General features: G+C 37.1%; 1 protein-coding gene across 9 annotated transcripts; it reads right to left on the reverse strand.

Annotated features, from left to right (window-relative positions):
* Positions 1–13,927: 13,927 nt before the first annotated feature.
* LOC121437513 (synaptic functional regulator FMR1-like) lies at positions 13,928–54,127 on the reverse strand. Of its 9 annotated transcripts, XM_041637379.1 has the most exons (18): positions 54,009–54,127; positions 44,800–44,852; positions 41,316–41,409; positions 38,726–38,797; positions 38,161–38,309; positions 32,736–32,829; positions 32,536–32,652; positions 30,243–30,413; positions 30,051–30,129; positions 26,093–26,202; positions 24,168–24,302; positions 23,616–23,678; positions 21,359–21,445; positions 18,656–18,851; positions 17,003–17,185; positions 16,278–16,360; positions 15,644–15,682; positions 14,008–14,116 (listed from the first exon to the last, which is right to left on the reverse strand). In XM_041637379.1, the coding sequence occupies exons 1-17, from the start codon at positions 54,057–54,059 to the stop codon at positions 15,680–15,682; spliced, it is 1,740 nt and encodes a 579-aa protein (XP_041493313.1). In that variant the 5' UTR covers positions 54,060–54,127; the 3' UTR covers positions 14,008–14,116; positions 15,644–15,679. The 9 variants fall into 9 exon arrangements, with proteins under 9 accessions (XP_041493311.1, XP_041493314.1, XP_041493308.1 ...); XM_041637377.1 differs by lacking the exon at positions 15,644–15,682 and having other exon boundaries at positions 13,928–14,116; positions 17,003–17,110; XM_041637374.1 differs by lacking the exon at positions 15,644–15,682 and having other exon boundaries at positions 13,929–14,116; positions 17,003–17,149.
* Positions 54,128–72,089: the final 17,962 nt, after the last annotated feature.

The following is a 72,089-nucleotide window of genomic DNA, read 5'->3' on the forward strand; positions in this document are numbered from 1 at the left end:
CATAGTACCAGAAGGTACTGTATAAGATGACAAGGAAGGAGAGCAACCAAGAGTTTTATCCAGCTGTGATTCCTGTGAACCACAAGGTCCTGCAAGGTAGAATATCCCAAAAAGTACAGTAGTGACACTCATATCTTGATAGTAATCAAGAACAGTCTAATTGAACTCATAGCCCACTCAACAATGGAGTTGTGCCCCTGAATTCCTGAAGCATCCAATTCAGAAACAGCTGCACTAATATTTGCTCCTTCCTCACAGGTCAGCAGCCTAGCTAAAGTGAAATCATGTATTAAAGCAGTGGTTCTCAACCTTCCTAATGCTGTGACACTTTAATAAAGTTCCTCATATTGTGGTGACTCCTCCAACCATCAAATTACTTCCAATGTTACTTCATAACTGTAGTTTTGCTGCTGAGTAGTGTTTCAGTTCCTAAGACAATTGGAAACATATTTTCTGATGGTCATGATCCTTAGGGCAAGAACCACTAGTTTAAAGACACAGGTTTGCCATTCAGTTTCACTTACTTCATGGGTGTAACCTCTTCATCAGAAAACCATTCAAACCTCAAGATATCGCAGGTCCATGGCTAGAAGTCCAATGCCCTTTTAAGTATATTGAAGCCCCACAGGCCAAGACTCACTTTCCTACACAGATCTGTGGGTGGTCCATAGTGCTCAAGTGCTAACCTAAGTTCCCAAGTATAGGTTACATCAGCTGTTTCAGTGGCAGTAGGGGGGGGTGAAAGTAGAATATTTTCCTTCTGAAATTATTTTCCCTTAGGATTTACAAAGACTGGCAAGGGTTAAATTATTTCAACCTGCCTATTATGGTAAGCTTTCCAAAGCCTTTGTCCATAGTCATAGGTCATAAACATGGTCACCAGAGATTTCTTCTCAGTCACATTTACTTGTGATGGTTTTATGTACCTTAGATCTCAAACTTCTGATCCTTCCACCTTCACTTCCTGAGGGCTAGATTACAGTTATGTAATGGAGGAAGGTCATTGGTTAAATAAAAAGAAACTGCTTGGCCCTCATTGGTTAGAAGATAGGTGGGAGGAGTAAACAGAACAGAATGCTGGGAGGAAGAGGAAGTGAGCTCAGACTCCACAGCTCTCCTCACGGGAGCAGACGCCTCAGAGAGACGCCATGCTCCCAGCTCCCAGGCAGATGCATGGGATGAAACTCCGACCCAGAATGGACATAGGCTAGAATCTTCCTGGTAAGCACACCTAGGGGCACTACACAGATGATTAGAAATGGGCTAAATTAATATGTGAGACTTAGCCTAGAAGAGGCTAGATAGAAATGGGCCAAGCAGTGATTAAATGAATACAGTTTGTGTGTTGTTATTTCAGGCATAAGCTAGCCAGGCAGCCATTGTGCTGGGAATGCAGCCCCACCGCTCCTACTTCAACAGTTATGTACCATACTCAATTCATGTAGTATTGGAGCGGGAACTTGGGGCATCCTGAAAAGCTAGGAAAGCACTCTACCAACTGAGTACCTCTTTAGCTCAATTCTATTTATTACTACTAGTCCTAGGTGGGGTACATATTTATGCAAGGTACAGTTCTGTTTTTATCCCTTTTGTAGTTTCCAAAGGACAAGGCAAAGTTTGTCTCAAGTTAGGCATCATCTGTGAAGTAGTGAGTCAAGGCAAACCACACAGTATATACAAGAAATGAAGGTTTAATGAGGACAATTTAGTAGCAAAGGGTTAGCAGGAAGCAGTCCATGGATTCCATCCCCTCATGTCAACACAAACGTATGGCTTCTACACCTGTACTCCAAAAGTGCTGCTCTGTGAGTCTATCTGCATATAGAGCAAGACCTATGGCTGTCTTGCATAAGGAAATTTAAATTAGGACTTACATGTCAATCAGCCTGAGTCTAGATGACAGTTTTCAGCAGAGAACTCTTTGTCTGTAAACACCTGCTTCAGGGAATTATAACCTTAGGTATCATGGGGTTCACACTGCAGGACACTAAAGTCTCCAGTTAGATGGGCCTAGGATTTGGGCAAAACCCTTTGGCAGTCAAGACTGTGTCAGTCCTGGTGGACACAGTAATTAATGTGCAAATCTGATTATTTACAGTTTTTAAATGTTTTTCTCAAATGAAATTTCAGTTTGGTTTCCTATAACCTCAGCAGTACCTCTTAACTCTTAGAGATTCTAAGTGTCCTAGTTACAGCAAACTTGGAAGTTTTCTGAAAATAATGGCTTTCCCATGCATAGATCTGGTGTGGATGGTCTTTCTGTCTATGTGTTACTTTTATTGGTTAATGAATAAAGAACGGCTTTGAGTTTATGACAAGGAAGAACAGAACTAGACAGAGAAAGCTAGGCTGTATGCTGGGAGAAAGAAGGGCCAAGTCAGAGAGAAGCCATGGAGCACTGGAGACAGATGCTGGGAACTTTAGCTGGTAAGCCATAGCCACGTGGCAATATATAGATTAATAGGAATGGGTTAAATTCATATAAGAGTTAGCCAATAAGAAGTTAGAGCTAATGGGCCAAGTGGTGATTTAATTAATATGGTTTTTGTGTGATTATTTTGGGTCTAAGCTAGCTGGACAGCCAGGAACCAACAAGTGACCTCACTCCCGTCAACAAATTTGTACCCAACATGGTGCACCAACATTGTAGACTAAATCCATGTAAAACCTAAAAAAAAGCTTAAAAAGGAACTCTAGACACAGGAAAACAATGTTTAGCTTCATTTTTTTTCAGCTGGTGGCTACTGCAGCTCCTTTAAGAGAGGTTTTTCTGATTCAGCCATAGCAAAAAAAAGCCACATGGTTTTAAAACACAGTTTCCTGGGCTGTGCTGCCAGTGCAAACTCTGGCTTTGGGGCATTTGCATGGCATTTGTGGGCCTGGGTATTTGTTGCTTTGGAAAAGAGGTTCTTCTTTTGTTTCCACAGAGAATGTGAACCTGTGGATTCATTCCAGGCTAATATGGTTTGATAGACCACGACCACCTGAAAGGTCACTGTGAACACTCCTCAAAAAACTACTTTGCCCAACTGCTGACTGAGATGAATCTGTCACACAGGATATACCATGAAAGACCTGTTTAACAGTGTCCCCAATCAACAGGAAGATGTATGGAGAAAACAATGCCCATACTCCCAAATATTGTCTATAAATGTTTATTTACATTTAAAGAGGGATATGATATAGATAAGAATAATTTGCATTGGTATGGATCTTGGTTTATTGATACAAATTTAAGGTCAATTTTGTTATATGTATATTTCTGCTCTTGATTAAGGTATCATGTTTGTGTAGCTCATTTAAAAATGTAATGTTTAATTTAAAATATAGGTTAATAAATGATCATCTACAATAGTCAAGCTTGTAGGCATGTTAGTTATATTTTCTAGATGCATTAAGATATATTTTAGTTAGATAGGTATTCTTCAAATCTTTCAGAGACCTTCAGAATATGACATTTAAATTGTTTCAGAACATAAGACTTTTCATGACAATGAGACACATCTGCTCCTGGCAGCACCAAGCTACTTCAAGAAGATGATAGGCTTTGAAGAGGCTCCTTATGAAGTCAGTTAGTCATGTGGGCAAGAAACTGCTCTTGCCTGAACTGCTTGATGAACTGGACATGCAGGACTCACAGAGAAATGACTGCTGTATTTGCCTAAAGGTGATACAAACCTTTGGGGTTCCTGCTTCATGAAAGAGTCTGCTAGACATTCTGCAGGACACAGAAAAATGTGACTGACCAAACTGCCAATATAGGCGGAACTGTCTTTGAAATTTCCTGCTTCATGGAAAAGTCTACTGGATACTATGGGCCTGTGGGCTGAAGATTGGGTGCCCCAATGGTAGAGAAGAATTTTGTATGACTTTCCAGGCAGCAAGATGTCTCTGTCAATTCTAGAGTTTTGGAAGTTGCTTACAATGCACTTCTTGTTTATTTTGGTAATATCATATCCTTCTGGAGTCTTTGGTGGAGTTAAGGCATTTATAATTATAGTTTTCCTTAGTTATGATAAAAGATAAAGTAAATACAAATATTATATCTGCAATTCTTGATTGATAACTGTTTTGTTATATATAATTTTACTATGTTAAAGTTAAAGCTTTCCTTTTTGTTTAAACAGAAAAGGGGAAATGATGTGGGAGGTCCTTCTGTTTATGTGTTGCCTTTATTGGTTAATGAATAAAGAACTGCTTTGAGCTTACGGCAGGGAAGAACAGAACTATGCAGAGAAAGCTAGGCTATATGCTGGGAGAAAGAAGGGCCGAGTCAGAGAGAAGCCATGGAGCCACTGGAGACAGATGCTGGGAACTTTAGCTGGTAAGCCACAGCCACTTGGTGATATACAGATTAATAGAAATGGGTTAAATTAATATGAGTTAGCCAACAAGAATCTAGAGCTAATGGGCTAAACAGTGATTTAATTAATACAGTTTTTGTGTGATTATTTCAGGTCTAAGCTAGTGGGGTGGCTGGGAACCATCAAGTGACCTCATTCCCTCCAACATAGATCAATGCCATAACCAAAGCTGATTCTCTTGCCTAATTAGATAGATAAGGTTTTAACCTCCTTTGAGAAGTCTTTTTACTGATTTCATGCCAGTTCTGTTTCAATTGTAGTCCTCCTATATGGTTTTACCTAACTCTGTATATCTTGGCAGTGAAAATACTGGGAACTGGGAACTGGATGGGAACTGTCCTTGAATTCAGTCTTAACTTTGTGGTTAAGAAAATTTATCTTTAATTAATATAAATATAAATATAAAAATTAATCTTAAATTAATATTTATATTTATATTTAAATTTATTATATATTTATCTTTAAGAAGCTTTCTCAGCCAGCTCAGGTCTTCAGGTGCAGAGTTGTGAAAGAACAGCCACATCTGCCTGATGCAGGTGCACTCAGATGGGGGCTAACCTGCTGGAAGAGCAGGCAGGAAGAAAGTCAGCCCCAGTCCTTGGGTCCAGGCTGGCAGAAGGACAGCCAGGGTCCTGCTGGGCCAAGCATGTGGCCCCCTCATTTTACGGAAATTGAGGGGGAGAATTGGGAGAGTTAGAAAAGTAGAATGGTTTATACATCATGGAAAGACACATAAAGGAAGAAAGGTAGATAGTGTAAGGCAGATGTTAGAGGCCAGCTTGCCACCTGTGTCCATGGTGACTGTGATGAAGAGTAGTCAACTGAGGAAGGAGGCCTGCTTGCCACCTAGAACCATGACTGATGTCCAGACAGGCTTCTACCAAGGGCTATATGTGGGTCTCTGGTCCTATAGTAGCAGGGGTCTGTGTTGACATCCATGGTTCCTGATGCCATTGTGTGCCATTTTGAATTCAGAGGCCTGGGCTGCTCTCTGGGGCCGAGTTCGGGTCCACTAGCCATGTTGCCACTGGGACCATACTAATCTGGGTGGCCTTTGACATCATCTGGGGCTATGGTAACAGCCAGGCCTAGGCAGCTGCCAGAGACTATGGTTGTGCACCTGATCCTACCATAGTTGAGATCAATATTTATAGCCATGCCCCAACAGTGCCACTGAAGTCTACATTGTTATGCCCAGGGTTCTGGTCCGCAAATGAATTCACAAAGCCAGATTTCTGATGCAAATTACATTAGGATTTTAAATTCAAACTTGAGTTCGGACTGTACCTTCACCACACCAATACAGTGGGTGAGGAAAGTGCAGCCCAACACTGGGGAAGGGGCAAATTTTTAAAGGGGAAACAACTTAGTTAGGGGAGTTTATGTCCTATCGGCTTGGGATTGGGTGAGGACTACATAGGATAAGGTAGTTTCTGAACCCATTGGTAAGTTTTTGGGCATGGAAACCTAACAAAGAGCTATAAATTACTGTCAAGGCATCTTCAAGGACAGGATGCCTCCCAAGACCATCTGGATCTCATTAAATTTTATGGTTCTGCTTCCTATCTTCTTAATTGGCCATTTTTAGAGTATCTTTTCAAATTTCTGCCATCACAGCACATTTCTGGAGCTGAGATCTGCTCTACTCCCAGCTCATTATAATGGTTAATGGAGTTTGCAAACTCAGGTCCTCACAACATGAAGCTTGGGGTCTGGGCCACACACATGCTGTAGCTTTGTCCAGGGGGCATACTGCCAATCATAGCCATCCTGATCTAAGTGCCTGACGCTATCACACAGAACAAGGATCAGGTTAAACTGCTACCTGAGACCATGTCTGAATCCATGGCCTGGCTACAGCCAGGATCTGCACCGAACTCTGTGGCACAGATTACCGCTAGGGCCCATACAGAGGCTGGGATCAAAGCCTGCGGCTTGCAGGGACCACCACCATGCCAAAGCATGGGTCATACAGATAGATTGCTTGCACTACTACCATTTGGTCCCAAGGGGTCATGCGGGCCCAGGCTTGCCACTGAGGGCCATGTCTAGGTCTGTAGCTCTGAAGCAGCCATGGTCCAGGTTGACATACATGGCTCAGGTTACTACAGAGCACCATGAAGAAGTCTCGGGTCAAACCAGCCACCTGAGTCTGGGTTCATATCCAAGGACCAGGATGCAGCCATGTCAAAAGTGGCCTGTACTGCTACTCAACGACATGGCAACATCTGAGCCCGAGCTGCAGCTGAGGGTCACGGCAGCATCCATGGCCCCACTGCAGTCAGGGTCTATGCTATCTGATGCTCCTGTTGCCTTCAAAGATTGTGCAGACACCCAAGATCAAGGGTCAAGTTAGTGTCTTGAGGCCAAGTTAGTGTCTTGAGGTAGTGGTAATGTCCAGACTCAGCTGCTGTTAAGTATCATGCTGGAGTCCATGGTTCTACCACAGTTGGGGGTTTGACCTGAAGTCCAGAGCCTGCATTGCCACTAATGGTCCAGGGTTGGGGCTGCAACCTGAGTCCTTGATAGTGTCCAGCAAACATATGGCTGCTGGAACTATTCCCACTTGAGTGGCCATTCCTTCCACCTAGAGCCAGGATGTCATCTGGGCCTAAGCTGCTGCATAGGGCTATGTCTGGGTCCATGATCCAGCTGTAGCTGGGGTCTGTGGTCAGTGTCATCTCAGGAGGCCTTAGGAATCATGCTTGATGAAATCAGGCTATACTGACCAGTCCCACCCTTCCCTGTCCTGGTAAAGCTGACCTTGCCTCTTGCACTGGCCACTACAGAGAGCTGGCCTCTAACCACAGGTAAGGATGAACCTACCCTGAGGGCAAGCATGTAGGGGAAATGACTCTGTCCTTGCATCCAAGGCAGGTGGCCCCAGGGGCTAGATATGATCTGCCTGGCTAACACCCAGGTCCACAACTGGGCCTTGGGTCGACACACCCTAGGATCTACCCCATCTAGGTCCTGCTGGAGCTTGTGAAGGTACTGGTACTGCAAAACAATACCTGCAATATCTCCAAGACACAGGATACCCTAGAAGAGCTCCTGTAAAGATAGAGTGAGGATGGTGTCCTTGAAACAGATCAATGACTCACTGCAATGGACAGTTGCTAATCAAGCTGATTGACAAAGGTGTATATTATATAACACACCAAAACCTCCAATGCCATCAGGGTGGATAAAGGAGTGATGGAGAGTCTGGAGAGGAGAAGCAGAGATTTTTCTGTTTTGAGTATGTTTTTTGTTTTGTTGTGGTTTATTTTTTGTTGTTCATTTTTGCTTGCTTTGTTTTGTTTCATTTCATGGAGAAGGGAGAATATGGGGGAACCAGGAGGTGAACAGAATTGGGGTACAAGATGTGAAACCCCTAAAGATTAAAAAAAGAAGTTTTTTCAAAAAAGCTTTCTCCACATAAAACGTGAATACAGTATAAATGTGCAGTAAGGATGCTTACCACCCTCCCCACTTTAACCTTAATCCCTGAACTGACAGCCCAAGAGATCAAATGTCTCCTACAGTACCACAGGGCTAATTCTAAGCTCCAGTCAAATGTGGAATCCAGTTCCCCACCCTGTTTCCCTTCCATTGCAATGTGTGGTATTTGTGCTACACTAGCACATTCTAATAACAGAGACTCTTGAGTTCCAGCACTGTTCTTTTATACACTATCTTACAAGTTTTGACCTCTAGGGAAACCTGACAAGGATTCCTTAGAATTTACCAAGCGAATCTTATCTTGGACAAAAGGGTTCTCATTTTCTTGTTCAGCATAAACCACCTAAATTCCATATAATACTGAATAATGGTAATAAATTCTAATCCCCAGGATTCCTTGCAATGACCTGTTGATATTTAGTTTCATTTCTCAATCTACTCCAATAATCAAGTATATAGTATATAGAAATTGGTTATAAAAACACTCAATTTTGAAATATAGTCTTTTATCATGTGGCAAGTGAAAAATCTAAAGGCTTTTATTGTAGCACAAATTCCAATTGGCCTTAATAATAAAAACCCAGAGTCAGATATTAGGGGATAAAAAACTATCAGAGCAGAGCAGCCAGCCACTAGTTCTTACCTCTACTAAATCCTCAGACTGAGTGGGGTATCCTGTTTCTACAATTCCTCAGACTAAATGGAGCATCCTATCTCTACAAATCATCAGACTGAATGCACCTAGATCCTGTTTCCACCTCCTGTTGGCATTAATTTCCTGGCCACCCAGATTCAAAATAATCACTCAGAATATATATTAATTACAATAATGATTGGCCTATTAGCTTATGCATATTTCTAGCTAACTTTTACCCATCTCTATTAATCCATGCATCACCATGAGGTTGTGGCCTACTGGCAAGGTTACAGCATCTGTCTCCTGCTGTGGCTACATGACATCTCTCTGACTCCACCTACCTTCTCCTCCTCTTACTTGTCCTGTTCTGTGCTCTGCATAAGGCCCAAAGCAGAATTGGCCAGCAAGAACCAGGAAGCCAGATCTTAAAAAAACAGTGCATATTTTTGCTACTAAAGCAGGAAACCTCTTAAAGTACCTGCATCTCTGCCTCTTGCCAGCAAACAGAGCCTATATAAAAATATGCGACTAGCACCAATTTACTTCTATTTCTGTAGGTCTAAAAGCCTTTTTTTTCTTAAGCATTTTTAAGTCTTGTGTGGATCTATGCCCCAGACAGTGTATGCCAATCTGTTTGTGGAGGCTGCTCGCTAGTTTCCTGGCCACCCAGACCCAAAATAATCACATAAAAACTTTGTTATTTGCAATATTGTTTGGCTAATAGTCTAAGTGTATTTCTAGCTGGCTCTTACATGATGGAGGAAGGTCATTGGTTAATTATAATAAAGAAACTGCCTGGCCCTCATAGGTTAAAACATAGGTGGGAGGAGTAAACAGAACAGAGTGCTGGGAGGAAGAGGAAGTGAGCTCAGACTCGACAGCTCTGCTCTCTGAGGCAGACACAATGAACTCCGACCCAGGATGGACGTAGGCTAGAATCTTCCTGGTAAGCGCACCTCGTGGTGCTACATAGATTATTAGAAATGGGTTAAGAGGCCGAAACTAATGGGCCGGGCAGTGTTTAAAAGAATACAATTTGTCTGTTGTTATTTCGGTGTATAAGCTAGCCAGGCAGCCAGGAGCCGGGCTATGGGAAGAGGCTCGCAGCCCCTTCAACACTTACATCTTAATTTAACTCATTTCTATTATTTTATATTTCACCACAAGGCTTGTGGTTTACAGGTAAGGTACAGGTGTCTGTCTCCTCCGGCAGCTACATGGTATCTCTCACTCTGTCTACTCTCTCCTCTCTCTGTTTGGAATTTCTGCCTTACCCTATTCTGTGCTGCAATATGCCCAAAGCAGCTTCTTTATTAACCAATGGTATTCACAGCACACAGAGGGGAAACCCAAATCAACCTCCCTAGTATTGGGATCAAAGGTGTGAGCTGTTTTTCTTTTAGACATTAAATCTTGTGTAGCCCAGGGTGGCCTTGAAATCCTGGTCTTTTCTGGTTCATCCTCCCAAGTGTTGGGATTAAAGATGTGTGCCACCAACTACAGTTAACTAGTGGCTAGCTCCACCCTCTGATTTCCAGGCAACCTTTGTCAGAAACAAACAAAATACCACATTTTCTTTTCCCAGTACCATAAAATTTCATAATATAAAAAGTATTTATAATAGTCCAAGCAATACACACTGAAGTAAAGATGTCCAAGATGTAAAATCCTTGTGCCTGCTAAGTTTTTTGAGTAATCAAGACTTGTACCTGGCAAATGGCTATTTCAGAACTGAGTAGACCATAGAATGTAGAAGAGAATCTAGTGATATTATTTCAAAAATGAACAGTATTAAACTGTTCCTTAACTATTTATCTTTATACTCAACTCTCATCAGAGGCTTGCTTTTGTAGTATAGTAAATGGTGGTCAATATAGACTCACAACTGGTCAAACTGCAGTAAACAAAACTGAGAAGTACTTGGCTCTAGCTGGGACATCTCTATCACACTTCCACCCCAAGGCAGGAAGACTTTTAAGAGCTAGAGGTATGGAAGGACTTCTGTGGAGTGTTTTCTGGACATGACAGGGCCGTTGCACACATGAACTCACAGTGACCGACCAAATGCACAAGATTGGCACATATCAAATTGCCAAAATTCCAGCAATGGTGGACATTTCACTCCTCCCTGGCTGATGAATTTTGCAGTTCCTGACTGCTGGGACGGGGGGGGGGTGTAAGTTTTCTTCAAGGATTCAGTGCCTGATAGGTTATCCATGATCCAGGAGGCGGCCTATAACAATGGACATAAGGTAATACTAAATGGGTTCAATCAGTGGGTTTAAAAAAATACATGGCCTTTGGAGGGAAGTGTTAGTGAGCCATAGAAAGAGTAAGAAGGAAAGGAATCTGGGGTGATTGTATTCATGCAAAAATATCTCTGACAAATTAATTTTGCTTTGTTTTCTTGAGAGGGAAATGTCCTTCCCACTAAGCCTGGGGGCTTGAGTTTGATCACTGGGACACACCACGAAAATAATCAATTTCAGAAAGTTGTACTCTAACTTCCACATGCACACACACAATGAAATAAAAATGGTTAAATAGCTTTTTTAAATTACAAAGACCTGCTTACTCCCCACCCCCAATTGTCAGGGTATACTGATGTGTTCACAGCCATGAGTTAATGTTTAATACAGTTTACTGGAATCCTATGCCTTATCATACTGAAATTTTATGAGAACATGGAATAGAAAATTTATGTATTTTCTTGTTTTACATTTATCAAAAACATTTTTTCATACACTATATTCTGACAATGGTTTTCCCTATCCCTACTCCCTCCAGACCCTTTCTACCTCTTGCCCACCCAACTTGCCTCCTTTCTGTCTTTAGAAATCACACAGACTTTCAATTTTGTTTTTTTTTAAAGAACATAAAATCCAGGATCACGTCGATATTAAATCCCAACATTCGCGATGAAAGGCAAAAGGACTACCATGAGTTTGAGTTGAGGTGAGCCATTCCAAGCCAGCTTTAGTTAGTGTGATATCTGGTCACACTGATAAAGGGGTAGAGAGATATCTTATCAGTTAGTTAAGAGCAATTACAGCTCTGTATAAGACCTGGGTCAGTTTCCAGAACCCATATGGTGGCTCACAGGAACCTGTAACTCCAGTTTCAGGGGATCTGATTCTCTTATCTCTGTGGGTATCTTCATTCACATCACACACACACACACACACACACACACACACACACACACACACAAACATGTAAAATGATTATTTGCTTTGACTCAACACATTATTTTTTGCCATTTATGTAGAAACTGAATACAGGAGCAAATAGCTGTAAGACTAATACTTTGCTTTTTCATAAGTGCAACTTTTTAATAAAAATTTACATTTAGATAAGATAAACAATCTTCAGATTTTTGAAACATTAATAAGACTTTAAAAACATGACGTTAAACTGAAAAACACACATTTTGCACAGAAATATTGTAATATGAATCAACTCCATTTGAAAACATGTGAATCAAATTACAGTTTTAGAAGTTAGTAATTCACATTTAAGCAAGTTAGCGCCTTGCTGAATTCAGCCATTGTAAAAAAGAGACTTAGTGCATATTTTAACAGTACACTGTGACTGTGTGTACTATTTGTTGGTTTTTCACTTTATTAAAGAAGAGTATGTTTTGGAAAGTTGGTAAATAACAGCTAACCTCCTATGACAATGTGGAATTTCCAATGGTAACAGTTACATTTTGTAACAGAATACTTTCTATAGATTTCTTTCCTATCTTAAAATTTAAAAAGCAATCATTGTAAGGATTGCGTCAACATCAATTTAGCAGAGGAAGATCAAACTTTATTGAAACTGCTTGCATACAAAATATATTGCACTATAACCAAACAAATGTCAACATAAAATCCAATCTGTTGTCGCTAATATGTACAGAGAATATTGCCCAAGAGCAGTTACATTACAAGGTCATTCTACCTTGGTTAATTATCTACAGTATTTTAAACTGAACAGCTTACAGATGATGTGTGCAAGGTACCAATTTCTGTTTTCAAATACTATACATTCCCAGAATAAATAACTAGAAATCAACATGAATGTTTGGCAATACTTTTTAAAAGACCTTTTAATATTTGTGAAACCATGTGCAGTTTGTTACCATTTTATATGTTTATTTGTATGCAAGGAAAAGTAAATGAAAAATGAAAATTGAAAGAAACAAATTCACAAAGTATATCAGAGGCAGAACTTCGGTTTGTACGGCTCTGTACAGATTCAATGGTACCCCTACTCGGAGTTATTTTTAAGAAAAATATAACATCTCAGAGTGAAGGTCCTTCACATATTTTTCTTCAGTAAATTTCATTCATTAAAAAAAGCAAAAAAAACTCAAAAATAAGACTCAACACATCAAAAAAGAAAAAAAAATTACTTGTTAACCAATCCTATGTCTGCTTTCAATTCTGCTTATACATTAGACTTCATATTTCAAAGTTACAAAAAAAATTAATCTGCTTTCAATGTTTCTCAGACAAAGTACCTCTATTTCTGAGGGTTATTATGTGTTCATGAAAATGACCTTCATATCTTTCCAAAATAAGCTTTAACATAAAATATGAATGAAAAACAAAATTTAGGGAGGACAAAAGAAAAAGTCTCTAAGTTGAAATTCATCATCAGGCCAAAGAGCAGGCATATCCTAACTTTTGACCAGGAAGATTTGCAAGTAGCTGAAAACATTTTTAGCCTCTCCCAAATGAAAAGATAGTTATTTCTTTTCCTGTCTATACAGAAAAATTACACATCCCTTCCAATAACACTATTTGTCATACTTCAGTGCAACAAAACAGAAACAAAAAAAAAAAACAAGTCCTAGTCTTTATACTGCCTAACCTGATGTTTATGTAAAGAAAAAATATGGAAAGCATGCATTCTTCTATAAAGTACTAATGTTTGACAGGGTTTGCTACATCTTTAACATTTAGTGTTTCCAACTTTTCTTCCCTGAACTCTGCATCCAAATATAATATTCCTACCTGCCAAGATATAAAAAAGGCACAGATCATACAACTTTTTTTTTTGCTAATGAAAATGACAAATGTCACAAGACACACATTTCAGAGTCCACTAAAATACTGGAAAGTGGACCAAAACATAAACTGACACAGGACACAAAATGGCACAGAATTTCATGGAGACTTTAAATGAGACTGAAGACAGAGATCTAGTATGATTACCACAAATGTGATTTACTCAGAAAAACTGAAATGTACTGCTGAGTTATAGCCCAATGCAGGAAAATGGTCCTAGTTAATAAAGACCACTGCTTAGTATTTTTTTTTAAAAAGTAAAATCCTGCCCTGAAGTTTTAAGTGTACTTAAAAGTTACACTTCAAATTTCAAGATCATTTTGTGCAAATCTGGAAGATTGTTTTTTTTATGGCCAATATCAAAAAATTCTTTGCAGAATTTGTGTTCATTTCATGCTCTGTGCCATCTTGCCTACTACTTGTCTTTGGCCTAACAAAGTTTTCTAAAATGGAATAAGAATTACAGAAATGGTAGAGTAAATACAACTTCAGAATTATGCATTTTAGGGTACTCCATTCACGAGCGGTTGCTGCCCATCCACACTGTCTGGCTTCTCCTTCTTCTGGTTACGATCTTTACCCATGCGCAGCCGGTTACCTTCACTGGAGGCATTCTGTAATGGTTTAGTTTGGACACTCCTTTCATTATTGCAGTCAACTCTAATCTAAAATAAGTTATAGTTGATATATATATATACACACACACACACACACACACACACACACACACACACCAGATCCTACGTGAATGGCCTGACAATAATGGAAGTCTGAAATGGGACTTACACATGTTAAAGGGAAAATAGAGGCAAATGGACCTCTGAGTTCTAGGTCAGCCAGAGATATATAAGTGAGGCTCAATCTTAATAGAAGGGGATATGGAAATAAAAACAGAACTCTATTAAAGCATGGTAGCCTCTTTATTGATTTAGGTTTTCAAAACACTGTTCCTTAGCTGGAAAACAGTGGTCATCACACTGTGTCAAATCTAAGAAAAAAAGGCCTGAAGTTTATATTCTCCCATTTTATATTCTTCTAAGCAAACAAAAATAGTGAGGTCATTTATAACATTACTATTACTGGCTACTAGAAGATATATATGCTATATGCAGAATATCTAGCATACCATATATACACACATACACAGCACAACTCACAATATCATTGTATTTCAAAATGAATGTGGGAAAACTAAGAGAGACACAAAATAATGTCTTATTACAGTTTCACCAGAATGAACTCAACCAACCCATTCATGAACTAACTTTAGTTCCCACCTTTTACTCTGTCATCAGTATAATAAGCTTTTCTATACCAAAATCTCCATCTGATCCTCTAGAAACTTCCTTTGTAGCTGCTTCAAAGTCTAAATAATGGGGGACGGGAAGATGGCTCAGTGGTTAAGAGCCCCTGATGTTCTTGTAGAGGACCTGGGTTCAGTTCCCAGTGCCCAATGGTATCTCGCAACTACCTGTAACTCCAGTTCCAGGGGATCCAATGCCTGATGCACCTATATACTCATACACATAAAATAAATACATTTAATAAATAAAAAAGACATTTTAAAATTCTAAATAATGTTCTAGCATAAATTTCTGGTCTTTGTATCATCAGTCTGTATCAACTGTAGAAAAACTGTAGGTGCTGAATTCTAGGAACTTGTACTTCAGGAAGAATAAGATGGCCCTATAACTTGAGTGCTGAAAAATAGAATGAGAAGAGGAAATCTGGAAACAATGATTTGGAGAACTAGAATCCTAGAAAGGCATAAAAATTAATGTAATTTAAAAATAACATTCTAAGGGACATAAACTATTTTAAGTGTCAATGCTGAACACTACTAGTCTTTTTTTATTCTAGTTCTTTAGAAACTACCATTAAGTTAACACTCCCTTAGATTTGGTATGAATTCTAAAGAAGGTTCTAATATAAAAAATTTGAGTTGAAATTAGCTAAGAATGTATACTGGTTTCTAGTCAGAACTCTATTTCTTGGTTTAAAAATTTAGAGTTAACAATTACAGATAAAATGAAAGAGAACATGAATTCTGAGAATCATATACCAATGTTTGAATGAATAATACTCCACCATATGCTAGCTAAATAATTGTGGGCACTGAACCTCAGCTTCTGTTTACTTACCTATAAATTAGATAATAAACTTCTTATCTCAGTGGATTACTGTAAGATTAGGTGAGATAAAATACAGATGAAGTACTTAGTAAAGGTGCCTAGATGTGTTCAGGGAGTAAATTTGAAATCACTTAGCAACTGGTTAAGCATTGACAAAGCTACTTGAAAAGGGGTTCTCAGACTAGACTGTGCATGTAAATGAATAGCTGACCCATGGGGCATGGAAAATATTTAGATACTTTATGTCTTATCTTATCATGACTATGAGACAGATAAAGATAATATGCTATCCATGCACTTAAAAAGGAAAGGGTAGCTGACTTTAGTCACTTAGAACATTTCCTTTAGAATATTCTTTTTTTTAAAGAGAGTTAGAGAACCACCAACATGGTCTTAAAATTATAATGTGGATGCCAAAGTATTCACAAATATTTAAGGTCACATATTCTCTAGAGAAATCCTCATATTTGCATATTTGTCTCAAAGTACTAAGACTGTCCACAATTGTACCACTTCAGAAAAAATTTAATATACTACAAATTTATTATCTTTGAACATGTTTAAAAATAAAGTAAAATAACCGCTCAACTTTCAAATGGCCACATTCAAACTACTTAGATGAAAAGAATCACCTAAGTTTTACCTGCAAAGATCCATCAGCTGTTCTTCCTTTAGCTTCTCTTGGATTACGTGGACGATTATCTGTTCGGGAATGATCATCATTTCCTGTATAAATATTTTCAGAATGTCAACAGTTAGTGACTCTAAACCATTTGCTTTAAATTGTTTATTTTCAGATTCCCCATTTAGGCCAATAATAGAAGCTAAAATGTAATGGAAAGTCTACCAATTCCAAATATACAACAGTTAATAATAATCTATTCTCCTAACAAAAAACCCAAAATATTCTGAAGGTATTATTTTATGAATCAATAGGTCAATCTGGATTAAGAATCAGATGCTGATTAGAAACCCCAAATAGTATGAACCAGTTATCATTATTTATTCATAGATTCCAAAAATCATAAAGAAGGTGTCATTTGCTATGAAGATAAGTACAAGACAGGTTATATCAGCAAGATTTACTTTTTATTCAGCTTCAAACAGTTAACAGTATACCATTAATCTTTATTTTTCTTTAAAAATATTACATTTTTATTAATTTATTTTTGGGTGGGTATATGTTGGGGTACATATACCACAGCTTACATGTAGAGCCAGAGGATAATATATTTAAGAGTCACTTCATTCCTTTCACCATGTGGGGGATTGAACTAGGGTTTCAGGTTTGGAAGCCAAGTACCTTTATCTGTTGAGCCACCACACTGGCCCTTAACCTTTACTTTTCAGTTATGTAAACCACTATACCTTTGAAGCCTCCTCCTCTTCCTCTTCCTCCTTGTCCTCTTCCTCCCCCGCCACGCCGCCGTCCATCTCCTCTGCGCAGGAAGCTCTCCCTTTCTTCCTCTGTTGGAGCTAATGACCAATCACTGAGTTCGTCTCTGTGGTCAGATTCTGTTTCAGAAGCATTTGATGCTTCAGAATTAGTTCCTATCGAGAGTTAAAAGTTATATACCATTGTCTGATTTTAAAAAGAGGTTAACAGAAGCTTCCAGAGATGAAGTTTCAGGGGTAATTCAATATTCTTCCCAATTTAGAAGCCTACCAAAGAATATACTCATCTTCTATGTTTAAAAACAAGTAATTTTAAATTCAAAATGAAGGGCTTGCCATATCTAAAGTTATTTTAGTTATAATATTTCTTTTAAAAGAAAAGGTGTTTTGTTAGCTATCTAAGTTCAGACCTGAATGTGCCATGTCTTTAAATAACCGTGATCATGAAGGGAAAATTGTCTTTAACACAATACTTTGATAATCAAAACTTGAATAATGACAGCTTTTAATATTAAGTACAGGGACAGAAGAATGTATACATTTTGGCCAACTCTAAAAGGGGCCAATAACGGCCACCATGACATTTATGTCTCAGGGAGGAATCTCTTGTGGGATTATCCCCAATAAAAGGGGATATGCATTCCTGATGCAAGACCCACAGTCTTCCCTCCCACTCTCAGTGGACTGACTGAACAAAGGCTCACTATAAAACATCTCATTATGTCTGAGGTTTAATGACATAGGGGATTGGGAGTGGGGGAAAAAGATCTCCATAGTGAGGTGGAAATTTATTGGTCAAAAGAACTGTTGGGAGAAGGGTTAAGGTTATGTTCAAGGCTAGCGTTAAGAGTAGGTGTCTCTCCCCACTCTGAAATATCAACTCTACTACCTCTCTCTCTTCCTCTGTTGGAGCTAATGACCAATTATAGCTTCACCATTATAGCGTCACTCCTGTGGATCTTGAAGGCTTTTCCATCTTAAAGAGTTCCCTTTTGAAATGCAAATATTGGTGAGATGGATTATACCTTATACCATCATTAGCAAGTTACATAGTAGATACACAGTTGAGCAAGAAAGACAGTAGGAACTCCTAGGTGGGCACTGGGTTCACTGAAAGTTACTGGGAGAAAAGAAAGAAGCACGGACAGAAGAGCTGGGAAGGCAAAGAGACACTTCGCCTACTTCTTGACTGTGCCTAGGGCTGACTTTGGCCATGCCACTCAAAATCACCTTATGAGCCACAGGATGCAGACCCCTTTTACACAGTCCATCCAGCAAGTATGACCAGCACATGCCTGACAAAAAATGAGCCACAGTACACAAATGAAAAAAGGTTTGGCTATACAGTAATAAAATCAGGAGAGGTCTTAGGTCATCAACACAAAAGGGTGTAAGCAGATTTATCCCCAATAAGAATATGGACAGAACTCACAACTGCCCTGTGAACTATGTGTGTCATTAGCAGGCTTTCACTCTACATGTCTCTTGAAACACAATTTGACCCACTGTGAGTTGGAAACCATGTAGTGAGAAATTGTTATAATGGAGTTCTAATGAATAGTAGAAATTAGCAGCTATTAAGTCTAGGAACAGATAAAGTTACTGAGGAAAATGCTTAGTTTGTACCTGAAGTATATCCAGGACCGCGTCTGCCGTGCCCCCTATTTCTGTAAGGTCTACTACCTCGACCCATTCCTTGACCATCATCAGTCACATAGCCTTTTTCCTTATCTGTACGATTTGGTGGTGGTCTAGAACTAGCTCCAATTTGTCGCAACTGCTCATCAATTTGTAATCTCTCCAAACGCAACTGGTCTACTTCCTATTTAAAATATACAAGATAACAGTAAAAATAATTTGACATTTTACTTAGTAATACCTTTCTCCTTTTCATCAGATAAAAAGTATACTGGAAATATTTGACTTTCAGTTCTAAATTTATAGTAAACACTGTTAACACAGAATTATCAGGAAATTGAATGGTCTTAAAAAGAAAATTACTATTGATACACTTACTGATGGTAAGACTTAGAGGTATAACAAAAACACTCACTTTTAAAGTTATATTGAATAAATTTAAGGTTGAGTGATTTGGCACTACTATTCAATTAGTCTATGGATAAGGCAGAGATATGTTAGTTTGGGGACTTTTTGATGTAAGGTTGACTAAAACAATACTAAAAAGTATGAAAATAAAGATAAATGACATACATTTAAGGTTTAATCAACTAACTTTAAAATAATCACACATTATAAATGAGCTAAATAAAATTATTTTTTCAGATAATTTAATTTACAAAGTATTATGCTTGGGTATTTTTTAAAGAACATGTATTAAGGACCACTTATTTTGAATGAACTAAAAGTGCTAATATTCCTTTATATTAAGGGGGAGAACCCTAGGTCTCACATCAAATTACCTAGAACTCACATCATGCCTTGAATACCTCTTAAAATACTAAAACTCTGCTTAAACAAATATAACAAATATGAATTGAGTTGAACAAAATAAAATCAACTCCAAAATCCACTGACAGATCCTTAAACACAGTGTGTGCAATAATTTGGATTCTGTTAAATCCAGATGAAACTTCATATTAACCCTTGACTTTCTAACATACCCATGAGCATCTCACTTATTAGCTAGATCTTTAACTACAGCAAATATTCAGTGTATCAGTCAAGAAGAGGCCACAAAATCTAAGTTGTCAAAATCTTCGTTCTGACATCTGGGAAAGAAAAAGAGTCAGACTAAGAACAAATTCACAGTGAATTTTACTTGTTCTCTAAACCAGAATCTTTAATAAACTGGGTAGGGAAAAGGAAAGGCTATAGCTAAGTGAGTGGCTCTCCCTAAAAGTATATTTCTAGCTCATGGAATGTGTTATCTAGATATTGAATAACAAAATGAATTCCAGGGTTATTCTACTTAGGCAAAGCAGTTAGTTTTGGTGAGATGCCAGACCCAACCAAAAGATGATTTGGTGATGGAGAGCATGGCAACGGGACAGCTGCCAATAATCAGACAAGATGTTTAATAGAGAAAAATAAATTAAAATATCTAAGAAAGAGCATTAATTGAAAAAAACAAGGACATGATACAATGCAGTCCTTTCTATCTAGTAATTATTTTAGCTAACGTTATAAATGAAAACACATACAACAGATTGCACATAAAACACACTGTCCAACAAAAAATAAATAAGCAAATCAAAGTGGCATCCTACCCATGCAAACCTTGCTGGATGAAACCTTCCCACATTTACTTATTAACTGACCACGATTAAGAATGAACAAAATGACCAGGTACTGCACCGTTTTTCCTTTCATTCTTACTAGCAGACTCATTCACATTTTATTCTTTTAAGTCAGCAAACACGTCTTGAGATAGTATCATAAATGAAATAGAACTTAGATTTATTTTATAGATTTTTTTAAAAGACCTATGTAATAATTCTGGTATTAGGTATTTTTTCAGAAATAAGACATTATAAAAATGAAAACAGTTAAGATTTCATTTCATTAAATTTTATGACATTTGTGCCAAAGGGAATTTGAAAAAGCATTTAGTGTAGGGAAGTGACTTGCCTAAAGTCACATAGTTCATAGTTGTATTGCCAATCCCGTGCTCTTTTCACTAATAGCCTCCGGGTTCCTACTTCCCAGCTTGCAAACTAAAGGAGGCATAACAGTAACAACAGTAAGATGAGCATATACAATAAGACACAGTAGTTTCTATTTTGATTAACATAATATAGAGAAAAGTATGAAGGGTAAACATTTAAACAGAAGATAATGACATGCTAGGATTTCCTTAATAAATGACATAAGAGGGACAACAAATGCAAGTGCTATAGACACAAAATTTAGATTGAAAACATCCACAAAAACTAGAAGGTTCAACTATATTGAAGATTATGTATACACACACACACACACAAAGAGGATATATACACACAAATATATATCCTCTTAATATACCTCTTAATATAGTTGAACCTTCTAGCTTTTTTTGTACACACACACACACACACACACACACACAAACACACACACCCCTAAGTTGACTCTAAAGGTTTAACAGAAGAATAACCATAAATATAGGAATATATTAAAACTGGGATATTAGCCCTAAGATTTACAATGAAAAAAATTACAAAAAATAAAATCAAGAAATGAACTAAAACAATGTGAATATTTATTACTTTTTACAAGATCATACATTGTTATGCATAGCTCAGAGAGATCATAGTTTTGGAAAGATTTACTATACAGTTTGTAATAACTTAGCACAAGAAGATTAGAAGTTAAAAGACATCCTGTTCTTACCTTTAAATAGTTCAGATGATAATCCAAAAGAACAGTGGCATTAGCGATGCTGTCTTTTGTTCCCACAAAAACAAATGGTACCATTCCCTGAAAAAGAAATTGGAAGAGTAAACCTAAAGAACTAGTGATGATTAATCTAAAAAAAAATGACAAAACAACACAACACACACACACACTCACACTTAATCTGTACCATAGGGTCTGCCAAGTAACAAGCAAACAAACATCTATTTAAAATATAAATCAATATGTAAAACCAGGTTTTACATCTGAATAAGGGCAGATCAATATAGTGATTCCTTAAAAACCGTAAGGTTTTAAAAGACTATCATTTAATGTTGGCAAAATAACAAACATACTAAAAATTATATATGCTTTAATGAGATGTGTAGTGTAAATAAGAATACTTATGTTTTGATCAATTTACTATAAGTTATATCTAAATCAAATCTAGTTTAAATTCAGATGCCAGAGACGCAAATGAAAAAACAAACAAACTCAATTTGCTAACCAAACAACAGAATTCAAACCATGACTGAAAATTAGAATAAATTAAAACACACCACATAATCTGTACAAGAACAACAAAAATCAAAATTATAAGCATAAGTCCATATAAATTTCAAAAATATATTATGAAAGTCTTACAAAATTCAATCATGAGAAAACCTTTACTCCTCTATGTATACCACTTTAATATAGGGATAACTTTAAAGGTACAGTCTAAATACTTATACTCATCAGCATAAAAGAAGCAAAAAAAATCCACATCACAACCAGTAGGGAGGCCTAGCTACAGGTGCACAAAGAGGGGACAATTAAGACACATTCTAAGTTGAGAACAGTACAGTTATTATGCTACTGAAGAAATATACATGGTTATTGGTATTCACATATTACTAATGAAAAGTATTACAGGTTATGTTTGGCAAAGCTAAAAGGTATAGGAGGCCAAGAAGCTGTCCCTTGAGGAAAGTGCCATTCTTTTCTAAAGAACATTTTTCTTGGTACATGTAGAAATTGTTGGGATCCTTTTGCCTGCCTGCATTCAGTATACAGTATGTTCAAGATAGGAAGGGAAGGACACATAATTTTCTTTATACCTGTACATGAAATGTTACTGTTGATGAAGAACAAAACTGAACCATCAGAAAATATTGCTTGTAGGCTGATTATCAACTAGTAGGCAAGGCACTGCCTCCTAGAAACAATGACTACCTGAACTATCAAGTACCGTTGTAAACCTGTAAGGATTGATTTTCTCTTCTGTACTACAATACATAAAAATCAACCCTCAGCCCCATCAAATTGTATATTATTCTGTTTCTCACTAGCACAGTCACAGAGGCATCAGCTGTATTATTTCCAAGTGTCAAATATCACATGATGGAGTATTACATGCTTTCCAAGTAATTAGCAAAATAGGCTTTAAATTTTTGTGTTGTAGATTTAATTAGGCTGAATCTGAAAAACATCATTTAAAACTATTTTCTCTTATGATATGGTACAAACTGAAGTACCCATGAAGTACTTTAAGTGCCCCATCAGAATATCTGAATAAACTGAAAAAAAATATAATACCAATACTAGGACAAAGTCATTCTCTGTTCTGAGAAGTGGAATACACAGCAGAAAGAAGTATCTGATCCACTTGTAGTTATAGTTCTCTGTATAAAATGGCATTTTTGCATTTAGTCCCTTCTAATTCATACCATCCTTATTGTAAGCAATTCTCAAAGGCCAGGTTAGGGACCCTGAGCTCGATGAGTTTACAGTGTGGTTGGGGAAACCAACAAGAAAACATCTAATAACATTATGCTCTGGTTGAGCATATAGGAGCATGGAGCAGGTGGGAGACCTGTGGTAGGTAGACGAGGAACGTTTCACACAGAACAGGGTCAAAGTGATATGGCAAATGCAGGAGAAAGAACAGTCCAGGTAGAATAAACTCACACTTGGGTTTCAAGTGCACACATCGAAAAGCAGCAAAGATTATGATAAATTTCAGAGAATTCCAAGACCTTTCCTAGGAGACACAGGGGGAAGACTGGTGGGAAACGACACTGGACAAGTAAGGGGAAACCTTCTAAGTGGAATGAAGTTGTTTGAGATTTAGACCAGGGCCGTGGATCCAAATACCCACAAACATTCCTCCACCAGCCCCCAACCATGAGGCTCATTTATAGTCTTTCTTAACAAGGGGAATAAACATTAAAATATCAACTTAAAATGTATTTTTCAAGGAATGGTTTCCTACCTGCCAAGCCTTGGGTTCAGGTTTCTGGGGTTCCCCTGCTACAACTGATGAAACCACTAACACCTAAAGCAGTATAAGGAATGCAGGTGATGTGATTAACTATAATGAACGATACACAGAAGCCTGAACGCAGGACTTTCACTGCAGGACTTCTAAACGCATTTCTAAATAGTTAAGTTAGTTCTAATAGTGAAAACCAGTTTCTAAAATATGACTTTAAGAAGTAACTAGCATATCTAAAAGAAGGTACACTTTGACTTACAACACCTGCAAAATTTAAGGAGTTACAGCATGGAAAAAAAAAGTCCACCCTCAACAGAAAAAAGTGACCCCATTAGGTTTACAGCTTAAGATTTGTCACTGTGAATAAATCAAAAAATATCCATTACTTTGGTTTGTAATCTTATATGGTATCAATCTTATGTGAAAATATAGAATTATGAGTAGCCTACAAATCTAACCAGAGAAAAAAAAAAGCTCAAATACCAAATGTGGCATCTGAGCCAAAGATACTACTTTTAGTGTGGTTAGAGGTGACAAATTAATTCTTACCCTCTGGACTTTTGTACTGTTAGGTTGAGAAAAATGGGTGCTGTTTTCCTTTGTATCTAAATGTTTCTTTTCTTCAGAGGAATTAGGTCCAACCCTTGAATTATTGGAAGGTAGGGAATTTGGTGGCATAATTTCCTTGATAAAAACATAAAACACAAAAGATAAAAAAGTACCAATTTTAAAATTATTTAGTTCCAGTACTGTGTCAATGACTTCTTTTTCTTAAGCACAGCCACTTAATTATTTATAAAGATATCTTATAATTCAACATATTAGGAACAATCAAAATGTTTAAATTTCACCTTTTCCCATTAAGGATGATGTTTAAGAATACAGATTACTATGAAGTGTTTTGACACATAAAAATATAAGGGGCAAAAATTATGCAATTTAAAGCCAAATCAGGGACTAGAGGAGATGGCTTAGAAGTTATGAGCATGTACTTTGGTTTCCAGCACCCATATAAGACAGCTCACAAGTGCCTGCAATTCCAACTTGAGGGGATCCATTCTCTCTCTCTCTCCAATGTTCTCTCTCTCTCCCTGACACACACACACATACAACACACATTTTAATAGATAAGAATAAATCTTAAAAAACACTAAGTGGATTTAACTTCAATTAAAATTATCTTTTGCAAAAGAAGGCTAGCTAGTTAATGTGTACATTATGACCCTGTGTGTGGATAGTATCTTTTTTTGAATTTTTATTGTTTGACTACTTCATGAATTGATATGACACATTTAAGTCACTATCGCCCATACTCCTATTTTGCATTTCACTCTTGCACCAATAGAAACTGTTTTCTCAAAGTCACCTACTGACATTGTCTTCTTTTAGTGTGTTGATCCACTGAGTTTAGAAGAGCTACCTGCCTGAGTACAGGAAGGGGGTTATTCGATGGAGCACAGACAACTCATCTGTGGCTACAGCACTGAAAAAAAGGACAGGCTTTCACAATGACCACTAATTGACAATAGTCCCTCTAGAGGGTTGCATTTCACATGAATTATTTTTAATTCAGATACAGACACTCATTTCATTTTGTAAAATGTATTAAAGATGTTTAGCTGAAGCAACATAGCTAAAACAGACAGTGAATTGGCAGGAAAGTAAGAGTAGTTTTAGATAGAAGATAAGAAACTGCACTTTTTTAATTTAAAGATAAAGTAGATAGCATCTTGGGAGTACAACTGCATCAAGGGTCATGTTCTTCCTTCCCACGCTCCATATAAACACTTCAACAACTACCAATAAGCATATATTCAGGTAGATAAGAATGAGGGTTATAAAAGTCAAATAGGATGCTAGGGGAAGCGATCTTATGTGCAGAAAAAGCACACGCAGAATGAACACACTTATTACCCAACCTTCAAACAAAAGCATTTACAAAAAGGCTTTCTATATATATATATATTATTTACTTGTCATTAATGGCTAACCTAGTGATATGTTTTCATGACTACCCTTTATAACATTACAAAATAAGACAAATATAGGTTAAAATGACTAAAGTCCAGCATTAGAAAACATATAGACATTGGGTGATGGTGGTGCATGTTTTTATTCCCAGCACTCCTAAGGGAGAGGCAGGTAGATCTTTCTGAATTCAATGCCATCCTGGTCTACAGAGCGAGAGTGAGTTCCAGGACACCCAGGGCTACACAGAAAAACTGTCTTGAAAAACCAAAAACCAAACCAAACCAAACCAGATATGTCTATTGTCTATAGTATCATGCATGTCTGATAATCAGAACATTTACATTCATGCTCAGTTTTAGAGCACATGCCCAGTAGGTCAAAGTCCTGTTTTGATTCTCAGAATCACAAAAAGGAAAAAAAAATGTATGGGTATAATTCAGGGGCTCCTACATTAGGAAGTCAAATAAAATAGACAAACCAGAAACATAAGCACTATTACATACCTCTTCTTGTGGGACATTTTTTTCATTTTCAGCCTCAATCCTCACCCTCACAACTCCTGACTTGTCCACAATCTCTTGAATCAGTTTTCCATTTTTTCCTATTACTTTGCCTAAAAAATAAATAATTCATGTTTGGCTTTAAGAAGATATACTCAAATCCTACAAGCACATTCCACTATTAACTATCTTACACATTCATATATGCATACTGGATTATAGTATTAATAACAGAAGTTTTTAAGAAGATAGTTTAATTATAAATTAGTCTCTTTGATTAGGTCATTATTTAAACTCCTTTGGTCAGTTACTACAATTGATTAATACTTGTGAATTGATGGAATAATTTTGAAATTTTAAAGTAATTCAAAGAGAACCTCTTATTTCACCTAAGAGTGTATGCTTTAAACTTGCTGGTATTTACCATTCTGGAAAGCTCTATAAAAGGAATTACAAAAAAGAAAGATAACAAATGTATTTTCTCATTTGACAATGCCAATACTTATCTAGCTCTGATTCACATTTCCTTATTTATACGTAGGAACTAATTTTAGAATTGTGTATGGCACATCCGCAAATGATATTTTCTTAAATTTCAAAGGAGCTTAGGAAGCTATCATAATATCTAAAAGGAACAAAAATTCTTCATGTCAATGTTACTAACAGAATGTTATTTCTTTGCATTAGTGACAATTCAGAGTAGCATATTTATAGGTAAAGCACACTTCCAGATAACTCCTTTTTCTTTTTTTTTTTTTTCTTTTTTTTTTTTTTTTTTTTTTTTTGGTTTTTTCGAGTCAGGGTTTCTCTGTGGTTTTGGAGCCTGTCCTGGAACTAGCTCTTGTAGACCAGGCTGGTCTCGAACTCACAGAGATCCGCCTGCCTCTGCCTCCCAAGTGCTGGGATTAAAGGCGTGCGCCACCACCGCCGGGCTTCCAGATAATTCCAAAATCGGATGAAAAAGCTTAGGAATACTTTCCAGTAACATCTGTTGAAACTTAGAAGAATCAAGTACTAGTAATAAATACCACTTGATTGTTTGCCTCATTATAAAATTCAATTATATACAAAACTGGGGCATGATTGCTTTTAGTCACCACGAAACATCAGTGTAAAGTAAGAATTTACAAATTAAGCACTAATAATTCTCTAAACCTATGTATGTGGCATACCAGAGTCCAAGGACTCAGCCATGAAACGTAAAGCATTTATACAAACCATGACAGAAGTGCTGCTATATGCTTATTCTACCTCCTAATTTGAGGCAAAATTGGTGAAAAGGGAAGTCAAAAGTTGCTTACAGCTAGTCTAAATAAGAATCTAGCAAAAGATCTTCTTGTAGAAGGATTCATGGATCTTGTAATCAGAGCCACAGTTTTGACATTCTTGCTGTGTATGGCTTCTTCACTCCTCTACCATGAGCTCTTTCTGTCTGGTCAGTGGTTAGAGACCAGAACTCAAGCTACTAAACCAGGATTCATAATTTAAATCTGTTATTAATTATTTCTGCTTTACTCTTCTTTATATGAATACCAAGTATATACAGAAAACCTACCTTAAGTCTTCCCGGTTGGTTTTTCCTGTATAGTCCTTATATATTCATAAATGTTGATTTTAATAAAAGTATAAATTAGCATACAGAAAACTGGGATTTTAGCATGTTTCCATTAAGAAAATACCTTGACTACCCTAAGTACTGGTGACTAAACAAACTCATTGTAAAAGTGTATAAAGAAAAAGCAAATTTTTAAGGAAGATAAATTGGTGTACATACTAAAGAGGGCTTGTGAAAAACAGATAAATCAGTAGGTGAGACTCTACAAAACTCATGAAATACTGATTACATCTCCCCTGAACTCCTGCCTAGCAGACCTTAGGGAAAAATACTTTCTGAACAAACCCAGAATTCCCATTGCTATGGCATACCTCCCCCAAACAGAATTCTCTCATTTACTAAAAGTATAAACACAGCAAGAGAACTCAATTAGGCTGATTTACTGCAACAGGCTTTCTGGTGAAAACAACTTTAAACATCCTCTATATTCAATGCAAGACTACAGATATAATCTCTCTTTCCTCTTTGGTAACAGTCTAATCCTATATTGTAGTTATTTACAAATTCAAAAGGAACAATCTACTATAATTCTGTCTTGATGAAATGGAGTAGTTATGGATATACAAAAGAGAACATATAGTTTCCTCCTTTGCCCAAAACTGTGTTAGGTACTACGCATACTCACACCTCAATTAAGCTGCTGAACCATTACCACATTCATATATGTGATAAATGAAGTAAAAGACTCTTACTCTCAAGAGCTAAACCAGATGTCCAAAGTCACACAGCTACCAATTACATCTAAGCATTTCACCTACCATAGCACCATCAAAATAAACTAAATGGACATCCACAGGTCTAATATAATTACTTCATCCTGTGCTATGTATATATCTTCTATACAACTGATATGTGTGCTACCACAATAACACTACATTCACATACTTCTGTTTTCATATACATGTGAGCCACTAATTTTGCTAGTATTTGTACTTTATCTTAAAACTGTTTTTATTAATGGGAAAAATAGTATGATATTATTTGGAGTTAGGCTCTTGCTAGGTGTATCCCATGCTGCCTTTGAATTGTGATTCTTATGCCTGTCTCCTGAACGCTGGGCTATTTCTAGTTCTTTTAAAATGACACTGGAATGCCAGGTGGTGGTGGTACATGTCTTTAATCAGGAGGCAGAGACAGGCAGATTTCAGAGTTTGAGGCCAGCCTGGTCTCCAGAGTGAGTTCTATGACAGCCAGAGCTCTGTTATACAGAGAACCCTGTCTTGAAAAAAAAAAAACAACCAAAATATATATTACATGTGACACTGGAAGACGATTATGATTGTACTTTGACAAAATGCAGCCTACAAATCTTTTAAACTATGTACATAAAATACATAGGAAGTTTGCTCATTTAAAACTATAAGAGATTAAGAGGCTATATGCCTGAATCTCATTTATAAACTCAAACTCAAAACACATTTTGTTTTTTTAATATATAAAGCTATACCTGGTTTTGGTATGCTCTCTCAAACACAGCTGAATTATTTGGGAATGCCAGTAAAGAGTTCCTATACTAACATCCATTACACTAATGATTAGGAAACACCATTAATCAACTCAAAAGGAGGAGCTGAGTTACCACTGATTCCAACTTCATAAAATCCTAAGGATATTTTGAGTTAATCTATATTTCAAACTTAATAGATCTAAGTAGAACATATCCAGATCTTGAACTCAGATAACTGACACAAATGCTATGATTTTATCAGATATCACCAAACTAAAGACCTCAATTCTCATTCATTCTGAAAAAAATTAATGCTGTGATAAAAATATGCTAAGATGTGGGATGTCCTTCTGTATATGTGTTGCTTTCATTGGTTAATGAATAAAGCTACTTTGGCCTATGGCAGGGCAGATTATAGCCAGGCTGGAAGAGATATAAAGAGAGAGTAGGTGGAGTTAAAAACACACTATGGAACTGCCAAAGGAGGCAGATGCCTCTTGCCCAAGAAGCAAGAGGTAACAAACCATGAGCCGCGTGGGAGTAAATGGAAATGGGTTAATTTAAGATGTAAAAGTTAGTTAATATGAAGCCTGAGCTAAAAAGCCAAACATTGTTCTAATTAATATAGTTTCTCTGTGATTGTTCAGGTTTGGGCGGCTGGGAACAAAAATTTATCCTTTCAAACATTTATAAGTCTGAACTAACAAAGTATTTCTTGTATATCTTCTGAAGATAGAATTTTTGAGTATATATTTTTTAAACACTGTAGGAACAGGTTAAATTTCAAAGATTGCTCCAATTAGATTATACATTTTAGTGAGGGAAAGAGACTTAACTGTTAGAGAACATGTGTACAGAATTTTATTTTTGTGGTATATATAAAGTTATTTTTGACTTACCTACTAAGTTACGTGGAACTTGTATGACATCTTCAGCAAATTCCAGAAAGCTTCTAGCCTTTTTCACTGCATCTTGATCCTAATAAAGAGGGGTGAGTGGGTGTAGTATCAAGCCAAAAACCATTTGTCATTTGAAATACTGTTTGTTTTATTGGGGGGGGGGCAAACTGCATTATATAGTGAAATAGTTACCTCTCCATAAATATGAAATGTGCAGGTATCCTCATCTAAATCAATAGCAGTGACCCCAGGTACTTTTCTGGCTTGCTGAATATTAGCACCATGAGTACCAATAGCTAGACCCATCAGATCCTCTCGTACGATAAACTGTTCATGAAATCTTGAGGCAAGTTGCCTTGAACTCTGAAGAAAAATGCACAACTTATTAACATGCTTTATCAATTATGAAGACAATTTCATTTAGCTCAGCCATGTAAATTATCGTGACCCTATATATCAGGGTCCTATAAACTGCTTTATTTGAAAACTAATTTTAAAATCACACATAACTTATTTTTAGGCTACTGAAGCTCTGTGCCAACTAACATTTTTTTGTTAACAGGAAAGAACCTGACAGTTTTTCAAGGTTACTTTTGAAAGCCTATTTGCAAGGCTGCCTTTGTTATTCAATGATATCCACAATGTAATAATTAAGAAGCAGACAAAATAATCCCAATTAAAAAACAGCTCACTAGGTCTGACAGACTCGCTGCAATTTAAGTTAACACAATTAAAAACACTATCTGCAAGGAAAAAATTATTCTGTATACTTTTATTATGGATATGTTAGTACTTTTTCTAAAAATGGTGTCATTTTCTTAATGCATCACCAGGTATGGTGGATCTTAATATTTTGCTGAAATGTGTCAGTAAAACAACACACTCCCCACTCCCTAAACCCAAGGAAAGGAGTCTAAAATTTTCTAGTTGATCAGTTAAGTGAACACTTACAGAATATACAGAATTCTCAAACCGGTTTTGCTTATGTGTTCAGAGTCTGTAAGACTTTGTGATCTGGATCCACAAGCTTGATGAACTCTTTAAAATATTCAGTGATGACAAAACTAAGTTCCAATGATACCCCACATATGTGGATAATCACTGTCTTTAAGTAGCATATCAAAATTGAATGTTTAGTTCTAGCATGCCATTAATGAAAACCAAACAGATTAGTGGCTCATGTTGAAAAATGGGTATTTTTTATAAGGATATATGAACCCCTTTAATATTAGTAGTGAAGAAAACAGTCATGCACACTAGTTTATCATTATTCAACACACCTGATAATTTGAATGAATGAATATATCTAATGTAAGAAATTTAAAAGAAAAGTTATTTTTAAGATAATAGTAGTGAGGTGTACAAAATCTTCTAAGATTTTCCAAGGAGCCACGTTTTTGGATCTTGATTCATTAGCCTGGTTCATTCTTCCCATTGATATTTTATGGACACACATAAACTAAAAATATGGCAAAGAGCATTCAAGAAGAATTAGATGATTAAGAAGAGGTGTAGGAGTATATTTTCATAATACACATAATGAAATTAAGAAGGCTGTTGTGGTCTAAAAGTTACAAGAAAATCACTAAACAAACCACAAAATTGTGAACATGGGGGACATCAAGAAAGAATAAGAACAAACAAAATCAAAAAACAAAACAAAAAAACTAATCAGACTTCAGTGGTCATTTGGAAAACAAAAGTAAATTTTTCCTTTCCTGCTAAGAGTTCACCAATCACACATCAAGTTAGAAAGTGGCAGTTTTCATATCCTTGACTACCTTTTCTCTTAAACTGCAATTTGAAACTCCCCCTTTCTTTTGCTATATCAACTGATGATTCCCCTTAACAAAATGAATAATGATGAGGGATTCTTCAATTTGACAGAAATCTACTTGAGCTGGTACATTAAAATAAAATCCATTTAGTTTCTATGGTAATGGATGGAAGTACTAGATAGTTATTATCAATGAAAATAAATGTATGGTGATGACAATTATTGGAGGATTAATAAAAGTAGATAAAATGCACCTTAAGAGACGAAATAGTAAGTTAGGGAAATAGCCTCTGGCAGGAATCTGAAGACAGGAGTTTTAAAGAGTGACAACCAATTAGAATGAAGAAGTTCTATACCCTTTTAAACAGAGATAAACATACATAATGAAAGGAATAAGATTAGATATTTAAATACTTTCTAGTACTTTAATGATAACAATGTTACATAGAAGCATTGTCTCACTTTATAGCAGCTTTGACAAACTTTTGGTAAAAATGAATTATTCAAAATTTCCTTAAAATACATGACCGCTGTGTAATTTCAAAACATCAGGCATGAAAACTTTAGTATTATACTTTGCACAATTTAACCTCCCAAACTATGGGGAACTAGGGAATAGTAAATAAACAAGCTGTCCATACTTGAACTTGAAAACTATAAAGTTATTTCTGGACAGCTTTACTATTAGTGCTAGGGAAAGGAACATACCTCCAGTTGTTTACTGGCTTCTTCATTTCTCAGTATAAGAGACAGCTTAGTGCGCAGACTTCGAAAGTGCACGTCAATCAACATGTGTGCTCGCTTTGAGGTGACTTCATTGATGGACTGAGTGATTTAAAGTTAACAACACTGTTACCAAAGCAAACATCCCAAATGGAATAAACCAAACTACCATTCAAAACACTCACCAAAATGACCAGCTGATAATTTTCTGGATCATAAGTTACAGAAAAGGCACCAACTGCCTTTTTAAAATCCTTATGTGCTGATTCTTTGGCACACCTAGAAATAAAAAATATTTATCATTAACATGAACGATCACCAATCCCTAGCACAAATATATGCAGACAGAATTACACTAAGACAAATCAAGGATTTATACTAGTTTCTTTTAATGAAAAACGTTTGATTTTGATAAAAGTTATGTTTTTTATTATACATCTTTGAAATAGTCAAAGCAAACACCTGATATAATAAAGAAAGGGTAAAAAAGCAGCTAATACTTTTTTGAGAATTTCATACATGGCACTGCATCTATATCACCACCCCCTAGCTATTTTTAAAATATTTCTTTATCCATCAAATGCATGGTGTTATCATACACATGATGTATGTGTGGTGTGAGAGAATTATCTGTATTCTGTCAATCATGTTATAAATAAACGCTGATTGGCCAGGCAGGAAATATAGGCGGGAAAAACCAGACAGGAAGAAATGATGTAATGAGAACAGGAGAATTCTGGGAAGGAGGAAGCTGATTCCTCCCACTCTTACTCAGACCATTGAAGCAGCAGGGTGTGATCTGCCCAACTGAAAAAACGTACTGAGCCACATGGCTAACATAGATCAGAAAAATGGGTTAATTAAGATGTGAGAGTTAGCCAGTGAGAGGCTAGAGCTAATGGGCCAATCAGCTTATAATTTATGGAGACCCATGTGTGATTTTCTTTGGGGCTAAAGAGTTATGGGGGTAAAGGGCGGGACAAAAACCCCAACAACAAATGGTCCCCTTCATGTTACATATGTGGGCACATGTGGGCCATGGCATGCATGTGAACTTATTGTTATTGGCTCTCTATTCCCACTATGTGAATCCCAGGGATCAAATTCAGGTTGTCAGATGTGGCAACAAACACACCTATAGAGTCATCTCACGAGCTCTAGCTTTTCATTCCTCCCCTCCCTTTTGCAGATATAATCTCATCATGTTATCCTAGATAAGCCTTAAATGCAGTTATGTAATTGAAGCCTTTTCCTCTCGAATGTTGAGATTATAAGCATGTACCACCACACCTGGCTAAACAGTTAGGCTCTTAAGGAATTGCTATTAGGTTTAGATAGTTGAAGAAGCCACATTTAGGGGAATCACTACATTCTGTGTAATTCCTGATTTTGCTTACACATAAGTCAATATTGTTCATGGACCAAACTGAAACTTATGGAGATAAACTACAGGATGTTGTGGAATATTAAGATGTGTTATATTTGTTCATGCTGTAGAACATTTATTTTAATGATGCAAATATGTGCTGCCTTCTTTTATATTGCATTTGTTTAACTCTGTGAAGCTGTGTGACTTTGCCTGTCTAAAACATCTGATTGGTTTAATAAAGAGCTGAATCGCCTATAGTGAGGTAGGAGAAATGATAGGCAGAACTGGCAGGTAGAGAGTATAAATAGACAGAGAAATATGGGAGGAGGAGATCAGGAGACAAGAGAAAGAGGAGGAGGATGCCAGGGGCCAGCCATCCAGCCACACAGCCAGACATGGAATAAGAAGTAAAGATATATAAATAAAGGAAGGTAAAAAAGTCCAGAGTCATAGGTAGATGGGATAATTTAAGAAAAGCTGGCGAGAAACAAGCCAAGGTAAGGCCAGGCATTTATATGAAAGAATAAGTCTCCATGTGTGCATTTATTGGGACCTGGGTAGTGGGCCCCCAAAAACTAAAAGGAAAAAAACAACTAACTACGATGAATGGGGTGTCTGAATTTCTCTTCTTTTTTCTTTTAAAGTAAATCAGCTAAATATGTTGAAAGAAAGCAGCAAGCATAAAATAATGACTTGCATATATCATCTCTAAAATTAGGGAGGATTTCTATGTAATCTGAATATGAAATTTATCTATAGTAGAAGTTCACATCAGACTTAATGCCCCTTTTAAAAAAACAATCTCCTATCTGAAGTGTTTAACGTTATTCCAGATAAAAGATTATAGACAGGACTTTTACAAACCTCTTTGGCTTTAACCAAGTATGTATTTTTCTGAAAATATTTTATCAAAAAAAAGGAAAGCATCAGGAGAAGACTTTATAGTCATAACTTTTGATAGAATTATCATTTTGTCATTTTCAAAATATTAAGTACTTATGAAAAATGTTGGTTTAGAGAACTTGATGTATATTATACACTTTAGCTAAATATAAGGTAAGCTTAAACAAATACAAAATGTGCTTGAGTATATAACTAGGAAAAAACATTTTTCCCTTCTTTACTGCAACCAATTACTTTTGCCAAAGTTCACTGAATTTAAAAACATTCTATTTTTTTTATTTTTTATTTTTTTAAATTTTTTTATTAGAACTGGATGTCAACCTGTAGAAGAATGAAAATAGATCCATATCTATCGCCATGCACAAAACTCAAGTCCAAATGGATTAAAGACCTCAATATCAGGCTAAACACACTGAACCTGATAGAAGAGAAAGTGGGAAGTACTCTACAACATATGGGCACAGGAGATCACTTCCTACGTATGTCCCCAGCAGCACAGACATTAAGGACAACATTGAATAAATGGGACCTCCTGAAACTGAGAAGCTTCTGTAAAGCAAAGGACACTGTCACTAACACAAAAAGGCAACCCACCGACTAGGAGATCTTCACCAACCCTGCAACAGACAAAGGTCTGATCTCCAAAATATATAAAGAACTCAAGAAACTAGACTTTAAAATGCTAATTAACCCAATTAAAAAATGTGGCACTGAACTTAACAAAGAATTCTCAACAGAAGAAGTTCAAATGGCCAAAAGACACTTAAGGTCATGCTCAACCTCCTTGGCGATCAGGGAAATGCAAATTAAAACAACTTTGAGATACCACCTTACACCTGTCAGAATTGCTAAAATCAAAAACACCAATGATAGCCTTTGCTGGAGAGGATGTGGAGTAAGGGGCACACTCATCCATTGCTGGTGGGAATGCAAACTTGTGCAACCACTTTGGAAAGCAGTGTGGCGATTTCTCAGGAAATTCGGGATCAACCTACCCCAAGATCCAGTAATACCACTCTTGGGAATATACCCAAGTGATGCACTATCGTATGACAAAAGAATTTGTTCAACTATGTTCATAGCAGCATTATTTGTAATAGCCAGAACCTGGAAACAACCTAGATGTCCTTCAATGGAAGAATGGATGAAGAAAGTGTGGAATATATACACATTAGAGTACTACGCTGCGGTAAAAAACAATGACTTCGTGAATTTTGCATGCAAATGGATGGAAATAGAAAACACTATCCTGAGTGAGGTAACCCAGACCCAAAAAGATGAACAGGGGATGTACTCACTCATAATTGGTTTCTAGCCATAAATAAAGGACATTGAGTCTTTAATTTGTGATCCTAAAGAAGCTAAATAAGAAGGTGAACCCAAAGAAAATCATATAGTCATCCGCCTGGATATGAACCTTCATCTGGCGATGGATCAAGATAGAGACAGAGACCCAATTTGGAGCACCGGACTGAGCTCTTAAGATCCAAATGGGGAGCAGAAGAGGGAGAACATGAGCAAGGAAGTCAGGACCATGAGGGGTGCACCCACCCACTGTGACAGTGGAACTGATCTAATGGGAGCTCACCAAGGCCAGCGGGACTGGGACTGAATAAGCATGGGATGAAACCGGACTTTCTGAACATGGCTGACAATGAAGGCTGATGAGAAGCCAAGGACAATGGCACTAGGTTTCGATCCTAATACGTGAAGTGGTTTTGTGAGAGCCTGTTTGGATGCTCACCTTCCTGGACCTGGATAGAAGTGGGAGGACCTTGGACTTCCCGCAGGGCAGGGAATCTGGAATGCTCTTCATTCTCGAGAGGGAGGGAGAATGAAGGGGGGGAGGGAAGAGGGGGAGGGGACGATGTGTGGGAGGAGGGGAAGGGAAATGGGAAATGGGGAGGAGGTGGAATTTTTTTTTCTTTTTCAACAACTAAAAAAAAAATAAACAAAAAAACACCAAAAAAACCAAAAAAGAAAAAAAAAATTCTGCCTCCTCCCAGCCTCCCATTTCCTTCCCCCTCCCTCTACAGTCCAAAGAGCAGTCAGGATTCCCTGCCCTGTGGAAAGTCCAAGGTCCTTCCCCCTCCATCCAGATCTAGGAAGGTGAGCATCTAAACTGGCTAGGCTCCCACAAAGCCAGAACATGAAGTAGGATCAAAACCCTGTGCCATTGTCCTTGGCTTCCCATCAGCCCTCATTGTCCACCATGTTCAGAGAGTCCAGTTTTATCCCATGCTTTTTCAGTCACAGTCCAGCTGGCCTTGGTGTGCTCCCAATAAATCAGCCCCACTGTCTCAGTGGGTGGGTGCACCCCGCGCGGTCCTGACTTTCTTGCTCATGTTCTCCCTCCTTCTTCTCCTCATTGGGACCTTGTGAGCTCATTCTGGTTCTCCAATGTGGGTCTCTGTCTCTATTTCCAGGACACAACAATACCACTCTTGGGAATATACCCAAGTGATGCCCCATCATATTACAAAAGCATTTGTTCAAGTATGTTCAGAGCAGCATTATTTGTAATAGCCAGAAACTGGAAACAACCTAGATGTCCTTCAATGGAAGAATGGATGAAGAAAGTGTGGAATATATACACATTAGGAGTACTACTCAGCAGTAAAAAACAATGACATCTTGAATTTTGCATGCAAATGGATGGAAATAGAAAACACTATCCTGAGTGAGGTAACCCAGACCCAAAAAGATGAACAGGGGATGTACTCACTCATAATTGGTTTCTAGCCATAAATAAAGGACATCGAGTCTTTAATTTGTGATCCTAAAGAAGCTAAATAAGAAGGTGAACCCAAAGAAAAACATATAGTTATCCTCCTGGATATGGGAAGTAGACAAGATTTCCAGGCAAAAAATTGGGATCTTGGGGGTGGGGTGAGTTGGGGGTAAGGGGAGATGGGGAGAGAAAAGTGAGAAGGGGAGGATGGGGGGAACTTGGGGAAATGGAATGGTTGGGATAAAGGAAGAATGGATATGGGAGCAAGGAAGTATATATCTTAATTAAGGGAGCCATCTTAGGGTTGGCAAGAGACTTGAACTTAGAGGGGCTCCCAGGTATCTATGGTGATGTCTCCAGTTAGTTCCTTGGGCAGCTGAGGATAGGGAACCTGAAATGGCCCTATCCTATAGCCATACTGATGAATATTTTGCATATCACCATAAAACATTTTATTTTAAAATTAACACTCTGAATTAGTAAGTCAGATATAAACACATATGGATTTATATATGCCTATGTGTATTTACATGTACATTTGTAAAAATACATGCCCTTGCAGGTTTCCAAAACGTTTTCATATAGCATGTTTTGTATATCAACTTACATTTGTCGTAAATCTTCTGGCACCTCCAATTTGATCTTATGAAAAGTATCTTTTGTAGCAGGCTTGTTGGGATTAACAGATCGTAGACGCTCAATTGTGACAATTTCATTATATGTAGCATCACATGCTGCATATTCTATCACATAAAACTGAGAGAAATAAAAATAAAATCATTCACAGCTATATTTTTTAAAGAATAGAAAAAAGTACTTTTTCCTATTTTTTTCTTGAGATAGGAAATCTTAATAGCCCAGGCTAACCTAGTATTACCATGAAGCCAAGGATGACCTTGAACCACTGATCCTCCTGATTTAGCTACCTGAGTGCTGGATTAAGGGCATGGATCACCATGCCCAGCTCCTACTGTCATTTTGAAATATAAACTCTCAGGGGAGGGGTTACTTTTAATCAATGAAAACACATAGTATCTAGTAAATCTATAATAAAGACATTGTCATAAAATGACTTAAAAATTAAGTCACAATTAAAAATAGATACCAAAATAAAAACGTGGTACCTGGGTTTAGAAAATGTAAATAGTATGAACAAATATGCATTTTCCTACCTCACCCTTTATCATCCTCACTTTAGCTAACCACCAACAGCAAGGTTCTTTTTCATTTGCTCTTGAATAAACCTACACAAAAATGACAAAACAGATATTTTTGATTAATACAATTCAAAACCAGCATACATCACACATTGAAGAAAACTTCTTACAGCTTTGAAATCATATGCCACATGTCTTCAAACCAAACTGTTCCTATATACTGACCTAGACAAGAACATCTAGTTGGAAACAATCTGAGAACTCAGTGATAAAAGCACTTTGCTTACTTTTTTCTCTATGTCGGTAATATTTAGTACTTTCAACATGGACACTGGAGAAAAGCTGGCATCCATAGCATGGTTTCTTTTATAGTACTTAATGAGCTACAAAATTGTGTCTGAAATCATTTAAATATCACTGTTTTATTCTAATAAGTAAAACTAATGCAAAGTTACAGATACCAGTTACAACTACCTGCTCACTACATTCAGAGATCACTCAGCCACCAGGGTCCTGTATTTTATCTTTCCTGAAGGCTACTTTGCTTTTCTGGCTCAATCTTCTTCATAAAAAAGAACAAATCTATGCTGGCAATCTTTATCTTTCTGGCTCTCATACAGAATTCTAATAATTATCTCTTAGAAAACCATTCCAAAGTTCAGTTGCAAGGTGTACCATGGAATCTTTTGTGAAGACACTAGCAAATAAGTGATAAAAAACCTTAAGTGTCATGTTAATGAGTGCCATCTCATTAACTCCATAGGTAAGTTTTATGAGGCTTCTCTCTGTACCTTACCTGCCATGCACCTATGTCAAAAAAAAAAAAAAAGCAAAATGGTTTTCTTTACCCCTCCAAAGTCTTGACATAGAAACAAAAAAAACATAAACTGGCATTTGCTTTTAGATAGCCTTCAGCCCACAGGGAGGATGACAGAAGGTATTTTTGAAAAAGAACATACACATTTGTTTACTTGGTGATGTAAGTATATGGGTACACATGTGGAGGTCAGAGGACAACCCCCAGGTGTCCATTCTTTTCTTCTACCATGTAAGAATCTAACTCAGATCACAGTCTTGGTATAGCAAGTACCCTTATCTGCTGAGACATATCAGCAACCTGAAGACCTTTAGGTTTGAATAACATCTCTATTTACAACTAAGATCTCATGAAAAGCCAAGCCTAGGAGACAGTAAGTACATTTTTAGGCAAATAAATATGTTACTCTATTTTTTCATTTAAACTGTAGAGAGAACATAGGTTTGGACATTCAGAGACCTTCTCTGGCTAGACTCTGAAATAACACTACTGCCCTGGCATTATCTTCCATTTATCTTTCTCTCCCTTCATTTGATTTTCACTTGTCAGGACATTAGCTATTCCAGCTAGAATGTAACCTCATAAAAAAGCAGGAGACTGTCCTGTTTGGATGTGCCTCTCATATCCAGACCAGAAAAGAAGCATTTTAGGACCTAACCTCATTTTGCTTACCTCTAACAAGTATCTATTATTTCTTTTCTTCATACTACAAATATGCATGAAATTACAAAAAAGGGAGGCATTCTGCTAAGTCCTGCAGAGAAAAATGAGCTCAAAATGAGGCCTGTGAAGCAGGAGGTAAGAGACCATGAAAACAGTAAGATAAGAGTATAAGTGCAAAGTATAATACAAAACCAACTTTCAATTAGTAGAGAATTACAAATTCAATGATTTTGATCAAGTCTCAACAGCACCTTTTATTCTAAGAGCTCAATGGTAGAAGAGCAGGTAGTTCACAGTATGTTCTGTAAAAGAACATTTGGGCTATAAATGTGATCTAAAAAGATACAGGTTTGAAAAATATATACCAGATTCATGACTACTTGACCACTAAAATAAATTTTTAGGTTACTAGACTATTAAATAGAACTATTTCTTTTTGTTTATTTGTTTTTTGAGACAGGGTCTATCTCTATCGACTTGGCTGTTATAGAACTCACTATATAGATCTAGTGGCCTTGAACTCATAGAAGCCCACTGCCTCTGTCTTTTGAGTGCTGTTATTAAAAGCATGTGCCACCACATCTGGCTCTAGAATTACTTCTTAAATTTGTTTTTGGAGGTAAGGATCTCATGTACGTAGAGCTGACCTCTAACTTAATATACAGGCGACAACAAACTGAGAACTCCTAAACTGCCAGTCTCCACCTCCTAAGTGCTAGGATTATAGACATACATCATCATCATGCCTTGTTAGAACTATTACTTTCCTTTGTAAAACGATTTTTACAAATTCGTTTTGTTTAAAAAGCGGGCTTAATAAGAAGTGAAAAAAGTATTATCTAAACAAAGATTTAGAGATGGGGACAAGCGTTTAATAATGAACAAACGAACTTGAGACAGTGGCAAGATAATCTGTGAGTGTTGCTGAAATAGTCAAATATAAGTACCATATAACATTTCAAATCATTAACTAAAAGGGATACTCATAAGAATTATGCCCACTTCAACTCTATCACTCAAGGTGGTTCAAATACCGTTAAAAGTAAGATATATTTTAAAAATCCAAGAAAATTAAATACACAGATGCCTTCAGTCCTTAGTTATGTCATGGCTGGGGGAACTCACCTCAACTTCATCACTTTCATTTATATCTTTATTATAACCTACAGGTGGTGGGAATCTCACATCATGGAATGGAATCTGTCTGTCTGTCTGCCAGCTGCAAATAAACAAAATATCATTATTTGATATGCTTCTGATGTTTAATGGAAACAGTGACCATGTTGCAATTAACTGGTTAAATGTGACTCTTTCTTGTTTTAAAGAAGCAAATGCCTTCTAATGGCCAGTTTTTGCTGAGTGGTGCATAATGACACTGTACAGACATTTTAAGAAAGTCTACATGCAGCATAGCAGCCTGTGCTTCCACAAAGAATTTCTTTTAACACAATAGATAAAAACTATTATTCAAAATGTTTTTCATCTAATAATTTCAACTCTAAGACTTTTAAAGCCTAAGTCCACAGTAGAAATTCTTTTGATGCTTAAATTAGTATTGGTAATTGTTAGTAATCTACTTGCAAAATAATTATGACCACATTCCATCAACCACAGAAACTGTCCACTACTTCCCAAGCAAAATTGCAGTCAGCACATTAGCAATTCTCAACTCACTTTTCCCCCTTTAAATTTTAGATCCCACGAGGTGGTCAATTCTTGCCACAGGTAGCTGGATGCTGATCGGTATGATGTATCAGCATGGACTGGGTTGGTGGGGGTTCTCCTAAACCACAGAAACCAAATGGAGACAGCCTACAGGAGTTCAATTAAATTGCCTACATTTCTTAAACTTAAAAATAATACGGAATAGCTTTAAGATGCCATTTCTTTATTTTGCTTTTACTTGGAAAGACAAAATACTAAGCAACAATTTTATAAAGATACTGGATGATTCAATCACTGGAGCAGTCAATTTTCTTGAAAGAAACTGAGATCTATTCTGTGTAAAACACATATAATACATATATATTTTTAGATTTATTTAAAATTTTCTGTGCTTATATATACACCTGTCTATCTGTGCATGTAAAAGGATAAAGACCAGAAGAGAGTAAGTAACAGATCCTCTAGAACTAGAGTTTCAGGTGCTGGGAACTGAATTTCAGTCCTCTGTAAGAACAGCAAGCATCCTTAACTGCTGAGTAACCTTTTCAGCCTCATAAAATGCCTATATTTTGACACAGGACATTTTAGTACAACACAATTAAGGAATACTAATTTATCTTTCTTTCTGTTTATAAAGAAGAACTATTATATAAAAGGAAAAATAATTCGGAATATGTGGAAATATGATGAGTGATGAAATAAGACTGACTCCTCTCTGTGACTAATGAATACATGGGGCCGGTGCACGCCTTTAAACCCAGCACTTGGGAGGCAGAGACAGCAGATCTCTGTGTGTTCAAGGCCAGCCTGGCCAGTCTGGACTACAGCGTGAGTTCCAGGACAGACTCCAAAGTTACAGAGAAACCCTGTCTCAGAAAAAAAAAGAATATATTGGAAAAAATATAATTAAAATAAAACAGAACATTCTTTTTATACCTATTGATAGTGACTTTTAACATGTTACAAAATGATTGGTAAATTTCACTTGTAAAAGCATACAACGCAAAATATAATTTTTTTGGTTCCAAAGGAGTGACAATGACTTTAATTCTTTACAAAAAGAGATACAGAATCAAATCTATTGTTCAATGTTAAATATGGAAGGTTAAAACCTATATGCCCTAAACAAGCTATTCTTCCTAAATGAAAGGACCCTATTCTTTGAAATACTATGTGTGTTTTACTTCATGCTTGATGAACCTTTCTCTTCCTTCACACTCTTTTTTAAATGTAGATGGAAAGCCAAAATAGAAACACACAAAAAAGAACAAAGAGTCCGCTTAATAGTTTATAGTTCACAGGAGAAACTAAGAGCAGTAAACCCAAAATGTCCATTTTGGAAAACAGTGTTTGACTAATGAAGAAAATAAGCAGATAAAAGTATAAACACAATAAGGCTGGAAGCATGCCTTAGCTGCTTGCAGAGGACCTGAGATGGTTTTCAGCACCCATGTTGGGCAACTTACAACTGCCTCTAACTCCAGTTTCAGAGGGGATATGATACTTCTAGCCTCAATCAACATCTGTATTCATGCTGAACACACACAGAGATATACATACATGCACAGTAAAAGTAATAATGAGTTTAATTACAGAAAGATTATCCTCCAAATTATCAATGGTTCCTTCAGTAGAGGTATGATATTATAGTTGTCTATTGTGTAATGATGGATCCTTAAAAAAGTAAAAAGGCAATTATGGAACTTTTGTCTTTAGGCATTCAGAGAAAGGTATTCTATTATTTAAACTTGTAGTGTAGACTAACATCATTAGTTTAGAGCATGGAACTTGGTTGATTATTCTCAATCATCTATGTCCTTCTAAATGTATAGCAAGCATCAAAGGCTACTACTTTGCCCTGTTCCTAGCTAAAAGTACTGTGTTTACAGTCTAATTTCAGATTTTTCTAGACAGTGAATTGCAGATCTACTCTTAATATTTTAAATTCAAGGCATTTGTGTCTCTGTGCCACAGAATGCATTTTGGGAGATTTACTGAGATATAATTTATAAACCACACAATTCACCAATTTAAATGTACAATTCAATAGGGTTTTGTATATTTTCATATATATATATACAATTGTTAGTGAATTGTAGAAACATTTTTATCACTACAACAGAAAGTCTTCTATACTTTAGCCTCCATCTCACCCCCTAATAAATTCTAAACAATCACTATACTACTTTATTATCTACAGATTTTTAAGATTATTTTAGCCTGATTTGGATGTACTTAATTGCCGTGGTTCCAAAAAAATTCTATATCACTATCCACAGTTAGCAAAATCCTAGTATGAGCACCAAATTTATGACTTCAGTGTCTCATGTGGCAACTACTACTAAAAAAAAAGGCCTTTATTAGTACTCAAGTTTAGTTAATAGATTTTTCCCCAATAAAATATCTATACTATTGACTTTTACACACAGTCCATATACCTAGATCTTTAAGTATTGTTTTATGATCTAGAAACAGAAAGCAGTAAAGATTACCTGTTACTATTAATGATTCAAATTTATGAAAAAATAAAAATAACCTAAAGTCGAAACATAATTTTTCCTGGTAAAACAAACTATATAATTAAAAAATACTATAAAACTACAACCATTTTTTCTTGCAAACATCCTTTATTTTCAATTTTTAATAAAATTACAAATATTCCTCCTATTTAAACTCTCAGTTAACAGTAGAGAAAAATGTGCCTTTTTTCATAATCAAATGAACATAAAGGATCAAGATTATACATTAAGGAACTCTGAAGACATACATTAGCAGCAGGAGAGAGCCTTTTATTGATTTAATACTGAGCTCTTTCAGAACTTCTTGTTTGGTAATAGGAAAGACACTCAAACCAGACTTCATTTTTAAGAAAACGAGAAAAAAAAAAGGAATGGGTATAAAGCATTCTGTCTTCAACATTAAGATTATAGAGTGAGAAACTTACTTGTTTTCAAAAGCAACTGTTATTGAATCTTCATGAACATTTTTTACAAATGCCTGGAAATAAAATACAACAAATTAACTTATAAGCTAACTTTTAAGGTAAATTTTAGAGATATTTAAGAATAAAATGAGTCCCAGTTTATGGTGGCACGTGCCTTTAATCCCAGCACTTAGGAGACAGAGGCAGGTGGATCTCTGAGTTCTGAGTTTGAAGTCAGTCTTGTCTACAGAGCAAGTTTCAGGAGAGTCAGAGCTACAGAGAAACCCTGTCTTGAAAAACAAAAACAAAAAAAAAACCAACACAAAACAAAATAAAATACGGAATAAAATGGATCTTTGATTGAAAAATCAGTTTCTGATGTTCACTTATTCACCATATTTATTTTGCCAGGTACTATATATTAGGGTTTAGTAATACACAGACAGTTACAACATTAAATAAGAAAAATTGCCTCAGACTTTAGAAACTCAAAGAGATAGTTACATTGGACAATACAATTTACTGTTGAATAAGGTGCACTTTAGGCTACATTTTTAAAAATTAAGAAGCTTACTCTAGAACCACATGCCTAGCAGTAAAGATAAGCTGTAACTTCTCCATGAGTGCTGTATTGTTCTTTTCCCCTTTGTACTTATTTTCTATTTGCTTTTTAGGTTTCAAGTAAGAATGAAAGTATAACTAAGTTAAATTTAGTTTATGCACTATTATCTTGGAAATACTTAGAATGAACTCAATGAATGTCTATTAAGTGAACTGGTGCCTAATATGTTCCTCTCACAGCCTGAGTAAAAGATCTGTTTGTTGGCAGTGCTATATTACTTTGGTAAGGGAGATATACTGGAAAGGTGAGGCATCTACTGACTCTTAAAGTATAAGGAAGAATTAAAAAGGTCAGTGGAGGATGAATAAGCAAGAATAAAAGTGTAGACAATGAAAAGCATCTTGAGACTGGAATAAGTCATCAATAAGAAAGCTGAGACAATGAAAGAAGTGTAGTACGAATAATAAAAACCCAGAGTCAGATATTGGGGTTCAACCCAAAAACCAGAAAAGCAAAGCAGTCAAGTCATTAGAGATGGCTCACCTCTACCAAGGCTGGGTGATTGTAAAGTAAGCCTCTCTCTCCTCCCAGTTTATATTTCTTCTAGTGCTGAGATTAAAGGCCAATGACTACCTAGGACTGAGATTAAAGGTGTGAGCCACCACCACCTGGATGATTTGTTTCTGCATTGATCTTGTATAGCCCAAAGTAGCCTTGAACTCACAGAGATCTTTCTGATTCTGTCTCCCAAATCCTGGGATTAAAGGTGTGTGTCACCACTGCCTGACCTATAGTGGCTTTATCTTTGCCTCTGGTCTTCAGGCAAGATATGTTTATCAAAATACAAATAATATACCACTATAAGAAAGAACAGGATTTAACCCATGATTTATTTGTATGGGAGTGGGGTGGATAGCTACAAATCAAGCAATAAATGTTCCTTTGAGAAGACAGCAGCACCAACGAACCCTGCTGACACTGAGTAACAGAGAAAGTTGTTTCCCTAGGGTTCATTTCACCAATATGGCCTTGGCAGCACACCTTGGTGATTCACCTGCTTTTAAAGGTATAATAAAGATTATGGAAATTTCAAGCCAAATCGCAAAAGAAATACTAGAGGCCCAGCAAGCAATACGTGTACCAGGGATAAAATCCCTATAAGGAACCCCTGAACGATAATGTGAAGCCAAAGATACAATGGAGACTCCAGACAGTTGGAAATTACAGGAATGTGGAATGAGGCCAAAAAGCTGCAGGAAGCAAGCAACACACACACACACACACACACACAGACACACACACACACACACAGACACACACACACACACACCCATATTGTTACAGGTTTAAATGATAAGAAACCCAAATTTTCTTCCCACCTATCTGATCTTGCTTATTTCCCAGATTTATTTATTAAAATTTCTATAGCACATTTTAACAACTATAGTTCAATACCACTCAACATACTTTAGAATGTACACTATTTCATAAGCAAGCATGCTTCCAGTGTGCTAATATTTAACAACAAAGGTAACTGATTTTGAATTAAAAGTTGGGAGAATTGTTCACTCAAGTTCTTGATGTTTTTGCACTACAGAATAAAACTTTGGAGAAGGGAAAGGATAGCCATTATATGCCCATGTATCCTTTGTCCTCACACAATAGCTAATATCAAGTTAAAATTATTATTTCTGGGGGAGATTACTAGACTCCCAACTAAAACCAAGACTTCCTTTGTCCTTCATTTACTAAGAAAATGTAATTGCTTCCTCACCCTTGTTGAAAGTTGTGTGATGTTTACATGCCTTGGCAACAGCACAACAACACTAGGTCTTTACAGTGCATTATATACTGAAAATGTTAAATTCTTTAGTCAGCAAACTGAACTTTGGTACTGCTGGGTGAAGGACTGTCCTTTGCAAAGCAGTCTTTGCCTAAAACTATGCAGTCTGTGATAACTAAATGTAATCTACATTAAAATTAATTACAATTAAATTCAGTAATCCATTCACCTGTCACATTTTGAGTGTTTATGAGCTAGGGATAGCTCAGTGGCTATTGTAGCAAATCCTACTTATTTAGAACATTTACAAGTGTTAAAAGTTTTCAAATCAACCATAAAAGCACTCTTTAAAAGTCAGTCTTATGACTATATGGCTGTATTTTCTTTTCTCCCTACTTGCCTAAGTTAGTATTCAGTTTAATCATATGCATTCAGTACATTTGCCTATTTCCTAAAAAATGAAGTGTTCTCTCAAAGGAGAGCTGTAAATTGTATAACTGAAAAAGAGAGAAAGGAAAAAATGGAAAAAAAAAGAAATGTTTTCACATTCCTTGAATTTAATTCTGGGTGAAGTGTCAGAAATCGTTTGAGTAATCATCACATCCCCACAGGGCCAGTGCCTCTGAGTTAATGAGACTTATCTATGTATAGATATTTGCATGATTGTTTCAAAATCAGTCATTTTTGGCCACTGTTTGCATATAGAAGGGATGTAATACCTTCTGATTGCTGCATTACTAGGCAGAATAAAGGAATTTCAGCAATGGACTCTGGCCTGCACACACACTCACTCACACTAAGGACAATAAATATATCCTGCCAGTTCTAAGGTCTTTTAGCAAACCTTCCTTCCACAGGTTCCGCATATCCCTATGTGTTTTCATCATAATTCTTCCAACAATGCTTTTTATATCTGCCTCTCTCTTAATTCATTTACTAGGTTCCTCTAGAAAGCCAGAAACCAACTTGGAAAACTCCATTTTGCTGAGATTCTATACTATCATGCTATGTTGGTGTTTGTAAAAACTACAGGATGATAGGATTTCTGCAATATATTCAAAGGCATATGGGATGAATGCCTGAAATGTTTCACTGCATCTGACAGGTAGGGCTATTACTCAAATCAGAGAACTTCAAGAGGTTGAATTTTGATGTGAATTAAATATAGGCTCAAAATCTTAGCTGGCTCTATCATATAACAGCTGCCAAGATCAGGGAACCTCATTTTTAAAGGACCCAAACCAGCTTTTTAAATTTTTAATGAAATTATTCACATATGTAATTTTCATAAAAGATATTGAACCATAAATGCCTTTGTATTTCAGAATGTTAAATTCTCCCCCATACTTTAAAACAAAGGCTTTAATGGGGCTATCAAACCAGAAGTTCTTAAGGGCATGACTAAAGACTGAGGTTCTCCACAGGATGTCAGTCACTCAATAGTGCTAATGTTTTCCCTAAGGAGAGATGAGAATTAACCACTCATAATCATGACAGGATCTACAGACTGCTATTTGGAAAAATAAATGAAAGTCTTAAAGGTCAAATAGTGGCTTAAAAATAATACAGAAAAAGAAAGGGATCTTTCCACAAAGTTACTAAATATTAAAAGGCTACTTTGACTCTAGGAAAAAGAAAAAAGTGACAAAAGACTGGAAAAAGTAATAAAACACACTAAGGTTGTTTACCAGAGTAAAGGGGAAAGTTTACAACATCATAGCCAGAACTATATAGTTCAAATACTGCTTTATTAAATTTTTGCATGAAAGACAGAAAGCTCAGCCCTATTTGGGTAAACTTTATTCCCCCTGACTCCCTTACACATCTAAAGTTTCAAGATGTGTGAAAAAGTCATACTAGGGGTTAGAAAAATGGCTCCATGAAGAGCACTGGCTGCTCTTCCAGAGAATCCTGGTTCGATTCCCAGCACCTACCAAAACACCCATACATATAAAATAAAGTAAAAGATAACACAGTATCTTAAACAGGAAAGAACTGGTCACCAGAGGTCATTTTATAAGTTTCAATGTAGCCAACCCTCTTCCACTTACATGTTACATTATCAGTAAAGACATGTAACAGAATGTGTAATGCAGAGAAAGCTTAACAGCATTTTAAAATAACCCCCCTATGGGCTGGAGAGATGGCTCAGTGGTTAAGAGCACTGACTGCTCTTTCAGAGGTCCTGAGTTCAATTCCCAGCAACCACATGGTGGCTTACAGCCGTCTATAACGAGACCTGGCACCCCCTTCTGGCTTGTGGGCACACATGGAAGGAATGCTGTATACATAATAAATAAATAAATATTTAAAAAATAACCCTCCTAAGAAATAGTACAGGGGCATTTAAAATGTACAATTCAAACCCAAGGTTTCATAAATGCATTGAGTTTTTATTCTCCCCCCTTCACATGTAGGCATTAGCAATGTAAAGGAATGAAAAATAAAACTTAGCAACAGTTCTTCCACAAATTCTAAGAAAAATTTAATTCACCCTGACCAAAGACAACATAAGAACAAAGAAAACAGTATCCACTGACTTGTTTTCCTGATATTTATATACTGTTTATATTAAGTTACACAGTTTTTCAGGTTTAGTGAGCTTCATGAGTAAATAAAAAAAAAGGAAATGTCACAGCAGGGCCAAAGATTTGTAACTTCATCTTTCTTAATAAGAATTTATAGAAAAAGTTACAGGATATTTTTAAACTAGAAGGGTTAATAAAAAAGAAAACTGATACATAAACTGGAGATTTATGACATCTTTGTGTTCACAGATAAAATTCACTGTAGAAAAACTGTAGTGATGGGATGCTTAAGCAATGTCGTAATAACAAATATGAGCAAAGATAATAAAAATGAAAAGTGGGCAGGAAATAGAATCAATGTTTTTCAAGCTAAATCTCATCGTTTCATGTCAAAAGTCTGATTTCAAATCCCAGATCCATCAGAGGCAAAGCAGTGCTTAGCACTCCATACCTGGTAACTATAACCACAACCATGATAGCAATCATCTCCCAGAATGGGCCAGACTCTGAACTCCCAAATTGGATTCACTGTTGGATTTTGCACTTAATTAACATTTTGAGATTTTCAGAATGGGAGTAGGAGTTGGAAAATGCACATTTCCAAGGTGTTGTGTTGCATCCACAAAGACATTAAATCTTACAAAGAGTATGTAGATTTGGGAAGATAAAATGTGGCAATTTACATCATTCATTTTTTCAACATTCAAAGTAACACCAATACTCAAAGTTTTCTGGCTGTCAGAGAAAACTATGAATGCAAGAATATTTGCACATCATGCAGGTTTATAAATTCCTAAAGCTTGTCAAAGTTAACTTGTGATAATACAATGATTTCTATAAATGTAGCTAAAATCACATGCTGGGCCCTAATGACTTTAAAAAAACCTTTAAAAAAAAAAGACATGGTTTCACTATGTATTCCTGCCGGGCATGGAACTTAGAGATCCACCAGCCTCTGCATACTAAGTGCTGGGATTACAGATGTGTGCCACCATGCCTGGCATTACAAAGGTCTTGACTGTACTGCACATATTAAAGTACTACCTATGGTAACAATACTCTGTTAATGGTAGTCTTTTCTCAGATGCTAAGCTTAAAACTAAGATATTTAAGTATAATATGCCAATATATTTGTGAATTTATATAATTACAGATAATAAATTAGATATTAGCCATTATAACTTGAAATTAAAAACTTTTGTATTGGGCTGAAGAGATAAAGCTCAGCAAGGTTAAGAGCACTGGTTGCTCTTGCAGAGGACCCAGGTTCATTTCCCAGGACACACATGGTTGCTCAGAACTGTCTATACTCTTGTTCCAGGGGATCTGACACCTTCACACCAATGACCATAAAATAAAGTTAAATTATTTTAAAAAAGTTTTGTATCTTATGTCTCCAATATGATTTGTTAATTTTCATACTAGAATATAAAACTTAGAAATATTTGTATAGAGAGTAGTTCCCCATCTGAATGGTACCCATTCTACATCTAAAGTGAAGTTAATTTATCATTCTCAACACAACAAAACTGTAATAAACAAAAACTACATAGGGGCAGATGCTCCTAGAATAAAGATATATTGCAATGTATTGCAACATTGCTGATTTAAAGATTGTAAAGATCATGAGAGATAGAAATCAAAGTGTCTTCACATTTTAAATAACATGCCTGAAGGGCTCAAAAACTGGTAAATGTGACCAACTTTTACTAAGTTAAAGAAATACCACAGCTTAAAAGTAGAAGTTCTAATGATTACTAAATCTAACTTTCAACTTTAAAAATAAACACCAAAGGGGGGCAGGAGCTGGTCCTGAGAGAGCTCAGCAGGTAAAGGCTTGCAGACCTGAGTTCCATCCCCAGTAGCCATACGATAGAGAGAGAGCCAACCTCTGTAAGTTGTCCTCTGAACTACACAAGTGTGACATGGGATGGACACAGGCACCTACCACCTTACACAGTCCCAAATAAATCTAATAAAAGTTTAAACACTGAAAAAAAACTCAAAAAACAAAAAGAGCTCATTGGCCCTTAGCATGTGAGAAGCATATTTTGTGGATTTAGAATCTTTTAGAGAAAGAATCAAATCCTTTGTAGCATGTTCTACAAAGTTATTCGGCAAACTTAATGTGCAACTATCTTCCAGAATACCGTAGTACTGGTAAGCAAATCAAAAGTGAATTCAATTATACTGAATCTGACTTGTTTGGCTTTAAATTTTTATTTCTCTCAATTTAATGAACGAACTCCTCAGTTTTTCTTTAATGGTTGTTATTTCTCTGTCATCTATTTCACTAGAAAGCAGCTTAGCATGTGTCCACTTTACTTTTTCTGCTCACAGCCAATATTTTAAGTGATGTAAAATTTAAACCTCTTTCGTACAGACAATAATATCCTTCCCTTAATACAGACCAGTTGAAATGATTTTTTAAAAATAAAACTTAAACACAATAGCAATTCCTCAACATACATTTTTTTCAAAGTATTACATTTCGCCTCAAGGAATAAAAGGATAATCCATAATCATGCATTCCTTTTTGTTCACCTCCAAATTAAGATGTCACTGAAAAACAAAGCCAAGAAAACAGCAAGGGAATTAATAGCAAAAACAGAGTACTTAAAAATATTAGTCAGTTTGCAAACAAAATTACTGGAGTCAATAAATCCTTCAAGAGTAGGATGGGCTACTTGTCTTTGATGGCAAGCCAACTTCATTAAAAGCCACTAACAGTGGACTCAAATCTAAGCTGGTATTAGAGATGAACAAAAATACTACTTAACTATTATCCCTTGCTCATCTGTGTCTCAGTGTCCCAACTCTAGCAAGAAAAACTGTCACTCTAGAATCTAGAAATGGAATGAAAACTAACCAAAACTAACTGGAAAAAAATTTATTACAGCAAATTGAAAATAAATACATCGGTAAAATTAATAACATAAATGCTGTGTTATTTATGTCTCCTACAAATACAACAAAAGGATTTTTTTGCTATAAATTAGTATTTTACAAGTCTTCCTCATTCATGAAAGTTATCTTTCTCTAAATGTCTTCATAAACTTGGTAAAAGCATAATTTATTAAAGTCATTTACCTGAGTCTACTCAAGTATGTCCCATTTGAAATGTCCAAGTTATTCCACAATAAACTTAAAAATGTTGGATAATGGTAATAGCTATTTTCCATGCTCCCTTCCATGTGCGCCTCCCATTACTAAAATATCTAGCGAGGTGGGGCCTTACAGAGGTTATAAACATTCAAGAAAGGAGAATTTATAATATTGCTAGATCTACATTATGCAGTATTAACAATCACACCACAGCTACATAGAAATATTTTAAAGTCCTTCTAAAACATACGATGTTACCTGATATTCAATGGTATAAAAACTCTCAGTAATTCAATTCCATGAACGCCTGATTCAAACCTCAATAATATGGTCCAGTGCAACATGGCAAAAGTCAAAGCGAATACACGCCTTTTGCTTTGAGCACAGAACAAATATTCCAAAGAGTCTTGGTAAAATTCACTAGCAATCGTATAGTCCCAGTTAATTTCCTAAAGTTCTGTAGCACACATTCGGGTCCTTGAGAACTTAAACACAGAGAAAAATTTTAAGTAAGCAGACTTGTTAATATTTCCAAAAGCGGACCCATGGGCATCCCTGAATTTCTCCCAGTAAGAAAGAGGCTAGGAGGCCGGCGTCGTTAATAGGCTCTCTCAGATGTCACGGTCTTCCAGAAACTTTTCGGTCTAAAAACCTCCCTCGGAATTCACAAAGCGAGGCCAGTAAAAATCAGTTGCCATTGTTGACTCCCAGCTGACTACCCCTTCTTCCTCGCTCCACACCCCTCGCCCTGAACAGGGGAGCTCTCCAAAGTCTGGAGTGCGGAGCGAAGAGCAGGAGCCAGACTCCAGCAGCTGTCCAGGCTCCCGTCCGGCTCCCGCTCAGCTCCCGCCCGGCTCCCGCCTGGCTCCCGCCCGGCTCCCGCTCGGCTCCCGCCCAGCTCCCCGCGTGTCAGGCCCAGAGCCCTCTGCGAGGATCATTTGGGAAAGCAGGACTAAGCCGCTGCCACCCCACGCTGCACCGGCCCCAGGGCAGAATCGCCTGGTCCCGCTTAGCAGACCTAGCTCGGTCACCGAATGGCCCTCAGCTCCCCGCGCTCCTTCGCCTTCCACCGGGCGCCGGGGCCTGGGGCGGCGGGAGTCGGAGCATGGAGGATGGCTACAGGCCCCGAGTCCGCTGCTTTCCTCCATCCCCAGTCCACCGCACCCGCCGCGCCCGCGGGGCCTGCCGCCGCCGCCCAGGACACAAGGGAGGAAAGGAGGCCTAGGACCGGGCCTGTCCGGTAGCCGGTTACCTTGTAGAAAGCGCCATTGGAGCCCCGCACTTCCACCACCAGCTCCTCCATCTTCTCGTCCGTCCTCGCGCCGGGAGCCCGCCTCCGAGAGGTGTGCTGCAGGCGCTCGAGGCCCAGCCGCCGCCGCCGCGTTCCCGCACGCCCCCCGGCAGCGGCGCCGCCGTCACTGCCACCGCCCGCGCTCGCCGTCCTTTGGCTTCACTGCCCGCCCTCTCAGGCGTGGCCCCTCACCGGAAGTGAAACCAAAACGCTGCCTAGCGCCTGACTGAGGCCTAGGCGCTACCCGCGCCTTGTGTAAATGGTCAAGCGATGTCACGTGGCCCGAGACGCCCCGCCCCCAGTGGGCTCGGCCCCCTCGGCTCCGCCCTCACCCCCCCAGGTGGGGGGCGAGCACGCGCATGCGCCCTCCTGGGAACCTGCCCTGGGTAACAGGGCGGGCCTTCTGGTGGCGGGCTCCATTGCTGAAAGGCGGGAAAGCACAAACGGTGGTGACAGGTCGCGCTGTCTCTGGTCACCTGGCTGGGACTAGAGACCCTTTCTGTAGTTGATGAAGCGAGGCCGTGGGATAAAGCCTCCAGGTGTCGAAAACGGGGCCCGGGAGGACCGGACGGGCTTTGGGTAGATTTTTCTACAGGATAGCATTGACCTGATTGAGCTGGAGGTCGGAGCAGGAGGGGCGGTGAAGAAAAGTGATCAACTCAATCTCAGCACACTTTGATCTAGAACAATGGGAACCACATTGACACTGACTTCTGAGACCCACACAACTGGAAGGCAAAGTTAACTGCTATACATCCTGTAGTTTTTGAGGGGCAGTGGGGTGTATCAGGACTTCAGGAAGTGTTCAGCAGTTCAGACACTGCTGGCCCACACACTTTATTTTCATTCTTGGCATCTGAAATAAAGGAGAGAGAGAGAAAAAAAATGTGTTAAACACTTGCTAATTTCCTTAGTTTGCTTCTATCTCTTCTATGCATGCTCGGTACCAGAGGGTGAGCATCAGTAAGACAATTATGTCACCTGTCTAAGTATGTCTCTGTGCCCTTTCCAGGTAGAACCAAGTCTATGCTTTTTCTTCTGGCCTCTGTACTGGGCTTGTATCCAGCCTGACCCATGTTCCCTTAATCTAGAAGGCTTGCATCCAACTGTGAAGTTCATTGAATGTCTATCATGTGCCAAGCACTGTGTTAAGTGCTACTTGAGTCACGATGAGGCCAAAAAAAAAAAAAAAAAAGTTCGTCGTTGAAACCAGAATCTACAGGACTAGATGACAAAAATTTAATTTTGCTCATCTAAATGTGGGGCTGGAAAAAATGGCTCCAGTGATTAAAGCATTTGTCCTGCAAGCGCAAAATTCTTAATTTTTGAAACCTTAGAATCCATATAAATCTGGCCTTAGCAGTGCCTGTATACATTCTAACTGTATATAATCTAAGCACTCACTCAGAGTTGAGTCCCCAGAAATCCACAGCTACGACCAACAAAAAGAGAGACCCTATCACTAGGTAAAAGGCAAGGACTGACACTGGAGGTTACTCTCTGACCTCTGCACTTGTGCTGTGGTATATGTGTGTGGCTATCCTCAAACACAAGAATGCACACACACACACACACATGCTCACAATCACACACACTAAGTAAAAATTTAAATGTGGAATTGCAGCTACAATGGGCTCTAAAACGTGTGGATGTACCTTTTTGTAGTTGGGTATGAACCTGTCTGTGGTGTGGGAAAGGTAACCACAGAAGCAGGATGGTTTCAGCTGGAATGTGACAGAGAAGACTTATTTGTAAGACTAAGAGGAAGAAGGGTGATGTACTAGTCTTAGAATGAAAGGCACGTTGGGCTTCCAGTTCCCAGCCTGCCTTAGCCAGAACAATGTTAATGCTGTTGGAACTCCAGCTTTAAGGCAGTGGATCAAGGGCCATATTCCTTGAGGCCACTGTATACAGAAATGATCCATTGAACTGGAGTCTTTGGAGTAGCCACAGTCTATTAAAAATCCAGTAGGGCTGGAAACAAATCTCACCATATGCTAGGTGGAAGCATAACATTAACTTTAACTCCAGTGTAGTGAAATCTTCCATGTGTAACATCTGCAATTTGCCAAGGGCTTTCAAACATGTCATACTTCACAAATGTCACTGTCCCATGACACAGTTTCATGACTTCATGCCATTGTACATACTTCTCTTTGCCCTTAAAGTTTCCACATAGAGCCTGAGTGTTTAGTTATTTCGCTTCAAATGCAAATATCTGAGTGAACTTTTCATTCAATTCTCAGCATACTCTTATTAGTTCTTACATGGTCCCTCTTTTCTTCATATTATTGTGTGTTATTTGTATTCATTCTTCTTGTTCTCCTCTCTCATTCCTCTAGAAACCAATTGTAATGTTTGATATATCGTTAATAGTTTAAGATAGTGTTTTTAAGGACAGATTGTCTTGTAGGGCAGGCTGGCCAGAACTCAGTATGTAGTAGGGGCTGTTATTGGATTCCCTATCCTTCTTTCTCCACTTCTAGAGTGCTGGGATAAAAGGCATGCATCACCAAGCCTGCCACATAATAGATACCATTCGTGTATAACTTGTACATTTACAGAGATGCTACTAGACTGTAAACCTGTTTCCCACGGTTAGCATTAAAATTTTATTTAACAATTTTCTTTTGAGACAGGGTTTCACTAATTAACCTTGGCTGGCCTCAAATTCACAATAATCTGTTTGACCTTGCCACCCCAGTGCTGGGAGTAAAGGCATGTGCCACCATTTCCAGGGTCATGAAAACTCTTGTGATTCTCCTCACACCCCTTGGAATGAACTTTGTGTATGTGCTCTTACAGACTTCTGCATGTACTTCCTGTTTCCTTTTTTGTACTGCTTATGCATCAGGTACTGAATGCTTACTATTTACTAAATAAAATGCTTACTATTTTACTGCCCTATATATGGAACTAGAATTATTTATTTACATTTATTCACTGGGCTGTTACTACTATCTAGGCAGAAACTTGTCTTCCTTGCCCTTGTACTTTAGGGAGATGAAATGTTTGTTATTTCCTCACTACTTGGATATGTTATGGCTTTGTCTTCTTTTTTCTTTTTTTATTTCTGAGATTGAGTTGTACCCTACAGCTCTCACTGGGATTTTCCCTTCTTGACGTGTTGTCTCAATCAGTCTCACTCTGATGCCTTGATTTTGAAATTCCCCCTTGCAAGACAGTTTAGCCCTAATTATGATCCTTCTCTTACCTCTCTGGTCTTAATGACCTGAGTTGTGCAAACTGTGTCATTTTGACTTAGATTTCTCTCAGACCCAATCACACACCAAATTCTTCCAGAGTTGAGAATCTATTTCTTACTAAATGCACATTCTCCAAGTTTCATTCTTTCACCTGGTTTCCTGGAACCTTTTTTATCTTCTTTTTATTAATTTACCAGATGAAACAATACTCCTGCTTATGTGTCATATCTGTCACTCTGCCATTCAAAACACACCAATGGGTCCCACATAAAATTTCTTTGGTAAAACCTAAAGTTATTATTTATTCAAGTATTCTACATAATCTGATACCTTTTATCCCTTCCTTCTTACATGCTAAATTTCACTGCCTAGCTATGACATGTTTTCTGGTGTCTTGAAAATACCAGGCAAGTTATTAGCCTTTTTTTTTCTCTAGAACGTAAACTTAACAAGAAAAAAAAAACCTGCTTGTGTCACCAATGTCTGGAACATAGTAGATGGTCTTTAAATATTTATTGAATGAATGAGTAAGCGAATGAATGAATACATAATCAAGACTCGGCATGAATTAAAATTGCTCCCATACCTATATTTCAGAACTTTTGCCCCTCCCTGTAGTAAGGGCTGTGGGCCTCTTCCCACAGCCTGGTTCCTGGCTGCCTGGCTAGCTTATACCCCAAAATAACAACACACAAATTGTATTCTTTTAAACACTGCTTGGCCCATTATATCTAGCCTTTTCTCGGCTAACTCTCGCACCTGGACTAGCCCATTTCTAATAATGTGTGTAGCACCCCAAGGTGTGCTTACTGGGAAGATTCTAGCCTACGTCCATCCTGGGTCGGAGCTTCATCGCGTCTGCTCCAGAGAGCAGAGCTATCGAGTCTGAGCTCACTTCCTCTTCCTCCCAGCATTCTGTTCTGTTTACTCCACCCACCTATGTTCTAACCTATAAAATGGGCCAAGGCAGTTTCTTTATTAGCCAATGACCTCCCTCCATCACCTCCCCACTTTGGCCCCTATCTTCCATTAAATAAGTGTCTGTTTTCTCTGCATTGATTTCATTTATATTTCATGGGTTTGTAACTTGAGTCCCCTACGCCTTTTTCATTTCTCAATCCCAGTTGAAATGTCTTCTGTTTTTTTCAAATCTGGAAATCTTTTTAAAAAATATTTATTTATTTATTATGTATTCAATATTCTGTCTGTGTGTATGTCTGCAGGCCAGAAGAGGACACCAGACCTCATTACAGATGGTTGTGAGCCACCATGTGGTTGCTGGGAACTGAACTCAGGACCTTTGGAAGAGCAGGCAATGCTCTTAACCACTGAGTCATCTATCCAGCCCCAAATCTGGAAATCTTATGTGTCCTTAAGACACTGTTAAAGTCTGACTTCTTGCATGTCATTTTCTCTGAACATGTCACCTTGCTTGACCCCCTCCTTTGAAATAAATATCCAAAAAATATATAATGAATGCAATGCTTTAGATTTACAGAAAATTGAGCAGATTGTTCAGAGTTCTAATCTTCTCCCTCCATGCCCTTGCATAATTCGTTTTATTCTTAATATATTCCAGTAGCATGAGAGCATTCATTATAACGGATACAATCATTAATGAAAATCTATAATTTACATTGATGTTCACTGTATGTGTTACACAGTTCTTTGACTTTTGACAAACCTATAAATTATCCACCATGATATTATCATACAAATTAGTTACATTACCAAAATTTTTCCATGTTATGTTTATTATACTGCACACAACTATTAACTACTAACAGTTTTACTGTCTGTTTAGTTTCACCCGTTTATGTACTTTCTTGTAAAGTTTTTTTTTTTTTTTTTTTTTTTTTTTGCGAGGGAGATTGTTTCTCCTCATCTGGGTAGATAAGAAGACATGTGGTTACACATTCATACAGCAAAACAATCTTTGAATTTGAACCAGTTGCTGAAAGCTCTTTCAAAGTGGCTTCGAAAGAGTTAATAGGTAAGAATTCCCATTGTTCCCTTTCATTTTTTAATAATGTATGTTTTCGTAGGTTTTGCCATCTATGAATCTATTTTAATAGGATGTGCGCAGAAATGTTTTAACATTTTATTAGCTCAATTTTATATGGTGTTTTAGAAACATACACACACATACACATGTATGTCTTTGTATGGCTATGTGCACGAGTGCAGGTGCCCACAGAGGCCAAAGGCATCAGATCCTCCTGGAGCTGGAGTTACAGGATGTTGAGTCTTCAACATGGATGGTAAGGACTGAGTTCAGTTCCTCTGCAAAAGAAGTATGCACTTTTAACCTTTGACCCCTTTCTACAACTCCTTTGAGTTTCTTAGTTGCTATAAATCGTAACATGCTAAGGTAAAAAAAAATTAGCATTGGAGGAAATCAGGGTGGGTGTAAATGGGAACTGTATTGTTTCCTTGTTGTTGCTGTTGTTTTTCAATTGATTTTTTCCAAATAAATTATTTATTAACAATTAATATAAAGCTAGTGTTGTACCACAGTTAATGGAACTCTTGTTACTATGCACAAAACCCAGGATTTGGTCCCCAACACTACATACAATCAGGGTTTATGATGCATACCTCAAAACCCAGCTCAACATGGAGGTACAAGCAGAAGGATCAGATGTTCAAGAACATCCTAGGCTTCATAATGAGTTCCGGTTCAACAGGAGCAGACCTTATTTTTTTCCAAACAAGGTAATGTGTGCTATAGAAAAACATTAAATGGTAATATATTTGTCAGTGGCGCACCTTGAAGACAGAGACAGTGCAGCTGTGTCTCATTTGGAAGCAGTAACAGAGTTTTAGAGATAGGAAAAATCAAAATAGGGACAAGGAAATTGAGAATACCACTAGAGGAGAAGACATTAAGAATTATTAGGGGATTGTTCAGAATTAGTTTTAAGAAATGGAAGAGATCACCACCATTTCCTCTGAATTATATGGGATGGCACATGGTCAGAGAAATACAATTATAGTGCTGATATTGTGGCTTATTTTTACATCTAGGCATCTAGGTTGATATGATTGAGAATAAGTATACACAAGAATTTATTTCACTAAGCCTTGCAGAAGAATTGATTGCTATTTGATGGCTTCCTTTAGTAGTGAAACCTAACTTAAGAATGCTGACTGAAGTACAATATAATAAAGAACAGAAGGAAATGAAAGTCAGTTTTGCTTGAGAGATTTATTATTGATTATGTTTTTGCCTGGTAAATGGTAATTTTGTCTTATAAATAAGAAAATAATAATGTGCACTTTGATCAGACTATTATTATTCATAGAAACTGACCAATTAATTATTCAAAAGAAATTAATTCTTCAAAATTAAGGCTGTGAGCTGGTGTTAATCTGATCACTGACAGTTTGGTCTTCCGCAAAAGCTATATAAATACTAAAAATGGAACAAATCTGTAGCTTTTTAAAACCAGGATATTCTTTATGGCAATAAATTTGTGAAAATGCTTCTAATAAACCTGGAGGGAAAATTGCACAGGGTTTTTAAATTCAAAGGCAATTTATGTTTAAAATACAAGAATCTTTAATATTTGTGCATTACAAAGTTTTGCAAGTGAAAAGAGATACTCTGGACACATAGTTCTCAATTATAATCTCTCTACTTCTTTTGAGGAAAACATGTTGGGACCTCCAGTTGTTGGAGCCTTGGAGCAAGCTGATAGAGAATTGTCTCCTTCATGAGCGACAGGAATATATGGAAAAGAGCATCCTGGATCATTGGGCTGAGGGAGAGACTACAGTACAGATTTTTCTGGGAAAACCGTGATTATCAAAATGAGAGAAAGGTGTGGTGGTTAGTTTTTGTCACCTTGACATAAACTAGAGTCACCTGGGAGGAGGGGCCCTCAACTGAGGTATTACCTTTGTTGGATTGCCTGTAAGCAAGTAATGATTGGTGTGGGACTGTGCATCCCAGTGAGAGTGGTGTCACCCCTGGGTAGGTAGTGCTATATTACATTTAAAAAAAAACTGAACAAGCCATGGGGGCACAAGCTGCTAAGCAACATTCCTCGACAATCTCTGCTACAATTACTACCTCTAGGTTCCTGTCTTGAATTCCTGTCCTGGCTTCCCTCAGGTGGGCTGAGCTGAAAGTGTTAAGCCAGATAAACCACTTCCTCCTTCAAGTAGCATGTGGTTGGAGGTTTTTTTTTTTCATAGCAATAGAAAGCAAACACAGGAGGTATGTGTAGTTTCTACTTGACTGTCTCTTTCTATACTGTTGTTTTGCAGGGAGTCTTCTCGTTAGCCTCTACCTCGCTCAGTCTGAAGTTACCTTAAATTATGGTTTTCTAAAGACTAGAACTGAAGCTCCAAAGTGAAGTCACTGCAGCAGTACAAACAACCACATCACAGATTCTACAGCTGTAAAGAAGGTTCATTTGACACAACCTGATAACTTAAATTGCTCGAGGTGTGGAATATTTGGAACAGAAAGGAGCATAGAACATTTGAGAGAATGTGAGGGCAACAAAAAGGATAATAGCCAAAAATAAAGGAAAAACTGTCACGATTGAGATTCATATATTATAACCTAAAGCCTAACTGAAAATATAAAACACAGAGATGAAAAGCATGGTTAATAACAATATTTGGATGGGATATATGGAAAATTCAATAGGAAAATTGATGTTAATTCTGGGAGATGAAAAATAAGTAGAGAGTAAATTATAAGGAAATAATAGAATAAATTCATCTAAGAAGTAATGATCTGAGCCTATAGATAAAAGATACATTGCAATTTCATTATTGGATTGGGAAAATGAGTTATGGAGACAAGCTAGGCTTCTAAGACAACAAAAAGTTGGTATGGGGAGGAACTTCTTTACTGCAGTTAATTATGCTATTTGAAAAACCAGAAGAGTGCTATTTTTGTAGACACCATCCCAAAAGAAAACATCCAGATTACTAAAATTTTCCAGGCGATGATAATGCAAGCCTGAGATTAGAAAGACAGTTCTAGATGAAGCCGTTAATCAGGTGCTTTCTCTGATCTTCATAGAAAGCACTGCTTACAGAAATATTCTCAGAGGTACCATAGTGTCCATGACAAAACAAGGCCAAGAAAAATGATGCCCCTATTCTCATACTGTAGTAAAGATTGCTGTTTTTGTCAACTCTTACTAGTTCTTTATAGTTACAGAAATATGGTAATAATAACCTATTTTGTAGTCAATTATTGTCTCTCCCACCTCTTCTCTCTCTTTCTGTGTGTATGTGCATGCACACGTGCTTGCCTCTATGCACAAATGTACAGTCATAGATGTATGAATAAATGTGGAGGACAGAGTTTGATGCCAATTGTTTTCCTCAATTGCTCTCAACCTTCTCATTTTGGGTAAGAGTTTGTCCATTACTCTGGACCTCACAGGCTAGCTGGACAAAGATCCTTAACAATTCACCTGCCTTTGATCCTTAACCCCCAACCCTGGGGTTATTGGGACTTATGGGTACACTTTGCCAACTCATACATCTTCCCAACCACTCCTATTTGTGTGTGTGTTTGTGTGTTTTGATTTTTGAGACAAGATCTTCTTAAGTTGCTTTGGCTGGCCTGGAACTTACTTTGTAGATCAATCTGGCCTGGAACTCATAGATATCCACCTACCTCTGTCTCCATAGTGCTGGGATTAAAGGTGTGCACCAGCAGGCCTGACTTACTTCTATTTTTATTTTTATTTTTTGTGTCTATGGGTGCTTTGTCTGAATGTATGCCTGTGTACTATGTGCATGCACAGTGCTCATGAAGACTATAAGATGGCATTGGATTCCCTGGAACTGGATTTACAAACATCTGTGTGGTGAGTCACCATACAGATGCTGGGACCTGAAACTGAGTTCTTTAGAAGAGACCCATCTTTCCATGGACCCATCTTTCCAGCCCCTATGTTTCTATTCTTAACACCAGAATGGAATTTGATCCCTGAAGCAGGGAGTAATATGCTCTTTAGGCAGAGGCCTATGTAGGTGTCTTAAGTAGATAGCTCATCACCTAATACCTTAGCAACTGATCAGGACCCCAGTGAATAAGCAATTAGGACAGTTTTTGGATGGTGTTTCTGACAACTAGAGGCTTGAAGAACTGGGAAGGGGTGACAGAGAGATGAAAAATCTTTGAATTCCATGGGGCTGATGCTCATAGAAATGGCATGGAACATGGAGATTACAGAAGCAAAATAATTTTATTTTTTATTGTTTAAAATAATTTTCAATTTAAATATATTTTCATCATATTCCTCTCCTTCATCAAGTTTTTCCAGATCCTCTCCTCATTCCTACCTGTTCAACTGTAAGTTCTTTCTCAAAAACGACCTAATACAAAAATAGAATCCCCCAAAACCAAGAAAACAAAATAGAAAAACATTCAAACAGAAAAAATAGCCACCAATCTGTAAACAAATAAAATCACACAGACACAAAAACTGTGGAGTCCATTATATGTTGGTTAACTATTCATGAACATGAGACCAGTCCTGGGGTGGTTGATATGTACAGTGCCACTGTATTGGAAAATGCTAAATTTTACTTTCTGTGGTATACATACATATTTCTGTGGTTTAGTTATTACCCTTTACCTCAGTAAGTAAGTATCCTTTCATTTATTCATTTGTTCAGTTATTTAAAATACTAAAAAATAAGCAATAATAAGCTAAAAGAAAAAATATCACATTAAAGTTGTACAGGACAAACCAACAGAAGGAAAAGACCCCAAGAGAAGGCACAAGTATGAGAGATCCATTCATTCACATACTCAGGAGTCCCATAAAAATGCTGCATTAGCAGCCATAATATATATGTTAAGAAATAGGTGCAAATCAATGCAGGTCCTTTCCTATGATTGCTACTTCAGTCTCTGTGATTTCACATGAGCTTTGCTCACTTGATTCAGAGAGTCTGGTTCTCCTGGTGGCCTCCATCCCCCTTGGCTCTTATAATGTTTCTGCCTCCTATTGTACAAGGTTCCTTGAGCTCTGAGAAGAGGAATTTGATGGAGACAGTCCATTATTTGGGCTGAGCTGAGTATTCTAAGATCTCTCATTCAAAAGTAGAAGATTTAAATAGTCATGCTTCTAAATGTGAGCTATTATAATTGCAATGCTAATAAAGTTTTGAAACCTTTGTTTTTAATGATTTTCCCAGAAAAAAGAGGCTAAAAAGGAAATTGGATCCAAGTTAAAGATTTTTGTTGAGAATCTCTCTATTCAAATAATATTTGCTGTGGAACAGTGGTTTTACCCTGAAACATCTGTTTCTTGTACTTGTTTAATAAAACGCTGACTAGCTGGTAGCCAGGCAGGAAGTATAGGTGGGGTGACCAGGCAGGAAGTAGAGGCGGGGCAATGAGAACAGGAGAATTCTGGGAAGAGGATTCTGCAGTCTGAACTTGTGACCTAGCCACAGAAGAAGCAAAATGTGACTGCCTTGCTGAATAAGGTACCGAGCCACATGGCTAACATAGACAAGAATAATGGGCTAATATAAGTTATAAGCATTAATAAGAAATCTGAGCTACTAGGCCAATCAGTTTTTTAATTAGTGTAGACCTCTGTGTGTTTCTTTTGGACTTAATGACTGCGGGAACCAGGCAGGACAGAAACCTTGACAACATATATTACTATTTTTGATTTTCAAGGCAACCTGAATCTTTGAGTGCTGATTCATAATCTGTACTTTGTAAGCATCAACAAGTCAGACTTATTTCTGTATAGAATAGAACCCTATAAAATACATGTGGATGAGATATAAATTTCCACTCATTAATTTACCAAAATAATTTCTGTGTGAGTTCTTATAAAGTCAATTAATCAATTCAGATATTCTGGGAAGGTAAATCAGACAGTGTTTAGATCATTTATGAGCCTGAGAAATTGCTCTCTAAGTTTCAGCATTTCTAGAATGTTCTATTCATCCTGTGTATAATGAACTGAAATGGTTTTGATTCTTAAAGGTATTTCTTTATCTTTTAACTTTAGACAATTAAAATAAAATGTTCAATGATTTTATTTAAAACTGAGTTGGGTATAACTGACAGTGAGGCATGGGGAAATTCTAAGTCCAGATAATTGTTGCTGAATAGTTCCTTTCCAAGGCCACATTTGGGAAAAATAATCTTTTCTTTTCTTTTCTTTTCTTTCTTTTTTTTTTTTGCTTTAACATCTTGCCTGTAGGTTATCATTTCTAAATGAAAAAATGGAGAATTTTGACTGTATCTTTGACCAAAGTAGGAGAACTCTTGATTAGAAACAACAGGAAGGAGTTAAATGGACACAACTGGACTAGAGGGAAATCTATTGTATTGACAGTGTGATAGTAGTTCTGGGATTGAATACACAGCAGAGGCATAAACTCAGCAAGGAATCCGAAATTCCCTGTTTTCCTCCCCTGCCAAGTCACAATGTACTCCTCCCAGATGTGGAGTAAGAAGCAGCTATAATGATAGATACTATGATTCAGATGGATGATGGACTTCAGATAAAAACAGATGGAGGAGACACTGCACTACCCACTTCTTCCTGGACTTAGAAAATAGCCTTAGCAGAGGAACAGTGAGGACTTAGAATTTGATAAAACATGAAAACAGTTCAGAAAATGAACTGTAGGAGACAGGTTCAACTGAGTTTTTTTCCTAAGATACAGTGCAGCTGCAAAGAGGTGAAAATTAGATGCGCACGACAGGTACCATCAGCCTTAACAAAAAAATTTATCTGAAGCAATGAGGTTCTTGAACAAGATATTCTAGTATTTCTCGTATCCTAGTCTGAATAAGTATTTCATCTTCTAGTTAACCTTTTACAATTCCAGTAAAACCATATTCCATAGTTGAAGATACTTATGGTTTGTGTTTACCAGAATATTTAAAATTATTTTCCTCTGTCTTTTTTTAAAAAATGAGCTAAGATTTGTTCACAGTGAACTTACTGTTTTTAGCACATGGTTCTTAGAATTTTGAAAATTGACCACTATTTGCTGTGGGAAAATGGTCTTGTATCCTGTCACTTGTATGATTTTAATAAAATGCTGATTGGCCAGTTGCCAGGCAGGAAGTAGAGGCAGGGTGACAAGAACAGGAGAATTCGACGAAGAGGAAAGTTTCACTTTACAGTTATCACCCAGATGTAGTTGAAGCTAGATGAGCATGCCTCATTGAGAAAAGGTACCAAGCCAGGTGGCTAACACAGACAAGAATTATGGGTTGATTTCAATTGTAAGAGCTAGTTAATAATAAGCCTGAGCTAATAGACCAAACAGTTTATAATTAATATAAGCCTCTGTGTGTTTCTTTGGGACTGAACAGCTGCAGGATAAGGTCGGATAGAAACTTCCATATACACATGTTGATGGAAGTAACATTTAATATCTGACTCAAATAAAAAGTAAAGAAATACCTTTGTCAGAAGAAAGAGACAAAGTGAGATAAAATGCAAAATAAAAATTTATATAAATCATGGTAGAAATAAAAATCTACAAATATTCAACTTCATAGTATATTTGAGTGGATGGATCATTTCCATTAGAATACAATACAGTCCCCCAGAAGATTCAGAAGTTGTCCTATCAGAGTTGTTTATTCACTGCCAAGATATACAATTTCTCTTGGAATTCCAAAGAACTCTGAATGATTTGTTCTGTAACAGAAGGCGATATGCAAGTGTGGCAGATGGCAGAGAACATTTGTAATGATGAAGACCCTGAAGGAAATGTGAATCCAGAAGTACAATGATTCTAGCTATGTCTGCATTTGTGATTTTAGATTCTTCTTAATTTCCTCTGAAACCTGCAATGGATGTAACACTAATTTGAGATATAGACCTTGACCTTGTTTAGCTATCTCACTACAATAGTTGACACCAATGATACTATGAGCCTACACAGTGTGTTTTCTATATTTTAATTAGTGACAACTTAATTCTACTAAGATACAATCTGTATTTTCTTAAGGAAATTTCTAGTAACAAAACCTAGGTCTAAAGTAGCTTTAGAAATGAGGCATATTATGTATACTTATTTTCCTTTTTAAGTTATATCCCCAAGTTTTTAGACTCTCAAGTAAAGACCACAGTGAATAAAGAATCCATCCAAGCGAGGTAGGTGTCTGAGCCCCGAAGTATAAATATTGCAAGATGTCATTTTTATTCAAGAATGTGGGGAAATTCAAGTTATATAGATTCCTACTTGAAGATCCTCATGCTTGACATTCCAGGATGCACATTGTAAACCAGCCTTCTCTTGTGTTTTTTTCAGTTAAGGCTACATGTTCCTCCTTCCCCAAATATTTTTGCTTGTTGGTTTGTTAGTGTATTTGTTTGTTTGTTTCCATTTCTCTTTTTTTCTGAAAAATGACTTTGTTCTGATTTTTTTTAATTTTGTGACAACCAAGTGGTAGAGAAGTATGTGTTTTACCTACCAGTTGAATCATAGGTGAACTGTCAAATATTTGTTTTTAAAATAAACACATGATAAGATTTGCTTTTAATAGTTAGTCTTTGACTATTACAGTTTTATACCATCTCAAGTGACCATTGCAGTTTGATACCATCTCGGTCTTGGTTGACCTATCTCACCATCAGGCTTGTTACTTTGCTTGACTATGCAAATTCTTAGAATGAAATGCTTTTGTTTTCTACATAAGAAGTTATACTGTGCTTTAAATATTTTGAAGTTTTCCATTTTCATGTGAAATTTATGATCTACTATCTACTGCTTTTTAAATATAGGGCATATCATAGGGTATCTCATTATCTCAGCAGTATCCATTGAGTAATCTACCCTAGTACTACTTACTGACTTAAGTGGTAGTCCTTACCATTACTGATGTGTAAAATTTCTGTATATTCATAAGTCTATTTTTCTATACTATGTTCCACTTGATTTTCTGTTCCTTGTCCCTATTCCAGACATATCGCATTCATTGAAGATGACTTGCTGAGTAAAGGACCTGATTTCAGATCTGTAGCACCCATACAAATAAAATCCAGGCATGCCAGTACGTGATTGACCCAACACTAGAGCACTTTGTCTGTCTTCTTGCCTGTTTGTCTGTCTGTCTATCTGTCTCTGTCTCTGTCTTTGTCTCTCTCTGACACACACATGCAGACATATGCACACAAAGACATCTGTTGGGGCTTTAGTTAGAATTACATTTTATTACATACTACTAGACAATAAACAAGGAATCCCTTTCCATTTTGGCATATTTTAATGCCTAAAGGATGTTAGGACTAATTACAGCACAGTATTGAACTATGTAGAATTATATCTGCACAGATTACATACCAAAATGTAGACCCTGCTCATGTGCCCTCTTCATGGAGTCACTATGCTTCTATTTGCATTTTGTTTGCAATATTCTCAATCATTAGAACTTCCAACACAGTATTGAAAGTTGTCTAGGTAACTAGAAGAAAACGAGAACTAACAAAAGTTCAAAAGTCAAGAAGATGGATGAGGCACAGAAGGGATCATGTGAATTAAATGTTTACCTTTCCTATCAGAGCCATGAGGATTTTGCCATATTAAAAATTAATAGAAGCATAAGTATCCTCTACATTTGTAAAGAGTGCAAAAAGAAAAACAGGATTGGTTTGGAATAATATACTTAAGATTTGAGAAATTTGAGGTCTGTGGCTTTTTGTCAAAGGATTTTCTATACCTTTGACTTGATATCATTAGATAATTACTCTAACAAAATAAAAATGAAAATAGTCAGAGAAAGCTGCTTTTGTTGTGTACTGTGATAAACTACTAAGTCTGAATTATTATAGTCTGCTCTTGGATGATTTGACAGAAAAAAATGTGATAGCTTTTTAAAAATTACCCTTAAATTTACTTATTTTGTGTTGCAGTGTGTGTGTGTGTGTGTCTCTCTCTCTGTGTCTGTGTGTGTGTGTGTGTGTGTGTGTGTGTGTGTGTGAAAAGACTCCATGGACACATATGTGGTATTCAGAGGATAACTAGTAGAAATCTGTTTTCCCTTTCTATAATGTGGTAATGTGGATCCTATGGATTAACATGGGTCATCAAGTGTGGTGGCAAGCAATTCTACCCATGAAGCCATCTCACCAATATTGTGGCAGCTTTTTAAAGGTGAGAATACATATTATTTTTATAAATACTTGTTTGTTTGGATATTATAATCTAAATATATCTATTATCTATCTATCTATCTATTATCTATCTATCTATCTATCTATCTATCTATCTATCTATCATCATTCCGTCTATCCATCCATCCATCTACCTATTTATTTTACAACCTGGCTGCAATTTTCCCTCCTTCCTCTCCTCCAAATCCCTTCCTCTCTCCTCCCTCTGCCCTCCCTACACTATTTCTCTCTTTTTATTTAGGAAAGGGCAGGTCTCAAATGAGTGTTAATAAAACATGGCACATCAAGTTGAAGTAAGACTAAGCACCTCTCTGTGTATTGAGGATGGTCAAGGTGACCCAGTGTGAGGAGTAGGAAGCAAAAGCCTGTAAAAGATTCAGACAGTCCCTGATTCTGCTATTAGGAGTCCCATAAGAAGACCAAGCCACACAACTCTAACATATATGCAGAGGGCTCAGTCCTATGCAGACTCCATAGTTGTCCATTCAGTCTTTGTGAGCCCCTATGAGCTCAGGATAGTTGTTTCTCTGAGTTTTCTTGTGGTGTCCCTGACCCCTCTGGCTTCTCCAATTATTTTTTCCCCTCTTCAGAATTCCCCCAACTTCACTTAACATTTGGCTGTGTGTCTGCATCTGTTTCCATCAGTTGCTGGATGAAGTCTCTCTGATGACAATTGGAATAGGCACCAATCATGCTGCATACTGCTATTGTTATGGGTCTTAGCTGGGGTCATCCTTTCACCTGACTTAAAAATGCCTTGTAATGAGACATATTTTTATACAGTTTTTATTGAGCTATACATTTTTCTCTGCTCCCCTCCCCTCCTCTCCTCTTCCCTTCAACTCTCTCCCATCTTCCCCATGCTCCCATTTTACTTAGGAAATCTTGTCTTTTACTACTTCCCATGTAGATTAGATCCATGTATGTCTCTCTTATGGTCCTCATTGTTGTCCAAGTTCTGTGGGATTATGAATTGTAGGCTGGTTTTCTTTGCTTTATGTCTAAAAACCACTTATGAGTGAGTAATATGATATTTGTCTTTTTGGGTCTGGGTTACCTCACTCAATATGATGTTTTCTAGATCCATCCATTTGTCTGCAAATTTCAAGATGTCATTATTTTTCTTTGCTGTATAGCACTCCATGGTGTAAATGTACCACATTTTCCTTATCCATTCTTCAGTCAAGGGATATTTAGGTTGCTTCCAAGTTATGACTATGACAAACAATGCTGCTATGAACAAGTTGAGCACATGTCCTTGTGGTATGATTAAGCATCCTTTGGGTATATACCCAAAAGTGGTATTGCTGGGTCTTGAGGAAGGTTCTTTCCTAATTTTCTGAGAAATTTCCATACTGATATCGAAAGGGGCTGTACCATTTTGCACCCCCACCAGCAATGAGGGAGTGTTCCCTTTACCCCACAACTTTTGCAGCAAAAGTTGTCATCGGTGTTTTTGGTCTTGGCCATTTTACACATGTAAGATAGACTCTAAGAGTTGTTTTGATTTGCATTTCTCTGATGGCTAAGGATGTTGAGCATTTCCTTAAGTGTCTTTCAGGCATTTTAGATTCTTCTGTTGAGAATTATGAGATACATTTTTGGTTTTGCATTTTGTTTGTTTTATTTGTTTATTTAATAAATGAGGGATTTTTATCAATATAATTTCTTTATATTTATATTTAAAAATATAAAATGGTTTGATCTGAACAGATGTTCGATAACTAGAAGAAATTTTAGTCTATTGGGTGCCTAGTATTTCCAACTTTTATATTAATTAGTACTCAGGATAAAGTCATATTTTATTTTTGAAGAAGGATCAACTATTTTCAGAAAACAATTTCTAATCATTTTTTTCTCAGCTCCAGGCATAAGAAAGATGTGTTTCATATTGTTGGATGATACCAATAATAGTTCACTTTTGGGGTCTTCTTCCACTTTGATAAGTTTCATCACTCTGCGGCTCCTTTTCTTTCATTCTACTATACAGAGATTAATCATGTTTATCACAGAGGACTTTGTGATAACTGAGTGTGGTAAAGTATGTAAACCATTTGTGATGGCTCTTCTTGGTTGCCAGTTTGACTGCATCTGGAATTAATTAAAACCCAAGTGTCTGTGAAGGATTTTTTTTACTTAATTAAATCATTTGAAGTGGGAAGATCCACTTTTAATCTGGATTTCTTTCTCTTGAGGTAAGACTATACACCTTTAGTCTGGATTACGCTTTCTGTTGGCAGGCTATATAAAGGGCATGTTAGCCTGCTTGCTATCTCTGGCTAGTCTGTTCCTTCACTGGCATTAGAGCCTACTGCTTCAGGATTCTGGTGTATACTGAAGAGCAAATGAGATAGTCAGCATCTTAGACTGAACAATTAGGCATTTTTGTTGTTAGACAGCTGTGGTTGAACTAGCCGGACCACAACCTGTAAGCCATTCTAATAAATTATCTTCCCCCCCATATATGTATATGTATGTCATGTATATGAGTTATATAAGTTCTGTTTCTTTATAAAACCGTGACAAATACAGATTTTGGTACTAGAAATTGTTCTAGAGCACTGGTTCTCAACTTGTGGATGGCAACCACTTTGGAGGGGCCAAATGACCTTTTCACATTTGTCACATATCAAATATCCTGCATATCAGATATTTACATTAAAATACATAACAGTAGCAAAATTACAGTTATA

The sequence above is a fragment of the Microtus oregoni genome, unplaced genomic scaffold, assembly GCF_018167655.1.
Source record: "Microtus oregoni isolate MIOR12 unplaced genomic scaffold, Mior012 000052F_ref0000163, whole genome shotgun sequence".
Lineage (NCBI taxonomy): Eukaryota > Metazoa > Chordata > Mammalia > Rodentia > Cricetidae > Microtus > Microtus oregoni.

Bases quoted from the DNA above. Each gene is read 5' to 3' on its own strand.
- LOC121437513 (XM_041637372.1), bottom strand. From the start codon at position 54,059: ATGGAGGAGCTGGTGGTGGAAGTGCGGGGCTCCAATGGCGCTTTCTAC. The intron at 38,798-41,315 runs GTGAGTTCCCCC...ATTTTTGTGTAG, and splicing joins ATGAAAGTGATGAAGTTGAG to GTTTATTCAAGAGCAAATGA. The intron at 32,830-38,160 runs GTAAGTTGATAT...TTTTATTTCTAG, and splicing joins CCAGAAGATTTACGACAAAT to GTGTGCCAAAGAATCAGCAC.